The 72,089-nt window shown below is 35.2% G+C and overlaps 2 protein-coding genes and 3 pseudogenes across 3 annotated transcripts; 2 read left to right on the top strand and 3 right to left on the bottom strand.

The window, feature by feature from the left end:
* The first annotated feature begins 2,980 nt into the window (after positions 1–2,980).
* On the top strand, positions 2,981–4,153 carry LOC111472088. Of its 2 annotated transcripts, none has more exons than XM_023117786.1 (3): positions 2,981–3,174; positions 3,349–3,554; positions 3,648–4,153. In XM_023117786.1, exons 1-3 carry the CDS (start codon positions 3,076–3,078, stop codon positions 3,913–3,915), a joined length of 573 nt encoding a protein of 190 aa, XP_022973554.1. In that variant the 5' UTR covers positions 2,981–3,075; the 3' UTR covers positions 3,916–4,153. The 2 variants fall into 2 exon arrangements, with proteins under 2 accessions (XP_022973554.1, XP_022973555.1); XM_023117787.1 differs by having other exon boundaries at positions 3,349–3,416.
* A 34,927-nt stretch (positions 4,154–39,080) lies between these two features.
* LOC111472084 (zinc finger protein CONSTANS-LIKE 16-like) lies at positions 39,081–40,402 on the top strand. Its single transcript, XM_023117782.1, has 2 exons — positions 39,081–39,985; positions 40,145–40,402. Exons 1-2 carry the CDS (start codon positions 39,197–39,199, stop codon positions 40,391–40,393), a joined length of 1,038 nt encoding a protein of 345 aa, XP_022973550.1. The 5' UTR covers positions 39,081–39,196; the 3' UTR covers positions 40,394–40,402.
* A 9,002-nt stretch (positions 40,403–49,404) lies between these two features.
* Positions 49,405–51,683, bottom strand: LOC111472092 (annotated as a pseudogene).
* An 8,218-nt stretch (positions 51,684–59,901) lies between these two features.
* Positions 59,902–61,717, bottom strand: LOC111472093 (annotated as a pseudogene).
* An 8,651-nt stretch (positions 61,718–70,368) lies between these two features.
* LOC111472094 overlaps positions 70,369–72,089 on the bottom strand; it is a 6,916-nt pseudogene continuing 5,195 nt past the window's right edge.

Consider the following 72,089-nt stretch of genomic DNA (forward strand, 5'->3'; position numbering starts at 1 on the left):
AAAAAATTATTATAGTCATACAGTCATTTTGTTGCTTTAAAAGCAAAACAAATATTACGCTTGTATACCATACTCCACAATCTAAGGTAAAATTTAACATAAATTTCTCTAAATTTATGGAACTAGTGTATCCCTTAAAGATCAAATCTTTAACTCCATACACAAAATAAAAAATTCTCATTATCCATAGATACTCTAATAAAACTTTAATTTTTCACTTAATGGTCATACAATTAGTTTAACTAATATAATCTAAGTATATTTAAAGTTAGATTATATTGTCTTCCACTCTCAACATTTGAGGTTACTTAGGATACTATTTCTCAGACTTCATATTTTATTTCAATGATCATTATCATTGTTTGAAGTCTTGCATCAAATATTTGACAACAATTTTGTCCGTATAATATATTGAGAGAATATTAATGTTTATCCTTGAATCTTTATTTTAAGGACATACCGAATTATTCCAAATAATTTATTTGGAATTGGTAAAAATGAATTAGAGAATAATAATAGACTCTAAATGATAACAGGAGAGAAGTCTACTTCTAGCTACTTTCTCCCCTTATGTTCAACTCTTTGTCATGAGTCCTATTTTGAAGATCAGTATCTTCTTATCTATACATAATTTTCCTTTTGTCCATTTATATCCTATGAGTTTAACCTCATCAAGAACACCTACAAATCTCTGGATTTTATGACTTTAACTTATTTATCATTCGCCATCATTCCTCATAACTATTTTGAGGGTAATAAGCCTTCAAATTGGTCATCTAACATGACAATTTGAATTTTAGTAGGATTGAATCATCTCATGATTCTCCCACTACGACTTATGATTCTCCCACTACGATGAGGCTTATCCAATTAATGACCAGGATCCACTTGACTCTCAAGCGAAATTAAGTTGTTAACAACTTTGGTTAACTATTAGGTGCTTTACTTGGAACTATTTAATTAACACTATCTCACCTAATTAAATAGTTAAATAGTTATAGCTAATAAATTGAACATTTTAGCGTTATTATTACCTCTTCATCCAAGGATTGTTCAATAGCTTATAATTAACACTATCCAATGAGAAAGAGTGACTATATATCCTTCCTATGTTTTCTTGGCCATATGATCCTATTAGGTGACATTACCAACAAAAGAATGGTTATGAATGGTTATGAAAGATAAGTTCCAACATCTAATATTATTTATACTATTGCACGTGTTTTCATTTTATGACCTCAGCAGTTAGGTTGGCCACTTAGAGATTATTTATAATACTCAACCTTTTGTAGAACTTTTTTATTTTAAACCAAGACAAAAAAATTCTAAATGACCAAATTCTATGTATAATCATTAAGATGCCTCAAAGCTTTTACAAAGTCATTATGCATTTTATGTAATGCCAATTCACAATTGTTTCCTTTTATTTTTTTTAAGAAAATAAAAAGACATCATTATGAAAGGTTTGATATATTTTTGTCAATGATTATCCATTATTAAAATGACACATTTTCATAATGACAATATCACCCTCCTCTCCCTTTACCTGCCTTTTTCAGAATAAATGTTAATTTAATGTCAAATTAATAAAAAAGACTCCAATTTTGTACCTCTTATTTTGTCTTAAAAAAGAATATTAAATATATATATATTATCAATTTTGTTTTTAAAATATCTTTCAATCTTTAAATTATAAAAAGTTTTATTAATATCTTTGATTTTTATAAAAAAAAAATATTCTTATAATTAGTACAATATTTAAAAAATACTATGAAATTTTAAAAATTGCATTAAGACTTTATTTTTATTAAAAAAAATTTATAAAATTCTTGGAGACGTCTTCATAGATTTATCTTCAAACTTTTTAATATTACTCTTACAAGTTTATGAATATGGTTGGAACGTGAGACTAAGTTATTCTTTAATTTTTTAAAAAAGTTTGAAAGTGTTTTTGGAAGTTTTTCAAAAAGTTTAAGGGTATTGATGAAACTTTAGAAAATTTAAAAGGTATTTTTGAAACACTAACAAAGGTAAACAAACGATGTTTTTTTTTTTTTTTTTTTTTTTTTTTTTTTTTTTTTTTTTTTTTTTTTTTTTTTTTAAGTTTAAATGTATTTTTTAGATGATTTTTAAATGGAAGGATATTATATTTTTTTAAAGATAAAATGGAAAGGTTTTTATTAATTTAATGAATAATAAACTTACCATAATTACATTGAGTTGAAAACCCCAATTATGTAATTTTCATATTCAGAAGACAACTTGCTAGTATTTATGTTCTTTTCCAATGAATTTTTTGTTGACCAATTTTATGATTTGTTTAAAAACATTATAAAAGGATAATTAAGAATTCAAAAATAAATTCTAAATTTCAAGAGAGCCCATTATTGTTTGTTGGTTATGAAATAGAGACGGAATAAACAAAATATTTAAATTTAAAAATTATAAATATAAAATATTAAAATTATTAAAATTAGAAAAATTAGAAAAATGAAGTGCAGAACCAAAAGGGGAGGGAGGCCCATGGGCCCACGTATTCGATATGACACCAAAAATACTTCAGTGGCAAATCTGAAATTTTGAACAACTTTGGACTCACTTTCCACATTTCCATATCAAAAACTCAGTCCAAAAAGTTTATTTTTAATTATTAACAAATAAAACAAAAGGCAGGAATAAAATAAATATTATATTCCCACTCTACGTCGTCGTTTCATACAGAAAAACGGCCAATCAAAACCTGATCCACAAACGGTACCATGAGCTCCGTTGTAGGCCAGCAAAACCAGTATTGAACCCAGCCATCTCCTTTTACTCCAACAAAATCACCGCGCTAATTCCCATCCACGTGACAGACACGCTCTATTCCAATTGGGTACAAAATCCGCGTGCAAGTGACGTGGCTATTTTCCGCGTGGGATCTAAAGAAGGCGCTCCTTTTTCTACACAACTTTTACTGCTTTTTCTCCCTCTCCTCCCGCCCACACTTCCTCATTCCCACTGTTGAGCTCTTCGGACCTTTCTCTCTCTGTCTCTCCCTGAATTCATTTCTGTGCGGTTTGTGATCTGTGGGAGATGGAAGGCAAAGGGTCGACTCTGGTTCATCTTTTAGTGGTGGTTTTGTGTTTAGTGGCTTTTGGGTTCTCCATTGCTGCCGAGAGAAGAAGAAGCGTGGTACGAAATCAACCCTCCCCACCCCCCTTTTCTTTTACTCTTTGAATTATTGAAAAATGTTGATGCAGCTTCCTGTAATTGGGTTGGGATTGTTTCGATTTCTTGCTTCTTTGTGATCTGATACTTGTTCTTGGACTGTTCTCGAATGGTTGTGAAATATGTATACTTTCACAGGGGACTCTGTTTGAAGACAAGCAAAGGAACGCGACGTATTGTGTGTACGAATCAGATGTGGCAACAGGGTACGGTGTTGGGGCTTTCTTGTTTCTTCTCTCCGGTGAATCATTGCTGATGTGTGTCACTAAGTGTATGTGTTTTGGGAGACCTTTAACCCCGGGAGGCAACCGAGCATGGACCATTATATACTTCCTCTCCTCATGGTCATCATTTCTTTATTATGATGCCTTCACCTCAAATGGACCATTATATGTTCCAACTTCTAACACCTTTAATCCATTTTTCATATGTTATAGGGCGAGTTTATTAGTAGCGGAAGCGTGTCTAATTGCGGGTGCAACCAAAAATGCGTACCACACCAAGTATCGAGGAATGATATACGCTCAGAACTTGGGGTGTGAAACATTGAGGAAAGGAGTGTTCATTGCTGGGGCTGTGTTTGTGGTTGCAACCATGATTCTTAATGTGTATTATTACGTCTACTTTACGAAGGCGACATCCTCTCGAGCCTCCCACAAAGCAAATCGTTCTAGCTCGACGGTCGGGATGACTGGGTATGCCTAAATTCAATTCAAATGAGATATACCTGATTTCAATGGTGGGTAAGTGATAGGTTGATGATTATTGAATGTTATATATGAAGTTGCATGATCACTTCTTGTGGTTAAGATACATAAACAACTCATGTAAGAAAGGCTCAATTTTTTTTGAAGCAATTGCCAAGTGGTTTGAGATGTTGGGTTATGTTTGTCTCTGTAGTTGGAAACTGCAAATTTGAAGGGTATATTGATTTATAATTAAATAGTGCTTTTAAAACTGGCTTGACAATTTTCTTATACAAAAGTTATTCCGAGCCAGCTTTATTTACTTCATGAGGAATCTAAAGAGTGAATGGTTAGAAATCATGAATCTCCATGATTGTATGATATTATCCACTTCGAATACAAGTTCTCGTGTATTTGTTTTGAGTTCTCTCAAAAGGCCTCAGGTGAGATACGATTCATAGCTTATAAAGACATAATTAGCTGGGGCTGGACTCCATCCCAACCAGGTGTTCATTTTCCCTTCTTCCCCAATTTTTTTTTTTTTTTTTCACATATTTAAAAAGTCAAGTTGTCCTAAGGCTATTGAGGCCTAGCCTGACTAACCATGATTGGGCCTTACGGGATGCATCCTGCAAAACAGAGGCCCTCAGGTTTGGTTGGCTATGGCCACTCGGATGGGGCAGTTCTCTAGCCCCAAAACCTTCCAGTTCAATCTCATTTAGTCCAATATAAAAGGAGAAAACTAAAATTGACCGTAAGCTCCAATTGAATTTTTTAATCTTCCTTATCTGGACATTTTCAGCCGTAAGCTCCAAGATAAGGCCAACGAGAAGATAAGAGAGTCAAAGATAGGCTCGTTGAAGGGCCGAATTAGGGCCTTGAGCCTTAACTTCGAAAGTCAGAGCTATCTTATGGCACATACATGTGTCACATGAGTACAAGCGTTACGAGGTGAATGTCTCGAGTGTCTTCCTTTGAAATGAATGATAGTACTGAATGACACAGTGTGCCGGTATTACATCCAAGCTCATGTGTTGGAGTTTGGATCAAACGCCCACTATCCGGTACGAAGTCCGTAAACAACATGACATGGACAAGGAAGAGTCCAAGGTTTTCCCTCACGATGAGATGTTCTACACCATGTTTTACTAGTAGGATGTCATCACGTTTATCTTCGTTCATGTTACCTTCTCGATTTTTCATAGTGAGTAATATAGGGCCACATTAGGAGTAGGATGAACCCAGGTTGTAGTTGTTTAAGAAGAGATAATACCTTAGTTTATTTTTGATGGTTTTACAAGTAAGTTTGTTTTATTTCATAGATCTTAGAATCTGGTTTTTATTTTGGGTTTAAAGTATATTGATATAAACTCTTCTAAAGCTTTGGAGTGATGATCCCCACCCGTGGTAGTCTCGCGTGCAGCGTAAACGCAGTTGAAAATGAAGCGTTGGGAAGAGAGTTGGTGGGAGTGGCGCGTGGGAGGAAGAGTAAGTAATTGGTAACTCCTAGGGATGGGGTTTGTAAGAGAAAATAGTAATAGTAATACGACGTTGTCGGTCGTGAAGGGAAAGAGAAGGTGTTATATTTTTCGCACATTAATCCAAAACCAGAGGTTGAGATCAGCCTTGAAAGTGAAACATCACCCTATTTGTAATCCAAACTTAAAGTCCTTTTTTCAAAATATTAAGATTTTCAGGATCTTTATTATTTATTTTGCTTCTCACTTCTCTTTCCAATTTTTGTTTTTCCTCTTAAATCTCTCCCTTATTTTCACAATATAATATATTCTCATAAATCTTAATATCATCCCTTATTTATTTATTTATTGATATCAATGAGTTGAAAAACCCCACCAACCCATAACCTAATTGGTCCTAGCTATCCAAGTCTATGGGTTGGAGTACAAAAGTTAACCATTTGGTGGGTTGGGTCGGGTCGATGGATTCAATTAATTATAGGATTCGATTGGATCTCCCATCTCAAAATTCATGGGTTAGGGGTATCACAGTGTTGTGCATTAATTATTGAGATCCTGCATGTTAGAATAAGAATGAATAATGAATGAGGATGGAAATTTGGGAGAATAAAAAAGAGTGGGTTAAATGAAAATAAAAGAGACGAAATTGGAGGTGCATTTGATAACAATTTAAGAGGCCTAGGTGTAGAGAGGGTCCCCTGTATTGCTATTTTACTCGGTTCACATGGGCCACTACTGCCCTCACTTTCCCTGTCCCTGTCCCTGTTTCCATCGCCATCCCTCTCTCTCTCTCTCTCTCTCTCTCTCTGCATCAAGCTCTCTAATTCAATCCCCCTTTTCTTTTTCCAAAATCTGTATTCCAACACAACCCATAATTTATAAATTATCATTACCAAAACCAAGAACAAAAACCCCGCAAAATTTTTCATTATTCCCTGCTTCATGGTGGTTTTTCCAGCAATGAGCGGCGGCGCCATTCCACCTCGGCGGCGGCGGCGTTTTCTCCCTTCTTTCTTCCTAATGGTTTTCTTCATCTGGGTCGTCTTCTGCCACCACCGTCACCAAGCCACCGCCGTCGCCAGGCCGTTCCCTGGAAATCAAAAGCCAGAGCAAAGCGTTAGCGGTGGCGCCGGAAGCAAAGAGAAGCTGCTCCGGACGTATTTCAATGGACGAAGTTTCGGTTCGAGAGGGTTTCAAGAGAAGAAACGAACAGTCCCCAGCTGCCCTGATCCTCTCCATAACTAGTACAATAATTCTGTACTTTTTTTTTCTTTTTTTTCTCTCTGGTTGGATTTTTGTGCCTCTCATTTGCTTTGTGATTGGGAAACCGGGGTATTGCGGAGCTTTTAATTTAGAGTGATATATAAATTAAAGGGGAAAAAATGGAGTGTTCATGATCTGTACAGAAAAAGTAGAAGCTCTGAAATACCACTTTTGGATAACTTTGGAAGAGAAGAAAGCAGAGGAAGAATGGCAGAGATGTGATTTGCAATCAGAAAATCCTGTTGTTTTTTTTAGCAGATTAATATAAAAGAGAGGAAAAAAAAAAAAGACATTAAAAAAAATTGAGCACACATTTATTATTATTATTGGTTTATAATTAGTTTAGTTACACATTAAATTTAAATAAAATTGTTACATTGTTATGCCACCATTTTTATTCTCCAAATTGTGCCATTTTCCTCTCAGAATATGACCATATTATACAATAGGTCATTTGTTAATCACAGAACATATATTATATCACACATAGACTAACGACGGTCACTTAGAAAAATAAATAATAGAATTTAGTAAGTATAAACATAATCAATAAACAATCCATTTTTAGGTTGTAATTGCATTTTTGACCTAACTAGTTGTTACACACTTCTATCTAGGCTCTAGGAAATTGGGGTCTATGTTATATATCTCAACTTCTTGGGAAGCTTCCAAGTTTCTAGCTATTCTCTTGTTTGTCACAAAATTAAAATTAATTGGGGTTTGGAGGTTTCTCACCTTTTTCTTTTTCTAGCTTGCAAATCTACTGAAATTACATATATGAGATCTAGAGTGAATCAATTTTTCATACTTATCTAACTTAAGCTACTATGGAGATGTTAGGTTATGAAGTATGATGTTTACTTATAGACTGCTAAATCAATGACAGTACACAATCAATAATTAAATGACCTATTCAAGTAAATAGTAATGTATAATAAATGACTCTGTATAATATATAGTTATAGATATTTATATATAATAGTTATATATAATAGAGGGATATATATGATAAAGCTATCTATATTAAACTAAACCCTATGTATATTTTCTTAAGTACTGATTCAAAGATGTATTTTCTATATCTAATGTATTCTTTATAATTGTGCATACCATAAGTCATCAATATAAACTTCTATGGATATCTCCCTGAGTATTCTTTTTCTTATTTTTCATGTTTTTCATCTAGATTGAGTATCTCAGTTTATTGATGATTATAGTAGGAAGGTATGAGTTTATTTCTTGAAATATAAATTAGATGTGTTTAGCATCTTCAAGAGATAGAAAGCTAAGTTGAAAATCAAACGGGTTTGAAGATCAAATGTCTAGGGTCTGATTATGAAGGAGAGTACGACAAGTCATAATTTAAAGCATTTTGTGCAATTGACGAGTCAAATGCGGCTCAAGTGACAATTGAGTAGGTGTTGAGGAGATCATCTAGAACAATTAGAGCACTAGAGAGATATTCACCTTCATTATATTATCTATTGCCGACTGATGAAAGAGATTCATTCCTTTGATGAGACCGTACAAGTGGAGGATTCAACCAAGTAAAGCAAGCCATGAATGATGAGATGGGTTGGTTTAATGTGGTGAAGATATTGATGTGAGTGCAACAAAAAAAACTGTAACCTCCATCAATCCGACGCTCCAACAAATCCTCTCTCCTCATCTCTCCCCAAAATCAAAATTCTTGGAAAAAAATGACTTTTCAGATTTAGATGTAAGATGCCAGTTTGGTGCATTAAATGTATATCTTAAATCTTCCTCTTCTTTTATCTAAATTATTAGTAAAGTGCTATTATTTAGGAATTAAATGTAATAATTTTATAATTTTATATAGGAGTTCTAGTAAATCATGTCAAATCAGCAATTAAAAATGATTAAGAACATCTACTCATAAAGAGACTACATAGAATTGATTAAAAATGGCCAACAATACTCGGAAGTAAAAGAAAAAAGGAGAGTAAATTTAAGGACAAAAGAAGAAAGAGATTAAAAATTGGTCAATATATGTTAACATCACATATATTAAAAGACCAAGTAGAATATATTTAGAGAGAGAAAATGGAAGATCATACTTCCATACTAATAGAAAATGAGATTTTAATAAAAATAGAATTATAGGTATATATATAAAATAACTTTTCAAGTTTTTAATACTTGCACATGGACCATCCTAAATTTAGGGAATTGAATGTGACATTAATGTCATGGATTCACATAGGTTTACTTGGATACAAATGACAAAATCGAACTTTTATTAAGGATAACTGGGTGGTCTTACTATATGGTAGGTTAGAAATTGTATGAGTTACAATTTAGGATGCACGAGTTTTGATGATGTATGAGTTGTATCGTATGATGCAGTTTACTAGTATATGATGATGTATGAGTTATGATAATATATAAGTTATGATGCTTGATGATGTGCGTAATATATATATTTCGATGTATGACGTACTTAATATGCTTGATGTACTTTATGGCGATATGATGAGTATGATGATTGCATGATGTTTGTCTTAATATGTTGATGTTTTCCATATTAAGCATGTTGTATGATAATGAGTGTCATATTACATCATGTCGATAGACCTGTTGGGTTTTATGTCCTAAAACTCATAGTTTGTAAACAAAAACATATTCTATTTTCAATAAAGTTATTATTGTTGTTTATTAAGTAAAGATTGTTATTGAATAAAGTGAACTTTATGATCATTAATCTAAATCCAATAAACTAAGAACACTCTGGCTATAGTATGATTACTTGAACTATATGTAGAGACATAAGAGTTGATCAAGTTCAAGTATATAGTTAAAATGATCTATAGTATAAGGATAAGGCTAAGTACCTTATACTGGGGACACTATGGATGCGGCCCACTTTTGTATATGATATAAACAATGTGATCACTAAAATTGTACATGTGGAGACATGTGAGTAGAGGCGTCCTATGCAATGAGTATTGCATAAGATCGAACCATGAAGAAAATCACTCTCACTTTATAATGTCGTTTACTGTTGAGACTGATTTTCTTTTCATTCGATGACCTAGGTAACTCGATCTTAATCCTGAGCTAACCATGAACTCCTGTTTATTCGGAATTATCCTTAGATTTGCATGGGTGAGAGTGGCTTAAGTTTGCCGACTCAATAGGGGCCCTACCCTCTTTTAGGGATAGAAGAGAGGTAGTTCTCTTAAGTACTGACTTCAGGTCTTGAACAAGGGGCCCTACCCTCTCATTGGCCTGAGAGGGATTCGGCTTACTGGTTGGACCACAAACCAATTGTTCATTAGAGGATAAGTGAGACATAAGGAACAAGAAGTTACTTTAGGGGTAAAACGATAAATTGACCCAGCTCTAGTTACGAACAACCTGGGAAGGATCGACTTACTAATCATGGTTATATCAAATGGACAGAAATATATCTATAGTGATGGAAGTGCAACTACTAGGTTATAGTGGAATGTCCTAGTAGTTAACGAATGTTGGTTAACAAGGTTAATGAGTTTAACCGGTTAATCTTGGATCGTTGGAGCCCATGATCTATATGTTCATTAGGTCCCTCTGCTAGCTCATATCGGACTAAACCATAGAACAATGTGACGAGTGAGTTTGAAGTGTTCGAATTCAAATTAGGGAGAATGCACTACATATATACGATATATTTAACCTCAATTTTGTTTTATTTACGAATTAAACAAAAAGAGAGAATCTGAGATATTTAAATAAAATTTAAATATCTTAATCAAATATGTGTCCGAATTAATTGGGATTGACCTTTGAATTAATATTAAATATTAATTAAATAGTTTAATTAATCATTTAATATTACTTTAATTTGAAATTAATAATTCAAATTGATTGGTGAATCAAAATGAAGAAAATCAAAATATTACTTCATTTAATGGAAAAATTCATGTTAGTGGAATTTTGAGGTGTCAAAATTTGGTTTAACCAAACTTGCATGCTTGCCAAATAAACTGCACAAATTTGAGTGGAATTTTGAGTGTCAAAATTTGGTTAACTCAAGCATGCATGCTTGCCACATAATCCCAAACATTTGAGTGAAATTTTGAGTGTCAAAATTTGGTTAACTCAAGCATGCATGCTTGCCACATAATCCCAAACATTTGAGTGAAATTTTGAGTGTCAAAATTTGCTGATCTCAAACATGACTCTATAAATAGAGTGATCATAAAACATGAAAGGTCTTCTTCTTGGTGAAAATTTTTGAGAAAAACCTTTCATAAACACTCTCTTCATATATACAAAATCTCTCCCAAGTTTAGTCACTCACCGGATTCCACAATCCCATTTTAAGGCTGGAGGATAGTGGAGAAGACACTAGTGGTGGTTCGAAACCGGTCCGTGAGGAAAAAGGAATTTGAACTACAAAAGGTTAGTATTCAAACTCATTAAGTTTTAATACTTATGAACATGCTAGTTATTTATTATAATTGATGTTCTAAAAGTGCCTAAGATCTAAATTGCTTCTGCATGTGTTATATTAACACCATCAAGACCGACATAGAACATAACCCTAAGAGCATGAAAATGATATTAATATAAATATCCAATGAGCATGTGTTATTTAATGTAACAAAAAGATGAAAGTTGATGGTTGTGTGAGAAGAGATGATAAAATGGAAATTAGAGGGACTCATGTATGTTGTATGTTCATAAGCATAGGGATACTTCCCCAGAGATGATGAGTGCGGATGCTCATAGTATGATGATGACATGTCTTGCCAAACCATACTTCATAGGGGGTTGCGAGTGTCCATCGCCTTTGTTGGTAAACGGTTCAGAAGATAAACCACATATTGTATTGCTTCGCCCCAGAGAATCGTCGGGACTTGCATGCTCTTTAGTAAGCTTCTTGCAATCTAAATTATGGTGTGATTTCTTTGTTTGAAAAACCGTTTTTTTATGGAGTGTACGGTGCGGTGAGCTGATGCTTGATACCTTCCTCTTCGCAAAAATTTGAGAAGTTATGAGATAAGAACTCGCCACTTCGGTTAGTGTGTAAGGTTTTCAGCTTGTGATCAGACCTGTTTTCAACGAGTCTTTTGAATTTCTTGAACGCACATAATGCCTCACCTTTTTCTTTGAGCATGTACATCCACAACCAACGACTATAATCATCAATAAGTAAGAGAAAATACTTATTACCAGCAATCGATGATGGGGTGATAGGGCCACACAAATCTGCAGTAACCAGTTGCAGTGGTCGCTCAACACGAAAAACTAGTTTGAGCTAGGAACGACACTCTTGTTTGTTTTGAGACTAGGCAACTTTCACATAGCTGGTTTAGGTGTGTGATTTTGGGTAGCCCTGTAGCCATCTTCTTCTCTGCCAGCGTCTGAAAGTTCATGTGCCCAAGTCTTGCATATCATAGTCAAGCTGGGTCTGCAAGTGCCGTCAATAGGGTGGGCTGGCAAGTCTCCGATAGTATCTTGTACAGGCGGTTATGTGACCGTTTTTCCTTCATAATAAAGGTTCTATTTCTGTCGAATATCTTGAGGAACGAGCTAGCTAACTCCACTTTGTTTCCTTCTTCCGTCATTTGACCAAGACTGATAATGTTACTCTTCAAGTTTGAGATATAGTATACCTTGGTCAGTAAACTTTGGTCGTCATTCTTGCACTAGAACAAGATGGATCCTTTGCCTTGAACTATTTTTGATCTCTGGTTATTTGGTTGTTTGCTCTGTTGTCAAGAAACCACATGTTGGTCTCTACTCGGTCTTCTCCTTTTGTGAGAAGGTTCACCATAACCTTTTCTTTGTTGAGCATCAACAAGTTGGGCATCTTCTCGGCCAACATCAGTGCGGGCTCTTGATCTTGCTTGAGTATGAGGTTTGCCTCCTCATCTTGCTTCTTCTTGCGGTAGTCTTACCGCATAGTGTCCATATTTTCCACTAGAGTAACACTTGATCATACACTTGTCATTCCAGGGGTTGGCATTGTCATGAGTTTGTGAAGTATTGTCACGACCTCCTCTGCCACCATGTCCACAGCTATGTCCGTGGCCACGTCTGCGACCACATCCTCGATCTCTGTTTTCCTTGTTATGGCTATCACGTCCCCTCGTACTTGAAAAATAAGAGTCGACTGCATCATTCTTTTTCGTATATGCGATCTACTCCTCTGTGTGAGTAAGAGGTGTTTTTCCTCCTCTTTAACTTCATAGCCACGAAGTCTCTCTTCATGAACCTTAAGACAACCAACGACCAACGACCAACGACCTCCTCAACTGACATGTTATTGAGGTTGCCGAACTACTCGATGGAGGTAACAATTTGCATGAATCTTGGGAGAACAACTCGAAGGAACCTCTTGATGGCGGAGGTCTCCTCCACCATGTCGCTTAATGAATGGATGCCGCTGATGATCGTCGTCGACAGCTTTATGGCAAAGTCATCTACTGACTCACTGTCCTTCATGTGGATAGCCTCAAACTCACTCTTCAAGGTATGTGTCTATGCTTCCTTGACATGTTTCACACCCACATATATTGTTTTGAGCGTCTCCCACACTGTCTTTGTCGAGTCTTTCTCTGCCAACATGAGAAGAACGTCCTCCGAGACTGTTGGTAGATGATGGCAAGAGCCATCCTATCCTTACGCTCCTCAATGTTACCATGCTCAATGGTGTTCCACACGCCTTGTGCCTGTAAGTTGACACGCACCTTGATCAACCACGCTATGTAGTTACTCCTTGTGAGTAGCGGGTACTGGAGCGTTACACTCTCCTCCTTTTCGTTCTTTATCGTTGTTACTTCTCCTCCGGCGACTTTGTATGGTGATGACATTTATTTTGGCAACCTGACTCTGAATGTTGGATTTGACCCACGATTGAGGTATGTTGAAACAAGTAAAAGAGGCAAAGGAAAAACTCGAGGGGAGAGAGCTTTTGGAACAAAGTAATATGGAGTACTTAGCTTTTCAATTCTCTTTTGTTGTTGTTAAAAAAGAATACTTCTCATGAGTATTTGTAGCGGAGAAAACACTAACCTGCATTAAGTTAAGAACCACTAACCATCTTCCTAATTAAAACACAAAAGTTTGGTCCACAACCACAAAACTTGGTCCACAATTTGGCAACTACTACCAATTCTTCTATCGTTGCTCGAAAAGTTAGTAACTTATTATACCAAGTTTTAAACAATTTTCCTAAGGTTACTCCATAAATTAGTAACTAGTTCTACTAAGTATACTAATAATTCTCCTAAAGTTACTATATAAGTTAGTAATGTTGATATGAACCAAGAGACATCAATCATACAATATGCTTCAATGAAGATACGAAAAAAATATTGTTGAAATTATCAAAAGATATTTCAATTCATGGCACATTGAAGAGAATGAAGTTTCATGTTATAAATTTTGGGTGAATTACATTTTAGAGTGATTTAAGTTATTATATTTCATTAATGTATTTTAAGACTTTTTATTTACTTTAGATTACAATTACATAATGGTTAATTATAGCTCTTAAGTATGAATGTTAGAACTTTTGTAATGCCTTTAATAGTTTCATTTTCAGGCTATATAAGCCATGTGTGTTGTATTTGTACGTAGACTTGGAAAATGTAGTAAAAGAAGCTTTTGTGCTCTTCTTTAGCCAATGACCAAGTTTCTTTGCAGTTCTATGTAGTTTAGGTTGCATGTAGAATCATTCAAGCTCGACATGATCAATCTTACTTGTGGAGTGATTCGAATCTCAATCAAGTGTTCTTGTCTTGAGATATTTGATCAAGAAGAATAATTCAAGCTAGACATGATCGATCTTGCTTGTAGAGTGATTCAAATCTCAAACAATGTTCTTGTCTTGAGATATTCGATTAACAAGGTAATCCGAATCTTACTCCCCTTATAGTGATTCCTTATTTTATCAAACGTGTTCAACTAGCTCAAGTTTATTAGGTCACATGTCATAGTCATCCATTTTTTTTTGTCATTTTTGTTTCTATTTGGTTTTGTAACTCGAATCTTTTAACCTCGATTTTATTAAACTCAAATGCTCTATAAATGTATTTTTTTTATTTTTAAAATGTTTGATTATTCTAAAGTTTGCAAAAACCGTTATCATATTTTTTTTATATCACTCAGTCAGTCCACGTTGGGATTCATAATTCAAAATCTCGAAAAGCGAGTCACCTCTTACCTTTACCAGAAATTGTCCTTTAACTATCAGTGCAGCTCTATTATAGTTCATTTCACAGCCATAAAATCTTAACGTTCATGTTTCATGCGTTAATCTTATTGAGATATAATATTTAGATTATATATTCTTTATGAAATATATCTTTAATATTATATTTTAATATTCTTTATTTATGATTAGATTTATAATATATTTTATTTTATTCTTAATATTTAATTATTTTATATTTTCCTTGTGGTAGGCATTAACTGCTAGCTTGTATCCTATTTAAGTTTATGAATATCAATGAGAATAATACACCTTCGATTCAAATTTATTTCTATTTCTCATTCTTAACATGGTATCAAAACACCGCTCTTGGTATTCTTAAATATCAAAATTTCTTTATGGCGGAATCAGCCAAATGCAGCTTCAAAATTTCGGATGTTGATTTAACACATCCATATTATATTCATCACTCTGATCATCCAAGATATTCACTTGTTCCAATCAAATTGAATGGAACAAATTATCAATCCTGGAGTAAATCAGTTATGCATGCTCTTATTGCCAAAAAGAAAATTGGTTTCATTGATGACACAATTGAAGAACCGTCTCAAAATGCAAATTTAATCAAATTCGAACTCTAGAATCAGTGCAACAATATGAGAATATCTTGGTTAACTCATTCAGTTGAAGCAGATATCGCTAAGGGTATTATTCACACCAAGACAGCTCATCAAGTGTGGGTTGATCTTCACGATCAATTCTCACAAAAGAATGCTTCAGCAATTTTTCAGATACAAAAGTCAGTTATGCATGCTCTTATTGCCAAAAAGAAAATTGGCTTCATTGATGACACAATTGAAGAACCGTCTCAAGATGCAAATTCAATCGAATTTGAACTCTAGAATCAGTGCAACAGTATGATAATATCTTGGTTAACTCATTCAGATGAAGCAGATATCGCTGAGGGTATTATTCACGCCAAGACAGCTCATCAAGTGTGGGTTGATCTTCACGATCAATTCTCACAAAAGAATGCTCCAGCAATTTTTCAGATACAAAAGTCGATAGCAATGATGTCATAGGGAACCATAACACTGTTAGTATATTTCACCAAGCTCAAAGCACTCTAGGATGAATTGGAAGCGTACCGCACACCATTTACCTGTAATCAACGTCAAATACATGTTGATCAAAGTGAAGAAAACAAGTTGATGCAACTACTCATGGGGCTTATAAAGCAGTGAGATCTAACATATTGATGATGACTCCATTACCTAATGTAAGGCAAGCCTATTCATTACTTGTACAAGAAGAGATGTAGCGTCAGGTAACTTCTGAACCTACTAAGAATTTCTCGATTGCATCAGTAGTACAGAAGAAAACAACATATTCAAAATTCGCCAAGGATAAATCATGTGAACACTGCAATAAAAGTTGTCATACAATTGATGAGTGTCGAATCCTTAAGTTTTACTATAAATTTTGTGATAGAAGAGGACATACAGAAAATCGATGTCCACAGAAAAATAATTCTAGAAGGGTAGTACAAATCAATCAATGCAACAATCGAGGATAATTATCATCTGCAAATATGGCCGATGTTTCTCAGTTGAATACAGAAGAATAGTCACCTAATTTCATCCCAAATTTTTCTTCTGAGCAATTACAACAGATTGGACAAGTCTTATGCAGCTCAATCATCGTCCTTTTGGTAATTCTGATAATAACATCAATGTTGTAGGTTTGTTTCCAGTATCTGTATTATCTATTAACTCTACAAGTTCTAATCCATGGATTCTCGATAGTGGAGTTACGAATCATATAGTATCCAAAGCTTCTGTTATGGCTGAACCAAAGGCTACCCCCATATCTACAATAAATTTGCCTAATGAAGGGACAACACATGTGTCACATACGGGCAATGTTTCCTTTAATCCTAACCTTAAATTAAACAATGTTTTATGTGTGCCTTCATTCAATTTAAACCTAATGTTCATCAGCAAACTCACCCATGACTTGAAATGTTATGTGACCTTCTATCCTGATTCTTGTGTTATGCAGGACTTGGCTACGGGGAAGATGATTGGCTCGGGTAAACAATTCGGAGGTCTCTATCATATTCTTCATCTTCAATCAAATCTTCGGCAAATCAAGTATCTCAGTCATCTAATTTGTGGCATTTACGCCTAGGTCATCCTTCTTCTTCTCGTTTTAAATTTTTAGATGATCAATTGCATCTTAATAATGCTACACTTTCTCATAATTGTAGTATTTGTCCATTAGCAAAACAAATGAGGTTGTCTTTCCCAAGAAGTTCAATAACAACTCATTCTGCCTTTGATCTGTTACATTGTAATGTTTGGGGACCACATAAAATTCCAACCCGTTATGGTTTGTGTTTTTTTCTCACTGTTGTTGATTTTACTCGATATACTTGGGTTTTTCTTATGCAACACAAATCAGAAGTACATCATTTGTTAGTAAACTTTGTTAAATTCGTTCAAACTCAATTTCATACTACTATCAAGACAGTGATCAGGCAATGAGACTGAGTTCCTATCTTTGCAACCATTTTTTACTTCTTGTGGCATTGAATTTCAACGCACTTGTGTCTATACTCCACAACAAAATGGAGTCGTAGAACGTAAGCATCCTCATATCCTAAATGTAGCTAAGTCTCTTTTTTTTTCAGTCACAGGTTCTACTTAATTTTTGGGGAGAATGCATTTTAACTACGGTTTATCTTATAAATAAAATACCATCACCATTGTTATCTAACAAGAAACCCTTTGAAGCACTCTACAAACGACCACCTACATTTCACCATCTGTAGTACATCCTAAACAAAAATTTGAACCTCAAGCAATTCCTTGTGTTTTCATAGGATATCCTTGTGGTCACAAAGGTTACAAGTTGTATGACATGTAATCTAAAAAATTCTTTATCAGTCGTGATGTTAAATTTTGTGAAGATTTTCCTTTTTCATCAGCTTCACAAACTTTGACATTAGCTCCTTCAACTTCTGTTTTACCATTTCATGATCCATCCTAGTAAAACATCCATTCTAATCCTTTTATTCCTTCGTCTCTCCTCCGCCTTCTATTCCTTCTCCAAATTCATCAGTTCCAGATTCACCCACTAAATCTAATCTTATCCCACCTGATACATCAATTCCACTTCGACGTTCTACTCGTACCAAACAACCTCCAGCTTGTTATAATGATTATGAGATGTCTTCTGGAGCCCATCATTTAGCTTATAGCTTAAGTCTCAACACTGGCACGAGGTATCCCCTTCATCATTACCTTTCATTCTCTCGTTTTTCTCCTACTCAACGTGCAACCCACTATGGCAGCAGGCTATGAATGATGAAATTGCAGCTTTGGAAAGTAATCATACTTGGTCTCTCGTTCCTCTACCACCTGGCCATAAAGCTATTGGATGTCGTTGGGTGTACAAGATTAAACGCAACTCTGATGGTTCTGTTGAACGTTATAAAGCTCGACTGGTAACAAAGGGATACACTCAGGTTGAAGGTGTTGATTACAAAGAGACATTTTCTCCTACAGCGAAACTTACTATATTTCGTTGCTTACTCACTATTGTCGCTGCTCGAAAATGGTTCACTCATCAGTTGGATGTTTAAAATGTTTTTCTCCATGGTAATCTAGACGAGAAGTCTATATGTCTTTACCACCAGGTATTCGCCGACAGGGGGAGAATACAATATGTCGGCTCCATAAATCTATTTATGGTTTAAAACAAGCTTCTTGCAATTGGTTCTCCATATTCTCTACCACTATACAAAATGCAGGTTACACTCAGTCCAAAACAGATTACTCTTTATTTACTAAAAGTAAAGGTACTTCTTTCACTGCAGCTCTTATCTATGTTGATGATATTCTGTTGACAGTCAATGATCTCAAAGAAATTCAACATCTCAAGACTCGTTTACTTGAGAAATTCCTTATCAAAGATTTAAGGAATTTGAAATATTTTTTAGGCATTGAATTTTCTAGGTCTAGAAAAGGAATATTTATGTCTCAAAAGAAGTATGCCCTAGACATTCTTCGAGACACAGATCTTATAGGAGCACGTCTAGAAAAATTTCTTATAGAGCAAAATTTGAAACTTTCTTTAACAGAAGGAGAAAAGTTGAATGATCCAAGTAAATACAGACAGTTGGTTGGCAGATTAATATATTTAACCGTTACTAGGCCTGACATAGTGTATTCAGTTCGTATGCTTAGTCAATTTATGCATGAACCAAGAAAACCACATTGGGAGACAGCTCTTTGAGTTCTGAGATACATCAAAGGTACTCCTGGTCAAGAACTTCTACTACCATCGGAAAATAACTTAAGATTACAAACATATTGCGATTCAAACCAGGGTGGTTGTCGAACTTCCAAACGATCTATTTCTGGGTTCTGCATTTTCTTTGGAAATTCAATTATTTCTTGGAAGTCTAAAAAACAAACCAATGTGTCCAAATCATCAGCAGAAGTCGAGTATCGAGTTATGACAAATACTTGTTTAGAGTTAACTTGGTTAAGATATATTCTCCAAGACTTGAAAGTTCCACTATTCGAACCAGCATTATTGTACTGTGATAATCAAGCAGCATTACACATAGCAGCCAATCCAGTTTTTCATGAACGTACGAAACACATTTAAATAGATTGTCATATAGTTCGAGAAAAATTACAAGCTGGAATCATTAAACCATGTTATGTTTCGACTAAAATGCAATTGCAAGATATTTTCAAAAAGCTTTGGGAAGGCATCAATTTGATTTTTTGAAAGGCAAGTTAGGTGTGATTGATATACACTCTCCAACCTGAGGAAGAGTATTGAGATATAATATTTAGAGTATATATTATTTATCGAATATATTTTTAATATTATATCTTAATATTCTTTATTTATGATTTGATTTATAGTATATTTTATTTTATTCTCAATATTTAATTTAGTTTATATTTTCCTCCTTTGTAGGCATTAATTGCTAGCTTGTATTCTATTTAAGCTTATGAATATTAGTGAAAATAATACCCCTTCCATTCCAATTTATTTCTGTTTCTCATTCTTAAACACATCTCTCACAAAGCCTATGATAAACTAAGGGACCAATAAGTAATCAAACTTAAATGGTAGGAACTAACTAATTGCATCAGCCCTCAAAACTTCCCTGCACTAAACTTGTAGTGTTCAACTTCCCTACATTGACTTGTTGTGTTTATCCCAAATGGAACACACGAGATGACTATTTTCGACTGTTCGAGCTACTCCAAAGGGACCTTAGCACGTTTGACTAATCCTAAACAATCTGCTTAAACAAACCTGAGAACATGGTTTCCTTTGTGACCACTAAGTAACCTGTGATGAAGTTGCACGGTAGTGCAAGGTGGCTTTGGTGTAAGACCAATGTTTAGCTGAGGAAGCTATGTTGACTTTTTACCAAGCCCAGCCCGCGAATCAGTTTGACTGAATCCAATTACATCAAAACCAGATTGTCGCTGAAACTCTCAAGGAAAAGTCCAATTGTCTAAGAGTAAATTTTCAATTTTGCCCTTACCCGACCAACGCAACGCTACAAAACATAAATATACCCGAAAAAGAAGATTTGAATCAGAAACTTTGGATTACATTGATTATTAAATAAAATATAATCTTCAACTTCAAGATCCCGTTAGAAACATTTTAAGGTATAAGCGGTTTATCGATAGTATTTGAACCATCCAATAATATCTTAAATCCAACGAGCCGGTTATAATAATACAAATCAAACTATTATTTCACTTACATACAATATAAATATAAATAAATAAATATCAGATAGGCTTGAATTGAAAGAAAAAAATTGTATCAATAGGACAGAAGAAAAAAGAAAATATCAATTTTTTTTTTTTTTTTTTTTTAATGTTTTTTAAAGTCTTTTGAGTTTTGATATTAAAAATTTCTTTGGCCCAGCGTTGAAAATGGATGGCTTTGGTTGGGACATTATTGGCTATTAAAATGGTGTGTCTATCAAATCATTTTCCTGTCTCTTAAAGTTATTTATACGTTTTTTCTTACACCAACCACGTGGCCTTCTTACAACCAAGCACTACCCATGAAATTATTATACTAAACATCCATAAATGTTTCTCTTCATTTAATGCCTTAGTAACTTACTCCATCCTAAACCTTTTTGTTCTTATTAATTCACAATCTCAGAAGAAATTGTTTATTTTAAATTAATGTATGTTAGTATTCTTTAAATATTTTGTAACTGTGAAGCCTTATTTTAAGAATGAAAATAAATACTTAAAAGGACGATATTGAAACTTTAAAGCAAAATTTTCAAAATAATGGAAGTTTATGTTTTTAGTTTGTGAAAGGTGAGCTTTACAAGGCACTTGTAAGATATATGTTTAGCATTTTGTCGTTAGTTCTAGGTTATATTCTTTCGATCTCTTCCTTCTTGGTCACCTTATCTCTTGAAATACAAATTTACTGTTGAGGCATGTAAAGAGATCATACCATGTCGCATTGTCATGACCCAATTTTCAAAATTTTGAATCAATCGTGATTAGAAAGATACAAATAAACACAAAAAGCAAAAATAAAATAAAATATAAAAGTATGATACAAAGTAAAACAAAAACCAAAAAATGGGAAAATGTGTTCGAGTTATAATTACAAAACAAAATACAAAGGCAGATGGACACTTTGAAACAACCCCTTTTTGATTTCACAACTCTCGAACGCTTCGCACCTCAATCAACAGCATGCCAATACTTGGAAAAAAAAAAAAAAACGAAAAATGGTGAGTATAAAAATATTCAGTAAGCAACCTACTTGTAGTCTCTCATCATCCTTAACCCGGTAAGTATACACGAGCTTTACTCAACTAGAATGCTCGAGCCTAGTCTTAACTACTATTTAAGCATCTGGACTGCCTCAAAATTTCGACCAAATCTCTTATTTAAATATTACCCTTAGGGGTTTGTACAAATTTTTCAACATTTCTTTTCTTTGACTTAAGTAGTATATTTTGCCTATGAAGCGTAATGATGGGTGTCCTAGGTTGATGCATTATTTCATAAAGTCCTGACCAATGCTCTGTTGCTCACCTGAAAACATGAAATGTAGTAAGAGTGAGTATAAAATACTCGATAAGAAACCTACTTGTAGGCTATCATCAAACTTATTCCTATACATGGAATCTGAAGCTATGTGCTCATAATTACCCCTAAAGTTAGCCAATCTATGGCTCAATGTCTGTACTGACCTCTCAAGTCTCTATGTACAAAAACCCTAAACATAACTCTTATGTGGAAAGCTCTAACCCCCTTGGGGTTTATAACTGAAGGATTTTGGGTACTATGTACTCTATGTTTTACATATCTCTAGGTCCCACATAATACTTATGCAAAATGCACCTCGAGTCAATATGTCCTTCGACCTGTACGCTCAAAAGGTGTGGCCTAGGATAAGTCTAATGATTATGGAGGAACCCTTTTGCTCTAATGTGATATACATACTCCACACCTGACTATTTACTTATCTAAAATCAAAGGATTCTCCCTAGTGGTATTGAGTAACATTTACTTGTTACATCGCCTTTTCAAGCTGAAACAGTAACTCGCTTGTCGCGTCGCCCTCTCGAGAGGAGGCAGTAAATTACCTTGCAATCTCACTAGGCACAACCGATACTATCTCTATAACATACCCTCTATGATTCCTGTAACTCACTCACCATGGGTGACTATTGAGACTTATGTACCAAATAGACTAACCCCTTTTGGTTAATTCATTAATAGTGGTTACATCCTAATTGTCTCTCTAAGGTGCCTGATCAACCCAAGAAAAATAATGGGACCTGTAACTAGGTTCTAATACCATAGTAATATAAAATATTGGTTCATAAGTTAAAACTATCATTGTAACGGCTCAAGCCCAAGCCCACCGCTAGCAGATATTGTCCTCTTTGGGCTTTCCCTTTCAGGCTTCCCCTCAAGGCTTTAAAACGCGTCTACTAGGGAGAGGTTTCCACACACTTATAAAAGGTGTTTCGTTCTCCTCCCCAACTGATGTGGGACATCACAATCCACCCCCCTTCAGGCCCAGCGTACTCGCTGACACTCATTCCTTTCTCCAATCAATAAGGGACCCCTACTAAATCCACCCCCCCCTTCGGGGCCCAACGTTCTTACTGGCACACCGCCCACCCCCCTTCAGGGCCCAGCGTACTCGCTGGCACTCATTCCTTTCTCCAATCAATAAGGGACCCCTACTAAATCCACCCCCCTTCGGGGCCCAGCGTTCTTACTGGCACACCGCCTGGTGTCTACCCCCCTTTGGAGAATAGCCTCCTCGCTAGCACATCACCCGGTGTCTGGCTCTGATACCATTTGTAACGGCCCAAGCCCAAGGCCAAGCCCACTACTAGCAGATATTGTTTTCTTTGGGCTTCCCTTTCGGGCTTCCTCTCAAGGCTTTAAAACGCGTCTGCTAGGGAGAAGTTTTCACATCCTTATAAATGGTGTTTCGTTTTCCTCCCCAACTGATGTGGGACATCACAATTATAACCCCCTCATTTTTTAAACCTAATTAGTGACGTCACCCATGCATACATAACTCATTACGCGGAAGCTCATCATAAATAAGCTTGGAAAACACAACAAGGTCTTTCATAAAGGTCTAAAAATCGAAAAGAAACATATCTTCGAAAAAAACCCTCAGGAACTTAATTCAAAATAAATCTAAATAAAACAATGTTCAATGCTTTAACTTAAAATAGTCAAATAAACATAAACTACTAAAAGTGCCCATGTCTACTTCCATGGTGTCCTCAGCTCTACCATCAACAGTATATTGGCGCCTTGCCTTTTCCTGAAAAATGTAGGTAGCACGTGGCTTGAGTATTTTATGAAATACTTAGTAAGTCACCCCACTGTTGGGGTTAGAAATGCAAACACATGCAACATATGAGCGGGACCTAACTTTTCGTAAACCTTACATGGCCTTGGGCGCTTTTCTATTACGAGTAGGGTTGGATGTGTGGTACTCCTTCACACACGACCCATGTACGCGCACATAGACCCACCATGCGGACTCATATACGTACCCCCTGGGCCTGGCTTGGTCGGGCACAACGTATTACAGGTGGTCGGACACCACAGAACAGAAAAGGGCCCCTCGTGATATCATGGCGAACGTAAATATCGTATTTCATTCTTTCGTAACATAAAGGGGAATAATCTCGATGCACGTGGCATACATATATATGCATAAGGTCCCTTAACATAACATGAAATTACATAAGCATTGCTCACATCACATATACGTTTCTTACATTACATGGCATATCACATAACTTACATTACATGGCATATTACATAACATGAAAATGCATTCCAGTTCCATAAGCATTCCATGACATAACTTAATAATACTACGTGCATCCATGACATCGATCAACATTTTCATGACATATAATACTAGTAGATCAACTAACTTTTCATAGCATAAACAGTCAACAGTCAACATCATCCATAAATTTTCATAGCGTAAAGAACATCATCCGTAACTTTTCATAGCGTAAACAGTCAATATCATCCGTAACTTTTCATAGCGTAGATAGTCAACATCATCCGTAACTTTTCGTAGCGTAAACAGTCAACATAATCCATAACTTTTCATAGCGTAAACAGTCAGTATAATCCATAACTTTTCACAGCGTAAATAGTCACAGAATCCATACATCATATAATCACATAAAATATGGTGCGTGTAGGGGCCACAAGGGCACACACCATCATACAACACGTAGTAAGCTAACTCAACAGTAAGGTCACTTACCTCGATAGCCTTGGCCGAAGTCACTCCACAACAAGCTAATTCCAACGGTTAAATATGTCGTATAATAACCACATAAGAACTTACGAACCTTTCATAACATACCCTAGTTAAATCTCATGCTATTTATCAAAATAAATTCCCATCACAATCTGCCTTTGATAGTTAGGAACCATACTGACCTCAAATGGTAAGCTAAGGGCAAAAACGGCTTTGGAAGGGCCAAAAACCTTGAAATCGATATATTATAGTGATACTGAGCCGATAAGCCGAGTTTCGTGCCGACCAACTAAGCCGCTAAGCCGAGCCGAAGGAATTTGACGAAACCTAGTTGATTTCGTACATGTGTGAGCCGAGCCACACTATGTACGCGTGCGAAGCCGCTAGAGCTGTTGGGTATGCGTTTGTGGAGTTGGGTCGTTTGATGGAAACACGGTCCGTTACTGTTTGGGCCAAACTGGAGGCTGAGCGTGAGGCGGGTTACCCGGCCCGCTTCGTCATCTTCCTAATCCGCAACCACATGAAATACTAACTCGTCATTATGACGTCAACGATGTGGCTGTCCTGCTCCGATTCTGACTTTCACTTCTCCCAACGGGCACAAGGCGACACCTTCACCTATTCCGACGCCTTTCCATCATCGACGACCCTCGACGCCTTTCCGTCATCGACGACTCCCAACGCAACTTCTTGTTTCTGTCGGTCATGCAGCGTCTTCGACACAAGCACAGTGATCCCGACATCTATGTCTTACTTCCACTTGAATCTTTTTTTCTTTTTTTTTTTAAATAGCAACACTAATGTTCCGAGAGAAAAGTTCAGAGAGAAAATCGTTTTCAATGGATGTAAAAGGTTGGGCCTATGAATATAAAAATAATCTCAAGAAATTTCTCAATAAGGCATTCTACTGTTTTAGGATAAGGAAACTTATAGAAATAGGAATGTTTCTATTAGTCAATAAATGTCTCACAGGAAATCCCTCGATTTTCGGGGAGAATACATGAGAACATTTAATTATTTAATTTTATTTTTTCAAGAAACTCGAATCGTTACATTATCCCCCCTCTAGAAAGAACTTTCATCCTCGAAAGTGTTTGTATCCAAGAACAACTCTAGGTATTTTTATCTCATTTCATCTCATCCTCTCGTTCCAAACCTTGTCTTCTCCCACTCCTTCCTCTACCCTTAAGTGGGGGTCGTCTCCTAATACCTCTGCCTTGAGTTCTAAGTGGCATGTTTATACCAAGTGCCTAACTACTAAGTCACATGCCTAGCTATCAGGCTTCGTGAACATTCATACGAATACATGCCTTACATCCATACAATCATTGCATTAACATAACCATCAGATAGTACATGACATCATAAAACATGTCAATATTTAATACATGCACATCATATCCTTCATTACAAATACATATTCCCTACTGCATGCATCATTTAACTAAGAAACTTTAATTCTTAAAATGGCATACTTGACGGTGACGGTACATTTGCTAGAGGACCATGGAGGTATGTTAGTCCTACATCGTAAACTAGTCTACAAGATCTATAACCTAGAGCTTTGGTACCAACTGTAACGCCCCTAATTTTCTAAACCAAATTAGTAACGGCACCCATGCATACATAACTCATTACGCGGAAGATCATCATAAATAACCTTAGAAAACACAACAAAGTCTTTCATAAAGGTCCAAAAATCCAAAAGAAACATATCTCCCAAATAAAACCCTTAGTAACTGAATTCAAAATAAATCTAAATAAAACCATGTTCAATGCTTTAACTTAAAATAGATAAATAAACGTAAGATGTAGTCATATGGCGTTCATTTGTGGCACGTGAACTCAACCTTGATATAACATCAGTCTTGTTTCACGTCGCGGTGTTTGTGTATCGACCGTGAGGCTTGTGTTGGGGTTGGCTCACTCGAGTGCTGACATCCTTTTCACCCCCTTGATAAAGATCATTGTGTTCTAAATGTTCCAACTGAACCTATTACACAATCAAAGCCCAAGGAGATTCAACAAGCATTTATTATTATCTACAAAATTGGATAGGCTCGATGCAACCTTTATTTCATGTGTTACAAACTGATTTGATTGAGGAAGAACCATTTCGAGCTTTGGAAGTGAATCTTTGCATGGTTGAAATGACAAATGAGAATGCTATAAATTGCACTCTATTGATAATTTGTTAGAAAAATTTATTTATTATTTTAATTTCATAATTTTTTGTGATGGGCAAAAGGGTGGGAATTTACTTGTGAAAGTTGCATGACTCATTTTGTGGAGAGACTATAAATACCCACAAATTTTTTTATGAATGGAATTGAGCTCTTAAGTTGAAACTTTCACCCTTATAAATTTGAGCATCATATTTGTCATTTCTAAGTTTTAAATTTGTAGTAAACTGTCCGGGACACTCAATCAAGCCTTGTGCCCTTTCTAAGTTTCAAATTCTTGTGGTAAACTGTTCGGGCTACTCAATCAAGCCTTGTTCAAGTTCAATTGTGGAGTGACTTAATTTAGAATGAGGTTCCAAATCTTACTTCTAGATCTTTGATCTTCTAATTTAGCTTTATCTCTTGGTTGATCTGAATTTTGTATAAGGAGGTGTTAATTTCTTTGATTCAAGGGTTGTTGCTTCAACAAAAGCTTGGATCGTTGTGCTGAGGATTAAGATTGCATTATCACCCCTCCTGTCTGACGAATGTTTGTTTGGATGATCATTGAGTTGGACCCCATTACTACTAAGCATTTTGCTAGAGACATGGAAATTATTTAGTGTTCTAGTAGGAAATCCATCCCTAACACGATGTCGAAGTCATCTATCTTGACTATCACAAAGTCGATTCATTTAGTCTAAGTCCCTAGCTTGATCGAAATTCTCTTCGTGACTCCTAAGACAAGTAAAGTTGTTGAGTTAACAACCTTCGTCTTTCCTACGTCTCGATGCCAAAGGATATTCAAACATTTTGTTTGGTCTTTACCATGAAACTGTGGGTGGCTCTAGAGTCGACTATAGTATTCCTAGCCACTCTGTAATTAACCTCTGTCTTGACATACATAAGATTGTATTCTAGTGACTCTTCTATCCTTTTCACTCTCTTTTGGAAAGTAGACAAGTACTTTAGTGCCTCCACTCAAGGGTGTCCAACATTCTTAACTAACAATATTTTTGTTTCTATTGTCTCATACTTAGAAAGAAGGATGGACTATTATGATCTGTGCTTTGGATAATTGATGGATGTTATCATGAACATGTTTGATTGTATGTTTGCATGATATAGAATGTTTAAGCTCCAAGTGTTTGACTGTGTGTTCTCCTTATAGAGGGTGTTTTATCTGCACAAAGCTAGGATGTTAGATTTAAGATGGCTAGACGATGTCCTAGGTAAGGACACTTACAGTAGATTGAGCACATTAGAATCATGAGCGACGATCAAAGGCTCTATACCCTAGTGCTTCTAGACTAACAATGACTCGAGGAGTCAAAACAAAGCAGTTTGGAGCCAAAAGTTTGCATTAAGCCACCTAGCTGCCTTAGGAATCCAATAGACCTCCTTAGCTCCCAGAAAAAACCCAAATGATGTTTAGATTATGTTATCTCATGCTTTAGGGTATCGATAGGTTTATCTCCTTAACAAGTATGCACTAGAGAACCTAGATAAGATTAGGGCACTGCAACTAGTTTACTTTTCCATAAACCTTCTCGAACATTTTCATTTGAAGCAATTTACTAGTATATGTGGGTACATTATTATTCGTCTCTATGGTCATGTGCTATATCTTTTTTCTAGGTCTTAAGATAACGTATTGAAATATCTAACCTTCCTCAACATAATCGTTTACATGTATATAGTAGTGTTTAATAGCCAACTAATTTTCATGACACTGTAATATCTAACCTTCATCAGCATAATCGTTTTCATGTATATATTATGTTTAGTAGCCTACTAATTTTCATGACATGGTAACTCGACAATCACAATACAAATCTTGCTAAATCCAAACATGTTATGAATCATCAATATATCCTATAGTACTCACATTCTAAGCATAGTAATTATACATAACATATCTCTTTAGTAAGACATACCTGACAATGATGAAACATTTCCTTTAAGACCATGCAAACATTATAAGCCTACATTGTAGGATGATATAACAACCTTATTTTTCTTAATAAAATAGATAAGCCACATGTATGACATGCCTAATATGTATGAAAATTCATTTAGAACGGTGACATCGAAATAACAAGAATTTTAAAGGAATGACAATGCCTCGATTTCTTCATAACACTTCAAGATTGTGTTACAAGGAAGAGTTAAGGATTGATTTCCTACCTTGTTGTGGATCATAGCCTAAGAAATTTGCCTTCAAAGTTCGTCCAAAATCAGTTTTCTAGCTCGAGCTAAATAGGGGATTCTTTATTGTGCACCTGATTCTAGAGATTTTTAAGGCTTGATTTCTTGATGGAACATCTTCCTTATGTTACTCTCCAGTTAAAGAATTGTTTGGAGGGACTTAGAGGGTGGAACCTTAATTTCCAGAAATCGTTCTTGATCTGCAACTCACCCAAAAAAACCAACTTTTCTTTTTCTTGGGCAACTCGTTCTACAATATTTCATCTCTCATTCCTTCATCAAATTTACTCAACTAGATCCTCTAAAGCTAAAGAATTTCTCAATTTGAAGGAAAAAGCATTATAGATAGGCATTCGACACCTACCCCTAAACTCTACCGAAAATGAATGTCCTTCAATTGGGTATGTTCCTGAGGTTATTTCTTTTTGTGGTCTTCTATGGAAACAATCCTTTGAGGTGCAAAAATTGATTGAGATTGACCTTGCTCGATGAATTATCATGTATCATCTAATTGAATTTTTGAGTTTAAAGTAAAGTTCTAAATGACGGATTAAATTGGGGGAATGGTTTCTAGGCACTTTCAGCACTCAATTTCTTCCTAGAACTTTGAGTAATCTTGTTTAGGACATGTAGGAACAAGTTTAAAGAAAAATAGTAGAGATTTTCTCTCAAATTTGGAAGAAATTTGAGAGTAGGATTATTGCTTGCGATTGATAGCTCAATCTTACTCGATTCTTGTTTCATATTATTCCCACTACTTCAGACTTTATAGAGGAAGCTTAAACCAACGTTGAAACCTCTAGAATCCACGTGATTTGGAGATTGAATTTTTTGGATAATCTGTCCGAAATATCCTCTCCAATTTGAGTTTTCACCGTTGGATGTGATGATCTGGGAAAGTTCTAGATTGTGTTCAATTTTGGAGGAGATCCAACGGCTCGTTTTTTAAATTCGATATATTTTGTACACGAGGTCACTATGGAGGTTCTCATTTTGCGCAATAGGGTATTTTCGTAAATATCTCGAAGCTCATGGGTATTTTGGTAAATTTCTATTTTTCGAATATCAGCCTAGGCGGCTACCTTTGTCTACCAGGGTTATTGTGTTAGTCTTCTAGGATGAGATGCGACGTTATATTGAGAGACCTTGGCCCGAGTAGAGGCAAGGTCGAGCCGAATGAGTTGGCCTAGCGTAGAGGCAAGTCGGATGTGTCGCAGACGATTGAACATACATGCGCAGGCGGCGTATGGGGTTGAACAAGCTTGGATTCCGCACAAGTGATGTTCGATTGGCGAAGACAAACCTCGCCTAAGGTCTGACGAAACCACAAAGCCGGGGCGAAAAATACATATGGGGCTTAATTCCCCTTAAGGCTAATCGTGAGCGTGTATAAATCACGACGCCACACGGTCAAGAAGTTAGGACCGTGACAGTTGATATCAGAGCCACACTTTGTGTGTCTAGTCGGGCAAGACAGTCAAGTGAAATGAACCCAAGAGTTGATCGAAGACCTTGCAAATGTGTCAAGAGTGCCGAAATAAGCATGACAGTTGCCGATCAGAATTATAAGCAGTCGGGGGTTGAAGCCAAGACTACCCGAGATTCATTAGTGTCGTTTGTTGACACCTCAATATGGGGAGATCTACTTGTCAAGCAAAACTAAGCTCACCTGACAAGAGCTTGCAGTTTCGAAGTAAGACAAGATAGATGAAACAGAAAGCACCATGACGGTGCCTTCCAAAGAACCATTCACATTAGAGGAATAGTGTCAGTGGTTGCAAGCAGAGAAGCCGAGAGTCGAGAAAAGACAAGCGTCGGCCAAGTACAAAAGTTGTACACAATGTAAGTTCTTATGGGGGGGGGGACAACCTTGCTGCAAAGAGGCAGCTGAGTTCGAGTGGGGGAAAGCAACATCAATAAGTCTCTCACCCCGTAAAGGTACTCGAACATACTAGCACACGTGTATTCCTTGAGCCACCACCTTGTGCCTAGGGTGGATGACTCCACAAACAGATGTCAAGACTAATATCCGCTCGAGAAGTGAGCATCAAGCTAGAAGTTCAAGTACAACAATAGTCACACGAAGGTGGCAAAGTACAAAGAGTTGGCCGAAAGACAGCGCCAACAACTGAAGAGACTGTCAAAGAGTTTGACTTTGCTCAATAGGAGAAGTGGTCACCTCCAAAGAGTGTTGCGGCTGGGCTTGCGAGCCCCACCCCGAGGGGTGCACTAGTTCACAGGAGAAGTGGTCGCGACCAAAGAGTGTCGCGACTGGGCTTGCGAGCCCCACCCCGAGGGGTGCACTAGTTCACAGGAGAAGTGGTCACGACAAAAGAGTGTCGCGGCTGGGCTTGCGAGCCCCACCCCGAGGGGTGCACTAGTTTATGTGATCCACAGAGGATACACACACTAGGGCCAAGTTGGCCACAATAGGGAAAAAGTGCCCTTCTAAGTCCATAGTCGGTTGGGGAGTGCCTGCAAAGAGAGTCAGCCTCACCCACAACTATGGCAAACGCTGAAGAGTCACGTCTACGTTGCGAGTCTTGGTGGCCGAGTCCAAGATGGGCGAACAACAGAAATAGGTCCGAAGGGGGATAGCCTTAGATAAAGGAACAAGCTAAAGTGAGACAAGTTCACCCAACAACTGACCAAGTCAAGAGTCAGAACGTGGTGCCACCTGACAAAAAGAGAAGTCAGAAGCATCCACTCGAACTTGTCCCAACTTGGCACAAGACGTCAGCAAGAAGAGTATTATGACAAAAGATCGTCAGGTGCTCAACAATAGTATACTTTTCTGAAGCACAACCAAATCCAGCGAGTCGAGTGGCCAATAGACAAAGAGTTGGATCATCATCGGGACGATGCCGAGATTGAGTGGGGGAGAATTTCACAATAAGTGGGGCGAATGCGCCCGAGAAAGTCATCGAGGACGATGACAAAATTAAGTGGGGGAGAATGTCACAATCTGCAATATGATTGTGACTCGAGTAAGTCATCGAGGACGATGACTAAGTTAAGTGGAGGAAAATGTCACAACCATAGTATGAAAAGAGTAGGTTGTGACCCTCACGCCATGACAAACAAAGGGGCGTCCCTCAAGAGACGCCCCATCCGGCCATATGCGGGCCAACATAGAAGAATGCCATGATGCGATCGAGGAGAACGATACATCATCCAACACACCACCACGTAAAGTGGGTATTGAAGATATATGTTGAGACATAAGCATAACAGAGACATCAGCATAGACATGAAGGACAAGATAGGCTTGTTGAAGGGCTAAGTAGGGCCCCGGACCATAACCTCAAAAGTCGGGGTTTTGGAAGGAATTTGGGCATGCGGTTCGGGAGTTAAGTCCGTCCATATGAAATATGAATGCTCGCCAAGTTTGGTGTCAATCGGACATTGGACGGACAATGCACGACACCGTATGACACCTCATCAAAATCATGTCTACACCTGGCAGAATGAAAATGACTCAAAATGTACTATAGGGGTACCATGGTGTTAGCTCTCCACCACCCCTGGGCCCTGTGGCCTAAGTGAGCTACCCTGTGACACATACGTGTGTCACAGTGTGGGCGAGCGTGCCGAGACGAGTGTCTCGGGCGACTTCATTTGAAATGGGTTTTTGAAGGACAGTACCGGACGGCACGGGTGTGCCGGTATTGCGCCCTAGCCCGCGTGTTAGAGGTTGCTACATACACCCGCTATCCGGGACGGTATCCGTAAATGACTCGGCATGGGCACGAGAGGGCCTATGCCTCGATAGAACCCAGTTGGATGGATGTTCGGGAAGTCCCGATTAGAAGAACGACATGCGGGCCCATTTCCGATGGCATGACCGAATGAGTTATGATGGCCGACGACATCCCGAGACTCGGGATGGCGTCAAGACATATGGACCCTATCGATGGGGATCGAGATTGATTCACGTCCATAAGATAGTTCGCGACCTTGACATTGATTCACGTCTCGAGGTTTTTCGATTTCAACCCCTCGAATCGGGTTCGATAGGAAGCACTGAGGGTACACTCTCTGATTGTCTCTTACGATTCTAATGTGCACGATGATAAGAAAACCTTAATCCACAGCCTAACAATCCAATCTTTTGTTGAAGTAAGAATTCTTGAATCAAAGAAATTAACACCTTATACAAAATTCGGATCAACTAAGAGATATGACTAGAATTAGATTAACTATTAAGATCAAAGATCTATAAGCAAAATGTGAAACCTTGCTCTAAATTGAGTCACTCCATAATCGAACTTGATAAAAGATTTGATTAAATAGCTTGGATGCAATCTACTATAAGAATTGCCTAAAACTTATAAATGACAAAGATAATGCTCAAATGTCTAAGGGTGAAAGTCTCAATTTGAGAACTCAATGTCATTCCTCCAAAATCTACCTTTTACATAATAATTTATAGTTATTTATTGTCTCTAAAGTGAGATTTTCACACTTTTACATACTCCTTAGGCTTGATTACGAGCTAGTGCACACTAACGTTATAAAAAACCAAAAAAAGAAAGGAGCCCAGATCATATCATGTCTAGCTTTTATATAAAAATATATTGAAAAAGTATCTTGTGCTTGTGACATACAACATGCATAGATTCCACATTTTCAAATCATAGTATATGGTTAAGATGCACAACATACTTCCATACTTTTCATGACATAACTTTCTTATGAGACATACATACGTATAAATATACATAATGTATCATTCATTCTTATTATGCAAGATTCATCAAGTGTCTCATATACATCATAAACGTGGTATTATAACATACATGTAATTTACATACTAGAAGTACATGCATCACATAAATGTCATCAGCATCACATCATATAAGTAATAAAACATAGATAGATCATGTAATACACATTATTCATATAACATACCATTCATCCAACCTAGTCCAATAGTATTCCAACAATAAGTTTACTTACATGTAGGCCTAAGTTTAAGTATAATTTCCTAGGTTGAAGTTGGTTGGATTCCACTTTAAGAAATTAACTCACCTAACTTCTTTAATTAATTCAATTTAACTCCAAAAATTTTAAATTGACTAAACAATAGTCATACTGATCTCAAATAGCCTTTACATGGTCCAATATGGTTAAACAATGTCTAAAACTTCAATTCGAGCTATTTAGCCAAGCCAAGTCGGAAGAGAGGGAGCCGTGCATTAGAGGGAATCGGCTAAGCCCGAGTGGATGGCGAGCCGCATCTAGTTAGTGTGCGAATTGTTAGTCGAGATGGTTGAAGATGTGGGTCCAAGCCTGTGATTTGGATGGTTGAGAGTCTAAGTCAGGTTTAGTTTTGAAGCTTGAGGTCTGAATCCAAAATTGATTTTAGACCTAGTTTGTGATGAACACAACTCTCTGTGGGAAACACTCGCACACTTTATTAAAATCAATCAAGAAGAGATTTATAAAACACTCTGTAAAAACTACTACTTTGTATAGCTTAGGATTTCTTGGGATGATGAACTAAGTAGAGTGGAGGGTATTTATACTAGAGCAGTTAATTTATCCCTAAAATTTCTCCATGTTTTCCTAAAATACTTAAATCAATCATTTTCCTACATTTTTTTTCCTAAAATCCTAAATCCTACCTAAATATAATTACTCATACAATGGTTGGGCTTAACCCTATTGAGCTAGGGATGACATTTTAACACTTCCCCTCAGCATTAGTTCTCATTCGTTGCACCATGTTGAGCTGACAGCGAAAACTCTCATGTTTGCCAGTATTCAACCCTTTTGTAAACAAGTCTGCCACTTGATCATCTGTCTTGATCAGCTGCATCTCGATTTCTTCCTTCAAGACTTTCTCTCTAATGAAATGGTAGTGTATCTCCACATGCTTTGTTCTAGCATGAAACACCGAATTTTCTGTTAGGCAAATCACAGATTGATTGTTGCAATGAAGTGGTATTAGATACTCAATTTTCTAGTGCCAATCTTCCATCAAAAGTTTTAACAATGCATTTTCTTGAGCTACTCCAACTGCTGCTTTGTACTCTGCTTCTCTAGTTGACATGATATTGGTTGTTGTCTTTTGTTACACCAAAAAATTGTTCTTGAACCGAGCTTGAACACATACCTAGTGATTGATCTTCGGGTATCGTGGTCTCCTGCATAGTCGACATCACTATATCCAGCTAGCTTCTAGTCTTCGCGTCTTTTGTATAAACGATCGTAATTGATTGTACCTTTGACATATCTCAAGGTCCGTCGAGCCGCATCCAAATGAGGCTTCTTCGGATTTTACATATATTGATCAATGACTCCAACTTCATTTTCGAATTTCTTCGGTTGGTTCATGTAGATCTCCTGGTCCAACTCTTCATGCAAGAAAATATTCTTCATATTCATCTGCCAAAATTTCCAATCTTTATTGACAAGTGTTGGAGGAACCTGTACGATAGTGATATTCACCACTGGACTAAACGTTTCATCATAGTCTAGTCCATATTGTTGACAAAACCCTTGAGCTACAGGTTGAGTCTTGTATCTATCGATTGATCCATCCGAGAGACGTACATTATTTCGTAAGCCCAGCAAGAGATGAGTTTGGTATCTTTTGGTCTTGGCACTAATCCCCAGTTTGATTTTGTTCCAGGGCTATAATTTCTTCCTCCATCGATTTCTGCCAAACCGAGTTTTGTGATACATCCTCATATATCTCTGACTTATTAACTCTGTCTTCTACAAGAGTTGCGTTGGCATACTCTAGACTTGGCTTTTTGATTATTTCTAACTGTCTTAGTTGTTGAAGTGTCCTTTGTTTTTCACTAGGTTCGCTTGGTTGAGTCACTTCTTACTCACCAACACTAGTGTGGCTTGAATCTTCAGGCACATCATCCCTTAAGCAAATGTGTACAATTTTCTCCCCCGTCTTCTATGGAAGAATCTCTTCAGTTTGCTCTCCCGTTAGAAGAATTTCTTCAATTTGCTCAAGGCATGGTAATACTTTCTTCACTAAGGGCCACCCCTCTTCTATTGCACCACTTTGATCGTCAATCATGTGGTTTGAGTATCTTGAATCAATGATCTAATCATTTTCATAATCGATATGGTCTCCTATCATCGCCATGAGTGCTAGCTCATCTTCTTCTATGGCATACAATACCTCTACATCTCATTCCTCCTCCATCTCGTTTTTGGATGTTGCCACATTACTTTCAACAAAATTTTTCTTAGACCAACAATCCTCGGACATGTGGCCCTTTTTCCCGCAATTGTAGTAGATGCCTTCAAATCTCTTCCCTTGAAAGTTATTGTTATCGTTCTTCTGAGCTCTCCCTGGTTGTACAGTTCCTTTGTGACTTCTTCTTTTGTCACCATTGTATCCACGTTTGGTAGACAACCTATTATTGCTCCAGCTTTCAATTGTGTAGAGTGCTTCTTCTTCACCCTTCAATGTGATGCGTTCTATTTGTTTAGTCATGGCTTATTGGCTGGCTAACAAATTTTCGAACTCTACAAGTGATGGTTGAGTGGGCCATCCTTGTACAACAATAATAAAGCTTCTATATTCTGGTCGCAATCCGTGGATTATAATCCTCTTCATTCGAGATTCTACAATGGTGAATTTCGGGTCTAGTTCAGTAATTTTTCGACAGATCGACTTGACCTTGTGGAAGTACTGAGCAATTGTCATGTCACGTTGTGAAATTGACAACAACTCATTCTCCAGAAGTTGTAGCCTCGTATCGTTCTTATTTGAGAACAGCATCACGAACGTGTCTCATGCTTCTTTCGGTGTCTTGTCATCCCAAATGTGCTCTAACATCTCTTCTCTGATTGTGGTCTTCAAGGCAAACATTGTTTTGCCTGCTTTGATTCTCCATTTGCGCAAGGCGCCGTTAGAATCATCCTCTGGCGGTGTTGTTTCACACCCGCCAACAATCTCCCAAAGATCATGTCCTTGTAAATAGGACATCATGCATGTTGTCCACGTGTTGTAGTTGTTGTTGTTGAGTTTCTTGATTCGTCCAACGATTTGGAAATCACCCATCGTGCTGGCTATACCTCAGTAATACGAAACAAACTCTTTCAACACAAGACTTGCAGAGTCACAGACTATTCACAACACAAAAGAAACTCACCCACCACTAATCTCAAGAAATTGTTTCTGATGTGGAAGATCAGATAGAACTGCAACCACAGAGCATACTAAGAATTCCAAGAGATCAGATAACCTAGACTAATCTCGCTTTGATACCAGATTGATGAACACAACTCTCTGTGGGAAACACTCACACATTTTATTGCTCTGATACCATATTGATGAACACAACTCTCTGTGGGAAACACTCACACATTTTATTGCTCTGATACCATATTGATGAACACAACTCTCTGTAGAAACTACTATTTGTATTGTTGGAGATTTCTGGGGATGATGAACTAAGTAGAGTGGAGGGTATTTATACTAGAGTAGTCAATCTATCCCTAAAATTTCTACATGTGTTTCCTAAAATACCTAAATCATTCTTCTAACTTTATTCCTAAAATCCCTAGATCATTTCCTACCTTTATTCCTAAAATCCTAAATCCTAAATATAATTACTTGTACAACGGGTGGGTTAACGCAATTGGGCTAGCGATAGACATTTTAACATTTGTTCTCTAATCTGTCTTCATTCTCTACTAAGTTTCTTTTTTTTTTTTTTGTCTTTTTTTCTCCTATTTTTCGAATGAGCTTTTGTCCAGTTCTTGATCGCTACTTGGCCACTTTCAATGATGAGTTTGACGTAATTTTTTGTGAATACAGTTTTTGCCGTTTAATACTGTTGGGGAAAACAATAACGAAGATTGTCAGATGTTAAAGGAAAAAGCAAATAGAATATGTTACCAAAAAAACAGCTAGATATTGAAAAACATTCTCCCAGGAAATCAAAACTAGTACAGTATTTGAGTGAGGGGCAGAGTGAAAAATGGAAAGAAAGGGACGGATGGGCGTTTTGTTTGTTTATGTGTCGGATTTTAGTTGGGGTGTTGATTTGGTTTGGGTAGATAGAGAGATTAATTTATAAGGGAGAAGCAATGAAGGTTCATAGTGTGAGAGAGAGAGAGAGAGAGAGAGAGAGAGAGAGCACCCCACCATGAAATCCCTGCGATTAGAGAGATGACCAATCAGAATCAGGGGATTGGGATTATATTCAGGGCCTCCACCAATTGGAAAATAGATAAGACCTTGCTGTGGTCCACCAATAGACCTCTCTCTCTCTCTCTCTCTCTCTCTCTCTCTCTCCTCCATGGATGATGATGACCTTCAAAGTGCAGCGTTGAAAAACGTACAGATGGATGCTCCATACACTCTTAAAAGAGAAAGTTGTGGGACAGCGCGTTTAAGAGACAACAACAAACGTACTCTTCCCCAACCATCTTCTACTTTTCTTCTTCTTTTCCACTTTATTCAATCACTAATTCATACATTTTCTCTATCTCTAACACAATTGCACAACCACTATTCAATTATAATGATGCCCAAGTGAATTTGTGGGATAACCCAAGATTTCTATTGGATCGAAAGAAGTTTGTTGAGTGGGAGATTTCGGCATATGCTTGGGCAACTTTCGATCTTGATCCAGTTTTTTCGCTCGTAATCATGGTTAGGTTAGGTTTGGTTGGTTTGGTCTAAGTATTGGCTAGTTGTAAGTGCATTCAGGTCTACACTCGATTCAAGCCTTTTCTTCTTAATCTTCTATTGATGTTGGAAAATTTTTATTATTAGGTATATTTGAGTCTACACTCAATTTGAGCCTTTTACTCCTAATCTTCACTAGAGTAGAGGTTCAATAAATTTTATTAGGTCAATTTTCACTAGGGTGAAATTTAAACAACGTCAATATAATGAGAGTGAAATAACAAAGAAAAAAAAAATAGAGGATGGAGTTCGAAAGGTAGAAGAGGGCAATGTGTATAATTCACAAATGAAATCAGTAAGTGAGTAAATTCTAGTAAAGGAAATTGTAGATAAATGTAATTGCTTTTCAATTTTGAACTCTGTTTTTGAAAAAACTATAGGGTGCGGCGTGGGCCATTATTCTGAAGTAATGGTCTGACTACTCTGCTTCACCTTTTTTTTTTGTTTTTCTTTTTTCTCTCCGATCATATCAGAAGTGGAAGTTGGATACGCAGGAAGTGGATGAAATTATGTCAACCAAAAGCAGCATAGCCAACGCAGTGGGCGGAAGGACGGCAAGAGCCTGCGACAGCTGCTTCCGAAAGCGAGCCCGATGGTACTGCGCTGCCGACGACGCCTTTCTCTGCCAATCCTGCGACTCCGCCGTCCATTCAGCCAACCCCCTGGCCCGTCGCCACCAACGCCTCCGCCTTAACTCACCCACCTCCTCCAATTCCAAACCCCCTTCTCCCTCGTGGGTGTCCGGCTTCACCCGCAAGCCCCGCACCCCTCGGCCCCCTCCCCGCCCAAAATCCGACGACCTCCTCTCTAACCCCTCCTTCTCCCTCGTCCCCGAGGCCGACGACGCTACCTCCCACGAAGACAATGAAGAGGATCACCTCTTGTATAGAGTCCCCACCTTCGACCCCTTCCTCCCCTCCCATGATCTGGATCTTGCGGATTTTGCTTCCGATTTGGAGAGGCAGTGCTTTGACATGGAGGGGCTCGGGTTGGTTAAGGTGGAGGATCTTCACGAACAACAAGAAGCTGATTATTGTAGGGCTCAACATCAATTCGAGGCTCAGATGGATGTGATGCGAGAGCCCTTCGAGTTGATACCAGTGGTGGATGTCAAGAATGAAAGACAAGAGGATTGTGCAGAGGAAACAGAGGATGAATCGAAAACGCAGATGAAAAGAAGAGTGACATTGCTATTGGATTGTGAGGCAGTAATTGCGGCCTGGGGTGACGACAAGTCTCCATGGACTACCGGAGAACGCCCCGATTTAGACCCCGACCAACCCTGGCCTCACTTCATGGTTGTCTTCAACTCTCTCTCACTCAAAACTCGCAAAATTCTAAAGAATATTTGCAAATACGGAAAGAAAATGAAATCAAATCAAATCAAATCAAATGTGGCCTTCTAAATTGTACCCATTAGTTAATTAATGTTGTTAATGTTAAGAATGATGTTGCAGGCGCTTTGTGGAGGGAGGAACGGGCAGGGGTGTGGGGAATATGGGATGGGCACGGCGGCGATGGGGGACGGCAGGAGGGAGGCGCGTGTTTTGCGGTACAGGGAGAAGAGGCGGACGAGGTTGTTTTCGAAGAAAATAAGGTACGAAGTTAGGAAATTGAATGCGGAGAAGAGACCCAGAATGAAAGGGAGGTTCGTGAAGAGAACAGCTCTTACACACCCAGTTCTTCCCATTATGAGTATCAAGTAAATACCAAAATCAAAATCCAAATCTTCAAACTTCATGTACATTATTATTATTATCTTATAATTAAATAAGGTTATAAGAATTAGTTTTCTTATTATAATTAATCTTTTTTTTTTCTTAATTAGGAGGTTATATGTCGTATTTAGAGATTAATGGAGTATAGGAATCCAAATTTGGAATGGTGGTTTTCTTTTCTTAAAGTTGATTTAAATATGTGCTTCATCCATTCATTCACCCCAAGTCCAAAAAATCAAGCAAAAGAAATTTGAAATGTCAAATGATTGATTAGACCATGTAAAATTGGGAGTTTATCTCTTTAAAAGTTAAGGATGATAAGGATAAAGTGTCTTGACTTGAGGATAGACGTTTAAAACCAAACTCTTTTAATATATGACACGTTTTGATGAATTGATGTGCATTATTATTGTAGATGAATCAATAAGTAAGCACTAGAATTATGCAAAGAAAAAAGCCTTTTTTCCAAAGCATGAGTGTTCAACTTGGATTGTAATGATAATAGAGACTTATTTTGTGTAGTTAACTTAGAGATTTCTTTTTCTAAAATATTCTAGAACTACTAAGTATAATTTAATTAAAATTTGAAGTTTGTACCATCTCCAATATCTATTTTCCTATTCTTTCTCTTGTGTAAGTAAGTTTAGGCCTTTAATTTGTTGCCTATTTAAGCCACACGCAGCTCGAGGTCACCTAGCTTCTTTCTCGGTTGCTCGCTCTTAGCTTCCAGTGCCTCTCGATCAACTTCCTTCACCTTGCACATGTCGAACTCTCTCTCTCTCTCGAACCCTCATTGTTTCTCTCATATTGGTCTCCCTCTTAGGGATCAACCACATGATCGGTCACATCCCATGTTTAGGATTGAAAATTTAGATTCGACAATTGATGGTCTCAACATTGCTTTGGATTCTTGGTTATATTACTTAATTCTTGCTTCTAAAAGTGAACACCATCTTCATAGACTAATACGAGTTGATGGTCTCAACATTTCTTTGTATTCACTGCAACATGGTTATTGCTCAACATTTCTTTGTATTCACTACAACATGGTTATTGCTTTTAAGAGTGAAGACTATCTTATCAACCAATACGAGATGATGGGACTATCCTCATAGACAAATACAAGTTGATGGTCTCAAAGGAATGTATTCACTGCAACATGATTGATAAGAATTTTGTAGAATTAGAAGAAGTTGATACAATTGACAAAGGACCTAATAGATTTCAAGTTAAACATATCAACATTTGTTAAAAAAATTTATTGTTTTTTTTGTTTTCATTTTGCAATATGTTAGATAAAAAGCAGATTCGTGGATGAATGTAATTCAGATCTCAAATTGAGACGTTTCCCTTAGAAATCCGAGCATCATATTTGTCATTTCTAAGTTTCAAGCAATTCTTGTGGTAGAATTGCACCCGAACCATTCAATCAAGCCTTGATCAAGTTAGATTGTGGAGTGACTCAATTTAGAAGAAGGTTCCAAATCTTGCTTCTAGATCTTCGATGATCGTAAGAGGTAATCTAATTCTAGCCTTATCTCTTGTTGATCCAAATTTCGTATAAGGAGGTGTTAATTACATTGATTCAAGGGTTCTTGCTAAAACAAAAGTTTGGATCGTTGGGCTGAGGATTAGGGTTGCCTTATCAGTTTGGTATCAGAGCCTAGGCTTACATCTTTGCCGACTCTAGAATTGATTTTATCTTTTCTTTAAATTTGTCCATTTATTTTCTTGTTGTCATTTCAGCAATTATTCATCAACTTTTCACTTTTTTCTCATTTTCTTACTAAAGATCACGTTGAGATCTTGAAAAAAAAATCTTATCATATTTGTTCTTATGATTGTGATTATAAACGATATTATCATTTTTTTAGATCGTTTGCATGTTTATTTGAAGATCAAATAAACTTTGATTCACATCTTTTTCTTCATCCATCTAAATTTAGAATCGTTGTGTTTGATATATATATATATATATATATATATATTTTTTTTTTTTTTTTTTTTTTTTTTTTTTTTTTTTTTTTTTTTTTTTTTTTTTTTTTTTTTTTTTTTTTTTTTTTTTTTTTTTTTTTTTTTTTTTTTNTTTTTTTCTTTTCCTCATAATCTATGCTTGAAGATAACTTCTAAATTTCCCGAATTCTGTAAAAAGGAGAGTTAAATCGTTCTTAAAATCTTCACGTTCTTTCTTTTTGGAATTTTTGTTCAGTGTGCAATTATATCCAAAAATATCTTCGTGTCTCTTATTTTTTTTGTTCACGTCTTGTTTTATTTTGTTGTTATTTCATAATTAACTTATCTTAATTGCCTTGAATAGCTTGCTACTATTAGAATTACTTTACCGATATATTAGCCTACCTTGATCATAATTTAGTTACTTTCCCAAACAGTCTACCTTTGTGTGTATGAACACGAGTGTCCCTGAGTGTAAAATCAGTGAGTTGAGTGTGTGAGGTCCTAAACATATTCCACTACTATTTGTACAATCATGAACTAAGATAGAAGAAATGAAGGAAATGGAGGTAACGACTTTAGGTTAGTAGAAATATAGGGTCGTTACACTCACTCATATGCCATAGAAATACTTTTTAGTAGGGCACCTAACTTTCCCATGAGAGCTCACATTTTGCAAGGTCATGAATTCAAAAGAAATGTCGAGGCCCCGTTCATTGCTTAAAAATGATTGATGCCTTACTCAACACACTACTTATCGAAACTACACTACAACACAAAAATATTAGTACTTTGGCACATCTCTAGAGCTTGTTCATTTCTCCTATGATGTTAGATAGTGTGTAGGTCTCGACATTCAAGGACTGAGAGCACATCAAGCCAAGAAGGAAAACCAAATCGGGCTTGATCACATCACATCTTCCATTCAAACTCCTCGTAAACTTGTTGGAATTTCACCGTTTTACGGGCTTTCAAGTACTAACTTAAAATCGTTATCATATACATAATGTAACAATTTTATGCGGAAATAATCATTTGAGACACAGTTGTAAATCATTGTCATGGATTTGATGTTTAATAAAAAGTCTTTAAAATTAAACAACTTAAAAATAAAATAGACAGTAAAACTAAAACATAAATACCTTATACTAACCTATAGTTTATGAAATTAAATACAACTATTATATGCATGTGTCATGGTTTATAAAATTGTGATGTCGCCGTCAATTGTGCAATGATACTTTGCAAATGTAGAAAATAAAACTAGCATGTAGCTTGAATGAGACCTATCATTTAAAAGTTGTATTCTCTTAGGTGACTATCCTAAGCGGTGTTGGATCGGTATGGCAAACCTAAAGGGGTGAATAGGGTTTTAACAATAAAAGGATTTAAACGTGATTAATTTTTCTAATTATGAAACTTCTTACAAATAAGTAAAATAAGTATAAGATGATAATTTATGGAACAAAATATTACAAATAAGTTGAAGATGATAATTACTAGAACAAAATAATTAAAGTCAAAATAATAATAACTAAAACATGCAATAAATCACAATAATAATTTTGAAATTAAATAGGAAAGAGTTAAAAAATATGACATCGTAGTTTTATAGTGGTTCGGTCAAACTCGACCTACTCCACTCCTCAAGCGCCTCTTGGGAATTTGAATAAACAACTTTCTCGACTCTTTCCACGAATCAGAGTCAAACCGCTGCACCGCTCTTTTTACGAGTTCAAGAGCAAACTCAATCCTTTCCACGGCGCAAGATCAAACCGGTACAAGTATTTGAATTTGGTAGTAACACACCACAACTCTCTCAAAGAGTAGATTTACAATTTGAAGCACTCACAACTCTTTTCTCATAATAAAATACAAATCCCCTCAAGAATAAAATGAATAAAAATAAAATTGGAAGTTTGGAGAGAGCAACAAATAAGGGAGAATTTGAACTCAGGAGGATTGGAGATTTTATGGAAGTTGTGTGTTGAAAATATGGGTAAATGGATGAGTTTATATAGAGAATAAAAGTGGCAAAAAGTAAAAATTAATATTAATTCATTGGATTGGGTTAGGAGTAATGAAGGTAGAGATTAAAAGTAAATAATTAAGAAAAAATTTTAAATTCGTTTATTTAATTTTTTTAATTAAAATAATAATATAATATAAAAATAATGAAAACTAATGTTAGTAACGGTCCAACCACAAATTCAAATTTTATTATAAATATAATAATATAATAATATTAAAAAGTTACGTGAGTAACTATTATATTAAAATTTTAAATTTTATTATAAATATGATAATATAATAATCATAAAAAGTATGTGAGTAACCACCAAAACTTTAAAATATAATAATATAATGTAGTAATAATAAAAATCGACGTGAGTAATAGTTAGATTCAAATTTATATTATGTAAAAATCATTTTATTTAGAAATATATAAAAAAAAAAAAAAAAAAAAAAACTCCACCATTTGTTACTCTTCCAAAACTCCATCATTCGTCTCCAAATAAAGAATTGTTCCGGAATTTCAAGTCTGGACATTTCAAGAAAGTGTGTCTTGCCGACAACAAAGGTTTGGAGATTAAAAGAAAAGGAGATGTCTGCATAAAAACTCCGGCAGAAAATCAGTGGACATTAAAGGATGTCAAATATATTCCTAGTCTCAAGAAGAACCTGATCTCTATTGGCCAGTTGGACAGCACAGGTTATGCAACAAAGTTAGGGAAGAGTTCGTGGAAGATTATGCTACAGTGATAGCACGTGGCTCAAAATCTGGAACCTTATATACTACTGCAGGGTGTTGAACATAGTTGTTGTTGCTGAGAGTGCTTCAAATTCAAGTCTATGGCACAATAGACTTGGACATATGAGCGTGAAAGGAATGAAAACGTTGACTGCGAAAGGAGTTTTAAAAGGTCTGAAATCTATTGATGTGGGTCATTGTGAGAACTATGTTATGAGCAAGTAGAAACGAGTTAGCTTCACAAGGACTGCTGGAGAATTGAAGAAAGTGCGGTTGGAAATGGAACCAGATGTGAAGCAAGGTTCGACAAAGCAAGTGGGAGTTGAGCTTGAGTTACAAGGAAACTCACCTAGTGATATTGTAGCAGATACTGGAGAAACTCTTGAGATTACTATTGAGAAACCAGATGTGGAGCAAGGTTCCAAGACAACAAAGCAAGTGGGAGTTGAGGTTGAGTTGCGGAGAAAATCACCTAGTGATCTTGTAGTAGATACTCAACAAACTCTTGAGGTTATTGCAGAGGAACCAGCAGTAGAGCAAGTGACACCTGAACCGGTGTTGAGAAGATCATCCTGTACTATTAGAGTACCAGATATGTATGTACCTTCATTATACTATCTGTTGCTGATGAAAGGGAATCAGAGCCCTTTGATGAGACCCTACAGTTGGAGGATACAACCAAGTAGGAGCAAGCCATGGATGATGGGACGTCTAGGCTTCAAAAAATGCATTGTACTAAGACTGAGTACGTGGCAATAGCTGAAGCTGGAAAGAAGATATGGATGACTGACTATCTGGAAGAATTGGGCAAGAAGTAGCATAAAGAGATTCTTTATAGAGATAGTCAGAGTGTCATACAGTTGGTGAGGAACCCGGTCTATCATTTAAAAATAAAACACAGAAGACGATACCATTTCACTTGCAGGTTAGTGGAAGATGGTGTTGTGTTTTGAGAAGATAGAGGGTACAAAGAATCCAACAAACATGTTGACAAAATGTGTTGATGTTAGAATATTGTGGTTGTGCAAAACCTCAATTGGTATGGTGCAGTGAAGATATTCATGATCGTTTGAGAATGAAATTCTTGGTTGACTGGATCAGTCTCCAAGGAGGAGAATTGTTAGGTTTTCATTCTTGGTTGACTGGATCAGTCTACATCTTGGTTGACTCGATCAGTCTCCAAGGAGGAGAATTGTTAGGTTTTCATTCTTGGTTGACTGGATCAGTCTACAGAATTGTTAGGTTATGGAGACTGTTACAGTCAACGGTTATACATAGTAAAGTTATATTTAGTAAATGACATATAAAGTAAATTGTCAGTAAATAGCTAAAAAGTTATATTGGTAAATAGTTATATATAGTAGATGGTTATATCTGGTAAAGCTAAATATAGTAAGCTAAACTATATATATATATCTCTTCAGGGCAGAGCTTTGAAAATTTAGTTTCTGTATTATTTGTATTCTCTCTCACTGTACGTACTTGAAGTCATCAATGTAAATCCTTTAGTCAGACTTCTCCTCGCATTTTATCTATTCTGTTCTTTGGTGCTCATCTAGATCGAGTGTGTGCGTTGTTGTGCGATCCCAACACAGGAGACTAAAGAGAGAAAGACGACGCGCGAGAAAGAAACATGACAAAGAACGCGAGAGAATGCTATTGAGATCAAATTCCTTGTGAGAGACTAAGTATCGAGAGAGATTTGTATGGATGAATGGATTGCAGAGAGGTAGAGAGGGGAATGGGTTGTAGGGTAAAATGAATGGCAGAGGAATGGATTGCAGAGTAAAATGAATGACAGAGAAATAGATGGCAAGTGAAATGAATGGCAGGATTGCAGAGTAAAATGAATTGCAGAGGAATGGATTGCAAGTAAATGAATTGCAGAGAGGAGTGGATGGAATTTGTGTAAAAATTTAAAATAACTTATTTAAAATAAAGTCATTTTTACAGAGGGCCTACTCGGAGTACTCGGAGCACATAGCAGGGAAGGATTTCTTTCACTAATGAATAATTATTGGGTTTTGAGAGGTCAGGTTTGGGCTTCGGGCTTTTGTTAGAGACTAAACAAATGGTAGATTGGGCTTTGACTTTGGGCCTTTGGGCTTTAATTTCTTTTTTTTTTTAATACTTTTAGATTGGGCCGGGTTAACCCAATCATTTTCATTCTAACTTTCCAACATGTATAATTTGTTACATCAAAATAAGGGGGCCTTGATTGCCCTTCACTAAAACCATTTTTAACATGTAGATTTGCCATAACCTCGACTCGTTCGAACAATAAAGTTTATATAAAAAATCTATAAGAATAACCTGCTCTGATACCAATTGTTGGATCGGTATGCCAACCCTAGAGGGGTGAATAGGGTTTTAACAATAAGAGGATATAAACGTGATTAATTTTTTTTAATTGTTAAACTTTTTACAAATAAGTAGGATGATAATTACTAGAACAAAATAATTGAAGTCAAAACAATAATAACTAAAACATGCCATAAATCACAATAATAATTTTGAAATTAAATAGGAAAGAGTTAGAAAAGATGACACCGTAGTTTTATAGTGGTTCGGTCAAACTCGACTTACTCCACTCCTCAAGCGCCTCTTGGGAATTTGAATAAACAACTTTTTCGACTCTCTCCACAGGTTAGAGCCAAATCACCACACCGCTTTTTTACGAGTTCAAGAGCAAACTCAATCCTTTCCACGACGCAAGATTAAACCGGTACAAGTATTTGAATTTGGTAGTAACACACCACAACTCTCTCAAAGGGTAGATTTACAATTTGAAGCACTCACAACTACTTTTCACACTACAATAAAAATCTATTTAAAGCATTCACAATTATTTTTTTACAATAAATAATAAGATAAATAAAAATAAAATTGGAAGTTTGAAGAGAGCAATTGAACACATGAGGATTAGAGATTTTATGGAAGTGGGTTGAAAAAGGGGGAAATTGATGAGTTTATATAAAGGAGAAAAGCGGCAAAAAGCAAGAATTAATATTGAGAATTGGAATGTGTTTGGAGTGATGGGAGTTGGAAATTAAAAGTAAATAATTAAAAAAAAATTCCAAATTCATTTATTTTATTTTTTTAATTATTATAATAATATAATATAATATAAAAATAATGAAAACAAATGTGAGTAAGGATTCGATGACAAATTCAAAATTTACTATAAATATAATAATATAATAATATTAAAAAGATATGGGAGTGACGGTTAAATTAAAATTTCAAATTTTATTATAAATATAATAATATAATAATAATAAAAAGTAAGTGAGTAACCACAAAAGTTTAAAATATAATAATTAATATAGGAATAATAAAAATCGATGTGAGCCGGTTTCAAATTTATATTATGTAAAAATCATTTTATTTAGAAATATATATAAAAAAAACTCTATCATTTGTTATTCTTAAAAAAATTATAAGTGTCATACTTTGATGTACTTTGGTTTGTCAATCAGTTCGATTTTGCTATCACATCATCACGTTCGATATGTTGTCTATACTATAATTTCTTCGTTTTAACTCTGATTTGAGTATTTGAAAAGTAATTGAAATTGTTATTCCCAACGTTATATGGTGGACAGTTCAAAATACTGAAAATAGTTAATAATTAAAAGTAGATTTAGTATCGTGAAAACCTCAATTAATTAATTAATATGATATTAAGGGCGGAAAAGCCAACAACCATATCATTGAAGACATGGCCCATACAAGCAAATATGGACCCATACTTCCTAGTAAAAGCTCCTAATTCTTCCTCCATAATTCTAAAAAATATCCTCTCTTTTTCTCTCTTTAAACTTCACTTAATTTCGTTTTTAGGTTCCTTTCTCTTAGTTGTTAATCTTTTATTCTCTCCAAATTCTTTCCAACTTAGGTGTTACCCTTTCACCTAACGCAACCAATGATCATAGTTTCACCATAATTGATATGTACTCTCTTCTCTTCTTTAAGACAGAAGATTCAATTCCTACCCTATATAATTGTTGTATTAAAAACATAAAAAAAGATTACATAAATTCATGTGGATTCATACCTATTTAGATTTAAGAGGTTTCAATTTATTTTTTCAATTTTGGAGTATTATTTGGATGATTTTGAGTTTAGTGTTACTAAATATTACAAATCTAGTTGAAATAACTTATTTTCAAAATTAAAAACTTATTTTTTTTTATTTTATAAATTTTAAAGGAAAAGACATTTTATCTATATCTTTACTCAATTTTTCAATTACCATTTATTCTATATAATTTTTTAAAAATCAAAGTCTCTGTTAGAAGGCAGGAATTTCAACCGAGCACAACTTCAACTGAACATTCTCAATTGGCAGCTTATCTTCAGGAAAGTCACATCCACCGCTTTTTGCTGCCTTAGCTAAAGGAGCACATGGCGGCGGATCCACATCGCTACTAAATCTCTCAACTTCCGTACAGTTCCACTGGAACTTTTTAGGCTTCTTCAACAATCCAATCTTCACATTCGAAATACAAATATTCGTGAATGGATCTCCCGATATCCCTGCCAAATTCGCCGACATATTAACATTCTCAGCCCCCACGTCTCTGTAATTAATGTTCTTAATCACTGGCAATGCTGAGGGATCAAACTTGTCATCTGCATGCGATTTGTAGTCTCCAGTAATCCAGAAGACGTATTTCATCGTGGATAGAAACATTCTTCTGACGAAAATGTCCTTGACGAAACCACCTCATCTGCGAGCGGTTTTGATTTTGACAGTAGACTGTGTATTGATTGCAGTGACGTTTTTTATCCTGACGTTGCGAATTCCGCCAGACATTTCGCTGCCAAGGGCAATACCTGCAAAATCTGGTGAGATGCAAGTGAGGCGGCGAATGACAAGGTCCTCGGTCGGCATTCCAAACTTGATACCATATTGGTCTCATCCGCTCTTGATGGCAATGCAATCATCACCTGAGACAATATAGCACTTTTTGATTCGAGTGTTGGAACAAGAATCTGATAAATTGAATAGAGAATTAGGGAGAGGGATTGACAAAGAAAAGAACCCTAAAGTTTTAAAGGTGAAGAAGAAGGGAACCTAGATTGATTCTGTAGGTGTTGGGTATGGTGACGGGAGCCAAGATAGTAAGCCCTTAGATAATCACATTTGTGCATTTCCACCCAACCAAACCAAACTAAATTAAAAATAAATACTATACATATAAAAATCAAAATTGTTTTTGGTTGGGAATGATTGGAATGATATATTATTACTAAGTTTTTAATTTTTTTTTTCTTAGAGCATAATCCTAAAATATAAGTACAATTGATTGAAGTGAAATAGTGAAACTTACTATAAATGGGAGGGACAAACCAAAAAGGTGAGAAATAAGATAGGAGATCTGGATTTGATTAGAGTACATGGTCTCTATCACATATGGTCATGTTATCTTGAGCTCCCCTTTTTAAAAAATTTTCCACCAAGAAGATACCTGCCCGTCGATTGTACCGTTGTTACCTACACCATGTCACCAATCCAAGTTTATTTTCTATAAATGATTTTGTTATGCTTTCATTTACCTTAATTTTTTTTATTTAATTTTAATTTTTTTTTTATGTAATTCTAATAGCACTAAAGCCAAGAAAGATTATAATTTTGCAAACCATTTAAAAAAAAAATTAGAATGTTAAAAGGTAATAGAAAAATAATCACTTGTGATAACCACATCGGTGAGATTAGTTCCATAGATGAGGCTGCTGTACCGTCCACCCGAAGCATCTCTTCCCCTCCCATGATATGGGAGAACTTCTACAAGTGGCCATTCTAATTCATTCTACACCATTAAATTATGAGGAACAAATTAAGCTCATTTATTTTCGATTAAAGATTAAAATCCAAATCATCACTCCCAAAGTTGTTAGCTTTATAAAAATAAAATAATTGATGGGTCGAACCTGGGATGCAAGAATTTTTGCTTCTCTATCGATAAAAAGTGTGAAATGGCTAGTCAGATTAAAACTTCCAGTCAGTCATTTCCCCGGCGGCACGATCAATTAAGCACCACCATCCGCCGCGAGTGTGCTGAGATGTTCAATCGCTTTTCGGAACGCGTGAGTGTTTGAAGTTACCCCATCGCCGACGCCGCCAAACTACGTCAGTAACGCCGAGTGTTTCCGGCAATTGATGACTTGAAATTTCATAGAGTTCGAACTTAAACGCAGATTCAAAGCGTCCACTGTGGCTAAGCTCACCAGTGCCAATACGATCACGATTGAGATTCTCGCCGCAGTAACCTGCCGAACAAAATCAAAGATGATTCAATCTCTTTTTGTTTTTCAATAAAATAATGTTGAAAACGGCAGTTAGGTTTATGTTTATTGGTTCTACATGGAAGAAACAAAGTATTTCAAACCACCAAGGGTGGTTTTGAACAAAAACTCATAATCATTTTAAGTAATCAAAAAGAAAAATCAATGATCAAAGCCACACCATCCATGGAAAGAAAAAAAAGAAAAAAAAAAGGTGTAATTCAAAGAAAAAGAAGAAGAAAAATTACATTGATTTTTTGTGGGTTTTGGAGGAAGTTCCATGATTTTTTTTTTTTTTTTTTTTTTTTGAGTTTATGATTTTTAGATTATGAGAAAAATGATATGTTTATAATCTAATTATAAACTAAGCCGGTCTTGGGACATTGAGAAGGTGGGATCCTATTTGTAACGACCCGAAATTTTCTACTTAATTTAAGGTCGCTATTGTATACATACCATAAACATTGAATGCGGAAAACTTTATTTAAATTCTATAAAACATAACCTTTATCTTAAAACACAGTCATGGACTTACNTTTACGTGTTTCGAAAATATCTTTAAAACGACACAACAAAAGACTAAATAAAATGAATAAGAGTTTAAGTTAAAAACATCATATTCTAATCTAAGTCTAAGAAAGTAAATACCACTATCCTACGCATGTGCTATGGTATCGAGTTGCGATGTCATCGTCAGCCGTACATGAATTGCCTTGCCTTAACCTTAAAAATGTAGTAGCAAATGGCTTGAGTATTTAAAGAAATACTCAGTAAGTGACTGCACTATTGGGGTTAAATGCAACAATCACATGCAATGAAATGATGGGACCTATCTTTCGTTTCATTTCGTTTGGTTTTCCCTACGGTGCTGTCCTAACGGGTAATCGTGGACGTGTACCATATACTCTACACACAGCTCATACGTGTGAGTATGGGTTCACCAGCTAGTTCGCACACCGCTGGGCCACTTTCCTTATCTGGTGGGCATACTCTGGGAGCCCCTTATGCTGGAACCCGTTAAAACCAGTAACCATCACGGCAGAGCTATGCAAAGCATAACGATCGTTGTCCTGCTATTGGATGTACGCGTCCGTACCCTCGTGATGGGATATGGGTATCCCCCAGATGCATGAACACACATAATGCATGAGGTCCCAAAACTTTTCCATTTTCATTATCCTTTAATAGAACCCTGCTAGCATTATGTACATATCATATCATTTTTCATATCGTTTCAGATATCGTTCATCATTCATATCATATCATTTCTCATTCTTCAGTTCTCAAATCATACATAATTCTAACGGGGTTAAATTTCATGCCATTTATCGTAATTTCATGTCATTCATATCATGTTGTATGCCCACAGTTTAAGAGACCTAACATAACGTTCCATGCTTTTAACATAACATTTCATCATATACACATCATACCATGACATATTGCATCACAATGTATCATATTATAAACAAGTCATAACATAAATTGTAGTCATATCGTTTTCTAACTTATCATAGCTTTAACGTTCTTATACCTATCATAGACATATCATTACATGAACATACCTCAATCATATCATCACAAGAACGTGACCTAACAAACACTATCGTTCTATCAATCCTAATGCTATCGTTCTATCAATCTATCACAAACCTATCCCTTTCTACCCGTAGTCTAACCGTATTCTTCCATCAATCTCTCTTATCCATATCACTCCGGTATGTAACCTAACCGTAACGTTTCATGAACGTATTTTACTCCTATCGTTATATTTTGTTTTGTGCATCTTTCTTGTATCCTATCTCAAACATATCATTGAACACATCATACCGTAATTATTATCAAACAATTCACATATTATAACATATACATAACAAATAAGAAGTCTATCGATCCACAGACAATTCACACATATCAATATATATGACACGTGCAGAACCACGGGGCACGTGTCAATAGCAAATATAACCATGTCGATAGTAAGGTCACTTACCTGGTTAGCTTAGGTTGATGCTCCATCGTTATCCTTAATGAAAGTCCATTGAAATCCAAGTTAACCTATGTGAGACTATGACATCAATTTCAGGTTTGAACTCTACAACATTATTTCTCTAATTTATATTGGTCAATTGTTAAAAGTTTTATATATCTATAATTATATTTTTATTAAAAATCTCATCTTTCATGGTTACTATGGTATAAGAAAGTAGATACAGGTCTTTTAAGTTATTATGGAATTTACTATCCTCTGTATTTACCTTTCTCTCCATATTTAGTTTGTGGTTTTTAATTCCTTAATCTTCTTTTTTTTATTTGTTGTCTCTTTAATTCTTTTTTCATGTATTACAAATTTTTAGTGGATCTTTGTTTCCAAATCTTTCCTTATCTCAGTGTTTGTTTATTGGCCATTCTATTTTTAATCTATTCATTTGGCTACTGATAAAAATTTAATCTGATGTTGCTAATCTGTATTTGCTAGAATTCATATAAATAATTGACATTTAGTTTCTAACTCAAACCTAAACCATTGTAATAATTCAATTAAGATCTAACTATAATTGGTTGTGATTTCTAAAAAAAATAGGATAAAAGAAAAAGAAGATTTAATATATACTTTATTGATCAGATCTATCATCAATTAAATCTCAGGTGAATCTCAACTAGGTAATGACCATTCTTTTTTTTTTCATGTAAATCATATGATTATTGTTTTTCTGTTTATTTTTGCATTAACTGTTACTTTCTAGATAAGGATGGGTTAAGGAGAGAGAATTCTGGGAAGGGATGAGAGGTTAGTGAAGAGAAGTGGAGAAATGTTGTTTTTTTTTGTTTATTTATTTATTTATTATTATTTTAACTATTTTTTTTAATAATTATTTTTATTTATTTATTTCTTTATTTATTTTTGGGCTATTACACTATTCCTCAAGTCTTGAAATCAACATTAAGTACATTATTCATGCAATAGCCCAACAAATAATAATAATAATAATAATAATAAATAAACAAATAAAAAAATTATAAAAAAATATACGTCAAAATAATAGTTATAATAATAATCCACAAATAAATAATTAAGAGATATTACTTAAAAATAATAAAATAAAATAAAATTTACCCACCTCTCTCCACTAACTTCTCATCCCAATCCCATTCTCTCCCCTCAACCCACAACACAATATCATAGTTTGTACAAAAATAAACAGAAAAATGTCATATTTGAGAAAAGAGTAAAATGCCTTTCAACTGAAGCAGATTGCAAATTTAGAGATTTTGGTCGGTTATTACGATAAAATCCTTCTCAGATTTCCTTTTTCTTTGTAGTTATGGTTTATAAGAAATTAATTTAGGATAGGATCTACTTTTCTTTATCCAATATTTTACACATCATGTAATAATCAAATCTTATCATATCCAATTAATTAGAAAACCCTAAACCCTAAACCTTAAACCCTAAACCCCAAAAATTAATTAGATTTTTGTTGGCAGTTCTACCATGTAATATTAGGCAAACAATCCGATTAAAATTGACCAATAATATCTATTTAGAAAATAAATACTACTAGAGTAATGTCTGTTGAGAATGAAAATCTATTTATACAGAAGTGAAGAGGGAAGATTGAAGAAAAATTTGGTGAACAGAATTTAAAAATACAAGAAACTCCATTAAATTTTGTCGAGTAACAATATATTGGGTACGACAATAATAATAGAAAATAAGATATTTAGTGAAAATAGCATTATATATATATATATATATATATATATATATATAAATACATATAACATTTCAAGACTTTTAACAATGGACCAAGGTAGATTAGAGATAATTTTATAGAGTTCAAATTTGAAGCTGATGTCATGGGCTCACATAGGTTGACTTGGATTTCAAAGAACAGAATCAAACTTTAATTAAAGATATATTCATGACAACGACTTAAGCTAATCAGGTAAGTGTCATTACTATCGGCATAGTTATATTTGATGTTGACACGTGTCTGTGGTTCTGCACGTGTCATATATACTGATATGTGTGAATTATCTGTCAATCGGTATGCTTATATTATGTTTATTAACTGTTATAATATGTGAATTGTATGATAATAATTATGGTATGATGTGTTCAAAGATATGTTTGAGATAGGATACGAGAAGGATGCACAAAACGAAATGTAACGATAGGAGTAAGATACGTTCATGAAATGTTAAGGTTAGATTACATACCAGAGTGCTATGGATAGGGGTGATTGATGAAAGAATATGGTTAGGATATGGGTAGAAAGGGATAGGTTTGTGATAGATTGATAGAACGATAGCGTTAGAATATGTTCTTGTGATGATACGACTAAGGTACGTTCACGTAACGATATGATTGTGATAGGTATAAGAACGTTAAGGCTATGATAAGTTTGGGAATGATATGACCACGAAGTGTTTACGATATGACATGTTTATGATACGATATATTGTGATGTGATATGTTATTTTTAGATTGTCTTCTGTGATCATTGAGGTAATTATTGTATGAATTGCACGTTATGAAACGACATGTTAAAAGCATGGAGCATTATGTTATGTTTTCTAAATTGTATGTATACAACATGTTATGAATGACATGATATCACGATAAATGAAATGAAATGTAACCTCATTAGAATTATGTATGATACGTAGACTGAAAAGTGAGAAATGACATGTTAAACATGAAAGATGATAGCGGGGTTATATTCATTAATGATAAAAGTAGAAATGTTGAGGACCTCATGCATTATGTGTGCTCATGCATTTAGGAGATACCCCTATTCCATCACGAGGGTACAGATGCGTAAATCCAATGGTAGGACAACGATCGTTATGTTTTGCATAGCGATGCCGTGATGGTTACTAATTCTAACGGGTGTTCGGCCTAAGGAGCTCCCAGAGTATGCTCGCCCGACAAGGAAAATGGCCCAGCGGTGTGCGAACTAACTGGTGAGCCCATACTCGCACGTATGGGCTGTGTGTAGAGTATATGGTACACGTCCAAATTACCCATTAGGACAGCACCGCAGGAAAATAGATTGAAAGGATAGGTCCCGTCATTCCATTTGCATGTTCTTGCATTTAACCCCAATAGTGGGGTCACTTACTGAGTATTTCTTTAAATACTCAAGCCAAGTGCTACTACATTTTTCAGGTCAAGGCAAGGCAAGGCATTCCTGTATGGCTGACAACGACATCGCAACTCGAGACCATGACACATGCATAGGATAATGGTATTTATTTACATAGACTTAGGCTAAAATATGATGTTTTTTTTACTTAAACGCTTATTTATTTTATTTCAAGTCTTTTTGTTGTGTCGTTTTAAAGATGTTTTCGAAACACTGGCTGTGTTTTAAGATAAAGAATATGTTTTATGGAATTTAAATGAAGTCTTCCGCATCCAATGTTTAGGCTATGTATACAGTAGTGACTTTAAATTAAGTAGAAAATTTTGTGTCATAACAATTCATCTACTTATCTTATATGGGAAAATATGAATTCCATTTCATGAAATTATGTTTCGAGCTACTTGTTGGACCAAGTCCCCAAAATGATAGACATATTGAATTGGATACAAAAGTTATTCTCACCCATACAAATCATAGAACAACACATAACATGTAGGAATTCATAATTCAGTGAGGATTAAGATCGAGTCACATATGATCATTATACAAAATATTATTTTTCTCAATTAATTGATTTACAAAGAGAAATTAAATATTTTGTGGTCTAGTCTTGTACAAACTCATTGTATAGGATAACCACACTCGCATGACTCCACGTGAATAATTTGGATCAAATCATTTGTAACGATTACAAAATGGGGCGAATCAATAGTGTTATGCATATAATAAACTCAACCTTATTCTTTAACTACAAACTCTTTAGATTATTACTCGAACGTGATCCTCCACACTCGCATGCCTCCACATGAATAATTTTGATCAAATCATTTGTAACGATTACAAAATACGGCGAATCAATAGTGTTACGCATATAATAAACACAACCTTATTCTTTAACTACAAACTCTTTAGATTATTACTCGAACGTGATCCTCCAATAAATGAAGTACATATTGTTCAAAATTGTATTAATTATATTAACCAAAAATTAGAAAAAAACAAAAAGAAAGAAGTCGTCCCACCGCTTAAAACTTAGAAGTGAAGGGGTTGCTTCCACTATAAAAGGGAGGTCCCTCACTTCATTTTAACATCCCGTTTGAACGGTTCGAATCCAGTCGAAGAATACACTTTCTGACGGCTCAAGGCCAGCATTTTGGCTGATCTAACTTGGGTCTCATATGCTCAAACCCTTTCCTCCTAGTTTCAATTCTTTAGAAGCGTTTAAAGTTAGTATGTCTACCTTTTGGCTACCTAAATTTTTGGCATGTGAGTTCAAATTATTTATGCATAATTAGGTTTAGTTAGTTTAAACATATTTTCGAACACGTAGGTCCATAACAGTGTTTTAAGATGAAAGTTATGTTTTGTGAAGAAGTTAAAATAAAGTATTTATGCATTTTATGTAAATGATATATATAGTAGCGACCTTAAATTAAATAGAAAATTTAGGGCTGTTACAATTGGTATCAGAGCTCTATGTTACAGATTTTGTAGACTAGCTTACGATGTAGGGCTTTGCATGTTTGATGGTCCCACTGCTGATGTCCCATCACTGTCAGGTATGCCATGCTTAAGATAAGAAAATGAAACATTATTGATTGCATATGTTGTTACTGCTTAGTCATTATAAAATATGACTCATAATTGAATTTTGACACCATTTACTAAATTATAGTTAACTGAATTATTGTTGCCTTAATTCTATGTTTATTATAACGTGGAATATGTTATGATTTACGTTGCATGGAATGTGAATGTAAATTAAAGTATTGATGATGTTTAGATTTAGCAAGGTTGGTACTGTGAATGAGAAGTTGTAGTTTAGTAAGCTACTAAATGCTAGTATATGCATGAAAATGATTTTGCTATGGAAGGTTAGATGTTTCAGTTAGACGTCTTAAACATAGTTAAAATACACTATTATGACAATAGAGATGGAAAGTAATGTATCAATGTATATTAACCCGGAAGTAGTTTCAAATGAAAATGACCAAGGAAGCTGGATGGAAAAGCCTTGTCACCATAGCTTGATGGTAATCATATAATATAGTCTGCTATAGATATTAAAAGTGGTAGTGTCGAAAGAAAATTGTGTCACTATAAAGTAGGTAAATATGAAATTATATTATTGGTATAAAAACAAATTATTATTACTCAGAGGACAATTTAATGCAAGAAATTGATTAAATATTGATCTAGTTGATGGAAGGGAGCAAGTCTGGAACAAAATGAGAAAGTTGAAATTAAGGTTGAGTTAAGTATTTTAAGGTGAAGCACCTAACTCACCGACCTACTACATGAGTTCTTTTCCACATGAAATTTTAGACATATGATGTAAATTTCAACCGTAAAACCATGCTAGACATTAATGAAACAAGGATATATAAATTCATAACTTTACATACAACACCTATTCTCAATATAGCTGTTCTAATCATGCTTAAACAGACTTTTTTTTATAATCATGAATCAAGTTCGTAGGTGATATATCAAACATATTTAGGGTGAGCATGAAACATGCGGCCTTGTAGTTAGATTGGTGGAGGTTGACAAACTTGAGGTTGCAAGAGCCGAAGAAGATTAACATAGTTGCAATCTAGTTTCACAGTAATTATTTCTAATTTAGGTGTTTTAGTTTAAAAATGTCACTACCATGACTATAATTTCATAGGTTCTCTTATTAAATAAGAGGATTAAATCCTACTCCATATAACAACTAATAAAATAAAAATTAAACATTTACCGATACAAAATAAGGTGTTTTAATCATACCATAAAAACTTTAAGAGATCTGTATATGTTTAGATTTTGGAAGTTTCATTTTTCAATTTTATAGTATTATCTTTAAGGTTTTAAATTGCAATTAGATATTGGCGTAGTATTGCTGGGGATGAGAGTTACAACATTTCAATTGACAACAGGTTACTCTGAGGCGTATTTTCAAGGGTATAAATAGTCATTCACGTTGTTGCTTTGGTGTGAAAGTCTTGTGGAGGAAGTTTGATATTGTCACAAACACATTCAAGAGAATTGCCTTCCATGATTTCTACAAAAGTATGGTTCGTATTCAATTTACATGTTTGTTTTAATTCTTAATAAAATCAAATGTTTTTGTTGCGCGAATGAAAAATTCATTCCTTTTACCTCCTCGGCGATCATTGCACGTCGATCATCAGCTTGTTCAATGATGGGTAGTGCTTGTCCCCGTCAACTATGATGGAAGTAAAGGTAGATAGATTTGAGAGGGGTAATGTAAGAGTATTTTAACTATTTTTTTGGTACTCATTTTTTCATAGTTGCTAAATATTACCAATCTTATTGAAATAAGAAAGAAACAAACAAAGCCTTTAATAGAAAGGAGGAATTTCAATGGAGCATGACTTCAATTGAACATTCTCAATTTGCAGATGATCTTCAGGAAAGTCACATTCATTGCTTTTTGCTATCTTAGTGAACGGAGCACATGGCTGTGGATCCACGTCGCTACTAAATCCCTCCATTTCTGTATAGTTCTACTGCAACTTTTTAGGCTTCTTCGACAATCCAATCTTCACATTCGAAACACATATATCCGTGAACGGATCTCCCGAAATTCCTGCCAAATTTGTCGACATTGTAACAATCTCGGTCACCATGTCTCTGTAATTAATGTTCTTAATCTCTTGCAATGCCGAGGGATTAAACTTATCATCGGCATGATCTTTGTAGTCTCAGCAATCTAGAAGACGTATTTCATCGTGGATAGAAATATTCTTCGGACGAAAATGTCCTTGACGAAGTCGCCTCGTCCACGAGTAGTTTTGATTCTAACAGTAGACTATATGTTGATTGTAGTTACGTTTTCAATCTTTATGTTGCGGATTCCGTCGGACATTTCACTACCAAGGGCGATGCCTACAGAATCTGGTGAGATGCAAGTGAGGCGGCGAATGACGAGGTCCTCGATCGGCATTCTGAATTTGATACCGTATTCGTCCCATCCCCTCTTGATGACAATGCAATCGTCACCGAAAACAATGTAACAGTCTTTGATTCAAGTGTTGGAACAGGAATCTTTGAAATTGAATGGAGAATTAAGTAGAGGGATGATGAAAAAAAAGAAGCCCTACGTTTTTTAAGGTGAAGAAGTAGAGAACTTGAATCGATTCCGTTGGTGTTGGGTACGGTGACTGGAGCCAAGATGATCAGTCCTTCGATAATCACATTCTGCTTTTCCCCAACCAAATTAAAAAAAAAAAAAGAAAAGAATTATAATATAATATTATAATTCAAAATTTAAAGTAAAAAATTTGAATCAAATACTATTCCATTATAATTTTTTTTTTTAGCATAATTCTAAAATAGACCTATAATATGAGGGAGTGTAAGAGTCAAACCTGTTATAGACTAGATGGACAACCAAAGAGGAGAGTTTGATCAAAGTGAGATTTGAGATTTGAATTTGATAAGAGTACATGATCTCGATCATGTATGGTCGTGTTCCGTTGAGCTCCCCTTTGTGAAACTCATCCCACCAATAAGACCCCTGCCTGTCGACCGTGTCGTTGTTACCCATACCATGTCACCAATCCAATTTTATTACTCTATAATTTTGCTAACCTTTTTTTAAGAAAAAAAAATGTTAAAAGGTAAAGAAAAACAAATAATCACTTTTGATAACCACATTGGTAAGATTAGTTTCGAAGATATAGTTGCTAGTGTCCACCATGAGCATCTCTTCCCCTCCCATAAGATGGGAGAACTTTCACAAGTGGCCATTCCGATTCATTCTACACCGTTAGATTATGAGAAATAAATCTAACTAATTTAACTTCAATTTAAGGATTAAAATTCAAAATATCACTCCCAAAGTTGTTCCCTTTATAAAAATAATATACTCATAGGTTGAACCTATAATGCAAGAATTTTAGCTTCTTTATCAATAAAAAGTATGAAATGGCTTGTCAGACTAAAACTTCCTGTCAGCTATTTTCCCGATGGCACGATCAATTGAGCATCGCCATCCGCCGCCAGTGTGCTGGGATGTTCAATCGCTTGCCGAAACGCGTGAGTACTTGAAGTTACTCCATCGCCAATGCCGCCAAACTTTGTCAGCAACGCCGAGTGTTTCCGACAATTGATCGCTTGAAATTTTAAAGAGTTTGAACTCATACGTGGATTCATGGCATTCACTGTGGCTAAGCTCACCAATGACAATACAATCACTGCCCATATTCTCGCTGAGGTAACCTGTCAAAGAAATAGAAGCTAATTTAATTTCTTTTTATTTCTCCTAAAAATAATGGTGAAAAACGCACTTGAGTTTATGATTAACTCAATGGTTTATCTTTATCTTTGGTTACATTTTCAAATTTTCTGGAGAAAAGTAAGAATCTAGGAAAAAAGTTGTTCCCATTGGGATTTTGAGCAAAAACCCATAATTATTTTCAATAACTCAAAAAGAAAAACCAATGAAAAGTAAAGATTGAAAACAAAGAACCAAAAGGAAATGAGAAAGAAGAAGAAAAATTATATTGGTTTTTATGGGTTTTTGGAGGAAGATCCTAATGAATTTTCTTTTTGAATTTATGGTTTTTAGATTAAGAGGAGAAAGGATTTTATAGGATAATTTAGGACTTAAAAATAGAAAAAAGATTTATTTTATTTTATTATTATTATTGTTTAGAGGGTAAAATTTGGGTGGTAAATGGAAGGATTGAAATTACATTAATAATAGTCAAATTAAGGACAGCCCAAAGGGTAAAGAAAGACAATACAACCCGTAAAAAATATAAATAGCTTAAGGTTTTTAAATTTGACATCTTGTTTTGGTTCTTTATTTGTTCTTTTAAAATTGTTTCATTAAAATAGTTACTTGAGATTAAACCAAGGCAATTAAATTTATATTTAAAAATAAATTATTAAACGTTTTCTATATTAATATTTTATTTAAAAATGTATAAAATACCAAAACATGCGAAGTATAACTTTTTTCTTTGATATTTTTGTTAAAAAATTCTTTTATATTTCTTTCTTTATTATAATTTTTTATTAAATTATATTTAAATCATAATTTTTTTTAGTGAAAGTGGACTGTAATTTTAATTTTTAAAAATAAATAATAATAACAAAAAAGTGTATTATCCGTTAATAAAATTTAAAAGATGAAAAATAAAAAATAATATTATAAGTATTTATAAAAATCTCTTAATATTCCAAGACTATTGAATATAAAGTCTATTATTTAGTATAGAAATTTCTTTTTTTTTTTTTATCAATAATAAATCTTTTTTTAATTAAAAAATATGGAGGGAATATATGGTACAATTTTCCACATTTAATAAAAAGAGGATAAAAATTATAAAAATGTATAAGTTTGCGTTGTATATACACGTATACATACATATATACATATTGTTCAAGACTAGATGTATACATATATATATATATAAACATATATACTATAGATTTTTTAGTTTATCAAGATCTTTCATCAAGATATTTCAGTAAGTCAACTACATATTGTTCAAGACTACAAATTTTTGAATTTTTCATACCATGAATAATACCAAAATGTAAATAAAATAATCAAAATTGTTATTAAAAACATGTTAAATTCTATGCTTACCTGTATATTTAAATTCTAAGGAAACTAGGGTGATATCACCTGTAATGTTTAAAGTGAACTCAACATAACTACTTGTTTAAGCATACTTAGAACCTCATCTAGAATGATTTCATAGTTTCAATTTGTATCAAAACTCTCAAGAAGTTCTAGTCATCGACTCAGTCATATACTATATGGCAACTTTTTAGCATGACACCTAATTTTCCCAAGAGACTTGCTCACATTTTGCAAGGCCATGTATTCAAAAGAAATGTCGAGACCTCGTTCATTGCTTAAGAATCATTGGTGCCTTCTTACTCAACACACTACTTATCAAAACTACACTACAACACCAAAATATTAGCACTGATACATCTCTAGAGCTTGTTAATTTCTTGAATGGCGTTGCTGATTTGGTAGCGTGTAGGTGTCGACATCCCAAAAAAAAAAAAAAATTAATTACTATTATTACATTATTGCTTAAAAATAGGAAATAAATTTATAACTACTATTACTACTATATTATTGCTTAGGTGAAATTATTTACGTAGAATATTAATCTAATGATCTGTTTAGAATAATATAACATAGTAAGAAAACATAAAGAGTGAGAGCCTTTTAAATTTGTATCTTATTTTGTTAGAACCTACATCCACTCCTAATAGATATTGTCCTCTTTAGACTTACCCTTTCGGACTTTCACTCAAAGCTTTAAAACACGTTTACTAGGTTTCCACACCCTTATATATGGTGATTTGTTCTCCTCCACAACCAATGTGGAACATCACAATCCACCCCCCTTCGAGGCCCAACGTCCTCGCTGGCACTCTTTCCTTCCTCTAATCGATGTGAGACTACCCCCAAATCCACTCCCCTTTGGGGGCCAGCGTCCTTACTGGCACACCACCTCGTGTCTACCCCACTTCGGGGAACAGCGAGAAGGTCGGCACATCGTTCGGTGACTGGCTCTGATACCATTTGTAACGACCCAGATCCACCGCTAGTAGATATTGTCCTCTTTGGCCTTTCCCTTTCAGGCTTATCCCGCAACCCGAACCGAGCCAAATTCCCTTCGATCGGCCCAGAACTTGACGATTCCCGCGGCCCAAATCGCATAAGCCAGCCCGCCTGCATTTCTTTCCCATCACCGCGCACGGCCCGTCACCCGCGTACGACCCGAAACCCGCGAGCGATCCGATAACCCGGGCGTCGACCCGAGACCCCTACACACGCGTTGCTCTCTAATTGTGCCACATGGCACGTCTGCAACGCGGCTCTGGCGGCTTAATTGGCTCGACGACGGCTTCTCGGCTCCGCGCGGCTTATTCGGCTCGGGAAACCCATTTCCAGCCCATTTGACACCATTCCGACCCTCCCAGACCTGGTTTCGGCCCTGTTTAAGGTAAAATGGAACATTTTAAGGTCGTATTTCACAAATTCCAGTTGGGAATTTATTATATTTGTGAAATACAAACGAAAGTGACGAATGAACCATTAGGAACCAACCACCAATGGAAGTTTAGAACGTTCACGAGGAGCTAGGAGCTTACGTTATATTCTAGGGAGTACTTCGGCTAAGGCCTACCAAGTAAGTGGCTCACCCGTCGTAGGTTACGCGTTATTTGTTGTATGTTGGCACGTGCCCGTGGATTTGCATGTGTCATTAAATTGTATGCTAGTTTAATGTGCTTAAGTACGAAATCATGTGAACGTGAATGTATGCTATGTATGCTGCTTAGTTTGATGTGATATGTTATGCATGTGACGATATGTGGCTCTTGAATGATTATGGCATGATTGTATGGAATATGTGAATGTAAACCGCATGAATTGTATGACATGAAACATGGTAAACTGTCTGGAATCATAACCCCGATAGGAATATGTATGAAATGTGAATTGAAAAATGAGAATGACATGAAGCATGGAACGTGACAGGAGGTTATGATTATTAATGATAAATGTAGAAGTAGGGGGGACCTCATGCATTATGTGTGTTCATGCATCTTGGGGGATACCCCCATCCCATCACGAGGGTACGGACGCATACATCCAATGGCAGGACAACGATCGTTATGCTTTGCATAGCGCTGCCGTGACGGTTCTAGTTTTAACGGGTCCTGGCATAAGGGGCTTCTAGAGTATGCCCACTGGATAAGGATAGTGGCCTAGCGGGGTGCGAACTAGCTAGTGAGCCCATACTCGCACGTATGGGCTGTGTGTAGAGTATATGGTACACGTCCACGATTACCCGTTAGGATTGCACCGTAGGGAAAACGTAACGAAACGATAAGGTCCCATCATTTCATTGCATGTGATTGTCGCATAACACCGATAGGGGGTCACTTACTGAGTATTCTAGAAATACTCAAGCCTCGTGCTACTTTATTTTGCAGATAAGGGCAAGACATCTATGTGACAATGATGGCGGCATCGTACACCCTGGGACCATGTTACATGCATAGGGTTTTTTTTTTTTTTTTTTTTTTTTTTTTTTTTTTTTTCATTTCATTTCATAGTCTAGGTTGAATTCGTTTGCATCACTAGTATAGGTTAGTATAGGTTGAGCTGTATTTGCATAATAAACTATAGGGTAGGATTAAAACATTCATTTCGGTTTTGGTTCCTTTTCCTTTATTTCAATAACATTCGTTTCTTTTTCCCTTGTAATCTTTTCTCTTTCACGAGGTAATAAAAAGCGAGTGTAAGTCGCATTTATGAACAGGGTCCATTTAATGTATATTCCACATGTCAAGGTATAGCAATGACCTTAGAATAAAATAGGTAAAATTTTAGGGTAGTTACATATTTTTTTGTTTGTTTTTTAAAAATTGTTTTATGAGTATTAGGTTGTTAAAATAGTTATTCCAATAGCGGGATTAAACCAAAGTCAACTAAATCAATATTTAAAAACAAATTATAAAATGATTCTATATTAATATTTTTTTTTATTAATTTTTTTTTAATAAATTATTTGAATAACTCAAATCAACCTAAGCCAAATTCATTATTTGATTGAAAAAAGTTTACCAAACTTTTCAAATAATTAAATTAGGAACATATTCAATCAAAAATATTTTATTTGTTTAGTTTTGTGATATTTCTATATTGATTTCATTAAAATTTAATGAGTTGAATATGAGCCGAAGAGAATAATTCAAAATTAATCCCCATTTATTCTTTTGATATTTTTGTTAAATATTTTCTTTTATACTTTTTTCTTTTTTAAGAAATTTTCTTAAATTATTTTTAAATCGAAGTAAAATATGATCTACAATTTTATTTTTCAAAAAAGAAAAATAAAAAAGGTATATCCATTATTATCGAATAAAATTATAATAAAGTATTTATAAAAATCAGACTATTTAACATAAACTTTATTATCTAATATAGAAATCTTGGAAATTTTATAATTATTTGGGAAATATTTTTTAATAAACTAATATAGAGGGCATATAGGATAACATATTGCACATTCAAAACAAAAAGATTAAAATTATAAAAGAAGATGAAAATTATAAAAATGTTTTAAGTATATATATATATATATATATATATGTGTGTGTGTGTATCTATGCATGTAGATATGTTTCTATTATATATGCGTGTGTGCTGTGTGATACATACATATATATGCACAGGGTGAGGCACAACCATATAGTGATCCATGCATGTCATGGTGATGCACGACCTCCGTTTGAGTGGCACTGATGGCCTGTGGATGTTATGGTTTTGATAACGTGTGTGCATACATACTAAATAATAGATGACAATTCTAAATTAGGCCCATAACATCATGTCATGCAATCGTTTCTCACATCTCATAATATATCCATATGGTCTCTGGTCTACCCATGGACTAGTTTACAAAACAAATGTCTCGTTGAAGTATAAAATTATTTTCTCTCATGATATTTGGTCTAGGGATATTATAGTTGTATAATTGTGACCGGATGCATACATACTAAGGAATAGGTGATGACTAAAGTTGGATCATAATATCATGTCATAATCGGGGAGGGAGGGATCTTCAAGTATGTCATCTCATAGTGTATTCATGTTGTCCCTAGTCCATTCAAAGTTGGTTTATGAAACAGAAATCTTGATAAGCGCCTCTACTTTATTTCCATACATGATACCATAACTCGAAACCATGATACCATAACTCCAAACAGATTGAATTCTAAGTAAGGTTTAATCATAGTGGGACTAATTTGAATCTACCTCATTGGCATAAGAATGTGCCTCATCTATGATAGAGGGTACATGGTATCGAATATGACAACCTCAACTCTATTATGTCAATGTGTTATAATTGAGTCTTGTAGGGGTCTATAATTAAATTTTAATTTAAACACTTCAAATTAAGTCTTATGAGTTGGCAAGGGGACGCTTTTATGTACTATATGACAAGTTGTGTCCATTAATAATATAAAAGTTGATTAATTAAAAATTAATTAAACTCTTTAATTAATTAATTAATTTTCATTCATTAACCATGGGATACCCTATTATAGATTTAGAGTTACACTTTTATGTACTATATGACAAGGTGTGTCCATTAATATCATCATTACAAACTAGTTAATTTTTCCTGTGGTTCATAATTACAACTAGGTCAAAAGTTTATTTTATCCAGCAATTACAAAATAAGACCCTCTTGAAACATTGAGAAGGTGAGACCCCATTATTTTCAAGTTCTGAAATCCGCACTTAACAGAACTATAAATCAACTTACTTTATATGAGATCCATTTTGTGAAATTATGTTTACAACTCTCTATTTTATTTGGCCACGACCCCAAAATTATAGACACATTATATTGGATACAAAACTCCGTTATCACTCGTGCAAAATCAAAAGACAACATTTCACAAGCATAAATTCATAACTCAGTGAGAATTAAGATCGAGTCACGTTGGATCATCATGCTAAATATTAGTTTTTTCAATTAATTGATTTAAAAAGAGAAATTAAATATATTTGGTGAGTCTTATACAAACTCATTGTATAGGATACCCCACTCTCATGTTCGCACGTGAATAATTTGGATCAAATCATATTTAATAATTACAATGTGGGGGTATCAATAGTATTATGAGGATAAGACACTCAATATTATCCATTTAAACTGTTTAGATTATTACTCGGACGTACATTTTGTTCAAGATTATACTAATAATCTTGAACTTTTCATACAATAGATAATATTATTTTTTTTTTTTTTTTTTTTTTTTTTTTTTTTTTTTTTTTNTTTGAGTGGTTCATAATTATAATTGGGTTAAAGTTTCTGATCTAATTAGAAACTATGCCCCTCTTGAAACATTGAGAAGGTGGGATCCCATTTTTCAAGTTATGAAATCAACACTCAAGGAAACTATTCAACAACTTATCTTATATTGAAAAAGGTGAACTCCATTTCATGAAATTATGCTTTCGACTCCATATTTGGTCAGGTCCCCAAAATGGTAAGGTATATTGAATTGGCTACAAGGGTAATTATCATCCATGCAAATCAAAAGACATCCCTTTAGAGTCGAAATTCATAACTTAATGAGGATTAAGATCGAGTCACGCATGATCATCATATGAAATATTTATTTGCTCAATTAATTGATTTAGTGTATCGTGTTTTTACTTTTAATGTTTATTTTTTTATTTTATATTTCATTATGTTATTTTAAAGAAGTTTTTGAGCATGTAAGTCCATGAAAATGTTTTATGATGAAGTTTTAAATGTATATTTCCGCACAAGAGAGTATGCTATGATGAAGGTAACGACTTTAGGTTACTAGAAATATAGGATCGTTACACTCACTCATATACGATATGAAAACTTTTTAGTAGGGCACCTAACTTTCCGAGGAGAGCTCACATTTTGCAAGGTCATGAATGCAAAAGAAATGTCAAGGCCCCGTTTATTGCTTAAAAATGATTGATGCCTTACTCAACACACTACTTATCGAAACTAAACTACAACACAAAAATATTAACACTTTGGCACATCTCTAGAGCTTGTTCACTTCTCGAATGGTGTTGGTAGTGTGTAGGTCTCAACATTCAAGGACCGGGAGCACATCAAGCCAAGAAGGAAAACCAAATAAGGTTTGATCACATCACATCTTCCATTCAAACTCCTTATAAACTTGTTGGAATTTCACCGTGGGCTTTCAAGTACTAACTTAAAATCCTTATCATATACATAATGTAACCATTTTATGCAGAAATAACCATTTGAAACGTATTCATAAAACATTGCCATGGATTTAATGTTTAATAAAATGTCTTTAAAACAAAACAACTTAAAAGTAAAATAAACATCAGTAAAACTAAAACATAAATACCCTATACTAACCTATAGTCTATGAAATTAAATACAACCATTCTATGCATGTGTCATGGTTTATAAAATTGCGATGCCGCCGTTAACTGTGCAATGATGCTTTGCAAATGTAGAAAATAAAAGTAGCATGTGGCTTGAATATTTTAACAATTACTCAATACATGCAATCATGAATGAGACTTATCATTTAAAAGTTGTATTCTCTTAGGGGATTATCCTAAGCGGGTTATTGGATGTTTATTTACTATTCTACCTAGGTAACTATCCTAAGCCGGTCATTAGATGTTTATTTACTATTCTATACATGGTTCATACGAGCAAATATAGACCCACAGTCCCTAAAAACAACTAAAGTAAAAGCTCCTAATTCTTCATCGATAATTCTAAAATATTTCCTTCCTCTTTTTTTCTCTTTAAACATCACTTAATTTCCTTTTAAGGTTCCTTTCTCCAAATTCTTTTTAACTTAGGTGTTACCCTTTAGCAATCAATCAATGACCATTGTTTCACGATAATTAATATGCACTCTCTTCTTTAAAACATAAGATTCAATTCCTACACCATATAATTGTTGCATTAAAAACATAAAAAAGATTACACAAAATTTGATACAAATAATAATATCATAAAAACTTCCGGATGAATTCATACATATTTGGATTTAAGAAGTTTCATTTTATTTTTTCAATTTTAGAGTATTATTTTGATAATTTTGAGTTTCAGTGTTATTACTGAATATTACAATAGTTGAAATAAGTTATTTTCAAAATTAAAAGCTTATTTTTTGTTTTATAAATTTTAAAGGAAAAGACATTTTATCTATATCTTCACTAAAATTTTCATTATCATTTATTCCATAGAATTTTTTAAAAAACAAAGTCTCTACTAGAAGGCAGGAATTTCAACCGAGCACGACTTCAACTGAACATTCTCAATTGGCAGCTTATCTTCAGGAAAGGCACATCCACCACTTTTCGGTGCCTTAGCCAATGGAGCATATGGCGGCGGATCCACATCGCTACTAAATCCCTCAACTTCCGTACAGTTCCACTGCAACTTTTTAGGCTTCTTCGACAATCCAGTCTTCACATTCGAAATACAAATATCTGTGAATGGATCTCCCGATATCCCTTCCAAATTCGCCGACATATTAACATTCTCAGCCACCATATCTCTGTAATTAATGTTCTTAATCACCAGCAACGCTGAGGGATCAAACTTGTCATCTGCATGCGATTTGTAGTCTCCAGTAATCCAGAAGACGTATTTCATCGTGGATAGAAACATTCTTCTGACGAAAATGTCCTTGACGAAACCACCTCATCTGCGAGCGGTTTTGATTTTGATAGTAGACTGTGTATTGATTGCAGTGACGTTTTTGATCCTGACGTTGCGAATTCCGCCAGACATTTCGCTGCCAAGGGCAATACCTGCAAAATCTGGTGAGATGCAAGTGAGGCGGCGAATGACAAGGTCCTCGGTCGGCATTCCAAACTTGATACCATATTGGTCCCATCCGCTCTTGATGGCAATGCAATCATCACCTGAGACAATGTAGCAATCTTCGATTCGAGTGTTGGAACAAGAATCTTATAAATTGAATAGAGAATTAGGGAGAGGGACTGACAATGAAAAGAACCCTAAGGTTTTAAAGGTGAAGAAGAAGGAACCTGGATTGATTCCGTCGGTGTTGGGTACGGTGACGGGAGCCAAGATAGTAAACCCTTGGATAATAACATTTCTGCATTTTCAGTGAACCAAACCAAACTAATTAAAAAATGATCATAATATATATATATATATATATATAAATCAAATTTGCTTTTAGTTGGGAATGATTTGAATGGCAGCATAATCATAATCCTAAAATACAAGTATAATGGGATTGAGGTGAAATAGTGAAACCTGCAATATATCAGATGGACAAACTAAGAAGGGGAGTTGATCAAAGTGAGATCCGAAATTTGAATTTGATCAAGAGTACATGATCTCGATCACATATGGTCGTGTTACCTTGAGCTCCCCTTTCTTAAATTTTTCCCACCAAGAAGATCTCTGCCCGTCGATTGTACCGTGGTTACCTACACTATGTCATCAACCCTTTTTTTATATTTCCATCTACCATAATTTTTTTTATTTAATTTTGAAGCATTTAAGCCTATAAAAGATTATAATTTTGCAAACTGTGAATGTTTGATTAATCCACCACACCCAAATGGTGGTGAGAGTTCTCTTATTTATAATCATTTACAGAATACAGAAATAAGGTAAATTACAAATAATAAGGAAATAGCGATGAAAGGAAAGAATAATAAATGAATACAATATATTTGCATTTAGTAAAAGGGAAAATATGGTAACCGGTAATGTAAGGCAAATATCTAGATATTTGCCTTATAATGAACGGTCAAATATCCTTAACACCCCCTCGCAAGCTGAGCGTCGGATTTGAACGAACATGAAGCTTGGATCTGAAAAATTCAAAGAGAGGTCGAGAAATACTCTTTGTGAAGATGTCAGCAACTTGGAGATGAGAGGGTACATATTGTGTACGAAGTTTGCCAGCGATAACTAGTTCTCGAAGGAAATGATAATCTAGTTCAACA

Source organism: Cucurbita maxima, unplaced genomic scaffold, assembly GCF_002738345.1.
Source record: "Cucurbita maxima cultivar Rimu unplaced genomic scaffold, Cmax_1.0 Cma_Scf00064, whole genome shotgun sequence".
NCBI classification, from domain to species: domain Eukaryota; kingdom Viridiplantae; phylum Streptophyta; class Magnoliopsida; order Cucurbitales; family Cucurbitaceae; genus Cucurbita; species Cucurbita maxima.

Excerpts from the sequence above, each read along its gene's own strand:
- LOC111472084 (XM_023117782.1), top strand. The coding sequence starts at position 39,197 with ATGTCAACCAAAAGCAGCATAGCCAACGCAGTGGGCGGAAGGACGGCA. Across the intron at positions 39,986-40,144 it reads AACCCTGGCCTCACTTCATG|GCGCTTTGTGGAGGGAGGAA; the intron begins GTTGTCTTCAAC and ends ATGATGTTGCAG.
- LOC111472088 (XM_023117786.1), top strand. The coding sequence starts at position 3,076 with ATGGAAGGCAAAGGGTCGACTCTGGTTCATCTTTTAGTGGTGGTTTTG. Across the intron at positions 3,175-3,348 it reads CCGAGAGAAGAAGAAGCGTG|GGGACTCTGTTTGAAGACAA; the intron begins GTACGAAATCAA and ends ATACTTTCACAG. Across the intron at positions 3,555-3,647 it reads ATATACTTCCTCTCCTCATG|GGCGAGTTTATTAGTAGCGG; the intron begins GTCATCATTTCT and ends CATATGTTATAG.